The sequence below is a fragment of the Martes martes genome (assembly GCF_963455335.1).
Source record: "Martes martes genome assembly, chromosome: 4".
NCBI classification, from domain to species: Eukaryota; Metazoa; Chordata; class Mammalia; order Carnivora; family Mustelidae; genus Martes; species Martes martes.
In genome coordinates this window covers 133468090-133534679 of record NC_137891.1, presented here as the reverse complement: position 1 = coordinate 133534679, position 66590 = coordinate 133468090, and the positions used below count along the sequence as shown (strand labels likewise).

The 66590-nt window shown below is 38.4% G+C and overlaps 1 protein-coding gene and 1 long non-coding RNA gene across 5 annotated transcripts; one reads left to right on the top strand and one right to left on the bottom strand.

The window, feature by feature from the left end:
- Positions 1–9502: 9502 nt before the first annotated feature.
- On the bottom strand, positions 9503–28062 carry ZRANB2 (zinc finger RANBP2-type containing 2). 3 transcript variants are annotated; one of them, XR_013966800.1, is made up of 11 exons: positions 27954–28049; positions 25163–25215; positions 24963–25071; positions 23809–23891; positions 18530–18606; positions 18124–18258; positions 16775–16944; positions 15179–15265; positions 13067–13225; positions 11914–11983; positions 9503–11366 (listed from the first exon to the last, which is right to left on the bottom strand). XR_013966800.1 is itself a non-coding variant. In XM_080802974.1 (11 exons), exons 1-10 carry the CDS (start codon positions 28007–28009, stop codon positions 11954–11956), a joined length of 963 nt encoding a protein of 320 aa, XP_080659100.1. In that variant the 5' UTR covers positions 28010–28049; the 3' UTR covers positions 9503–11366; positions 11914–11953. The 3 variants fall into 3 exon arrangements, 2 of the variants coding, with proteins under 2 accessions (XP_080659100.1, XP_080659099.1); XM_080802974.1 differs by having other exon boundaries at positions 11914–11987; XM_080802973.1 differs by lacking the exon at positions 11914–11983 and having other exon boundaries at positions 27954–28062.
- Positions 27601–40064, top strand: LOC308342501. Of its 2 annotated transcripts, none has more exons than XR_013966801.1 (4): positions 27601–28183; positions 30270–30376; positions 32376–32477; positions 39594–40064. It is a non-coding gene; the product is annotated as an uncharacterized lncRNA (long non-coding RNA). The 2 variants fall into 2 exon arrangements; XR_013966802.1 differs by having other exon boundaries at positions 27664–28432.
- The last annotated feature ends 26526 nt before the right edge of the window (positions 40065–66590 follow it).

Genomic DNA, 66590 nt, shown 5'->3' with positions numbered 1-66590 from the left:
AAAAACTTCTGAACGTTTGGATTATTAACAATTTTTGATGTAAGAAGCAATGGTGCAATAACACTCTCGTATATATTGGTGTGTATCCTTGTAGGGCTTTTTATATGATAAATCCTTAGAAATGAACTACTATACCTAGTGACCCCCAAATTTATATCTGCAGTCTGTATTTCTTTGAACTCCAGCTTCATATATACAACTATTTGTCATTCCATTTGGATAGCCCAGAGACACCTCAGTGTGTTCAACTGGAACTTCAAATTTTCTTCTCTACTCCTAGTTCTATGTGAGTCTTCCTTTTCCATCAGCTCTGTCTTCCAATCTCTCATCCAGTAATATTAATTCCAATTCAAAATATAGCTCAAATACATTCACTTGTCTCTGTCTCCACATCTACCACCTGGTTCAGGTCACTGCCATCTTTTACTTAACCTACTGCAATAGTTTTTTTAATCGCCTTGATTTTTGTCATTTTAAATTTTATTATATTAAGCTAAACAAAAAGGTTCAAATAGCATTTAGATATTTTAAAATGCTAATAATATCCTCATCTCTCCTTTTCACTCCCCAAACCAGTATTAACAGATTGAGATGTATTCTTTCCAATTTTTTCTATGCTCATGCAAAGATACTTCTCAAAATGTCCTTTCTGCTTGTTTGCCACTACTGAACTAGTATTGCTGTCTAAAATATTTACAGTCTGATGGGTGAAATCTATTTTGTTAATTTGAATTTCCCTACTAGGAATTTAAATCCAACTTCACTAGTGAAGTTAAATCTATATCCACATCTATTAACTTCCTCTTTAATTGCTTTGTATGTTTTCCTATTGGATTGTCATAGGTTACTAATTTGTAGCTCTTTGTACAGTTAGAGATATCTCCTGTTTCTCATTTTCCTACCTTGTCATTTGTCTCTTTTTGTGTTGTGTCTACTATCATATATAAAGCATTTATTCAGAAAAAAATACTCATTTTTTTCCTTTACATTTTGAGGATTCCTGTATAAGAAAGTTAAGGTCTCAAGGGCCCCTAGGTGGCTGTCGGTTAAGCCTCCAACTCTTGATTTCAGCTCAGATAATCATCTCAGGGATATGGAATCAAGCCCAGCATCAGGCTGTGCACTCAGCATGGTCAGCTTCTCTCCCCACACTTGCCTGCTCTCTCTCAAATAAATAGTTAAGGTCTCTTCTATTCCTAACCCCAAATTAGATTCTAAAATATTTTTGCTTTAATAGTTGTATCTTTAACCCAATAGATTTACATTTTTACTTTGTTGCAAGTGGTAATGAGGTGTCAAGTTTAACTTCCTTTTTGAAGGATATCACGGTGGGGGGGGGGGTGTGATTTGCTACAATTTTGTTTCTATGCTTGGGGTTATGTGCTTCCTGCATTTGTTAAGTTTCTTTCCAGGCATGTGCTAATAATTACTCACCTGAAGACTTATGAGGACCTACTAGGAATCTCCACATGTGAACTTTTCCTATTATCCACCCTATGAATGTTTGTGACTTCCTTCCTGTCTTCCCCCCTCGGGAAGTCTCCACCCAGGAAACTCCACAGTGATGTATCCAAGAAACCCAAAGGAGTGAGGTGGCAGCATTCAGTAAGTTTCACCTTGCTTGTTTCCTTTTATCAGATTATCATGGTCTCCCATTCTTTTTGTTCAAAGTACTTAAAAACCCTATTTAATATATTGTTTTGGATAGGGGCACCTGGGTGGCTCAGTGGGTTAAAGCCTCTGCCTTCGGCTCGGGTCATGATCCCAGATTCCTGGGATCAAGCCACGCATCGCATCGGGCTCTCTGATCTCTGTCAAATAAATAAAATCTTTAAAATATATATATATATATATATATATATATATATATATATATATATATTGTTTTGGATAGAAGGGTAAACATTGCCAGGAAGCAGAAGTTTTGCTTCCTCACTTTCTACTTTGATCTATTTTTGACATGGAAACTTATATATTGGTTTACCTTTTTTCCTAATATATGCTTTCAAAGTTACACATTTCCCTGTAAGCCCTGTTTTATGTGAATCTGATAATTTTAAACTTCCATTGTCATTTGTCCTTTGATATATGTGAACGTTAAATCTGAACTACTTTTTAGTTTTGCTGCTGAGTTCTAGTTTAAGCCCACTGGCCAAGTATGTTCTGTGCTTGAGAACTGTTGTACGGTTCAACAGTCTGTGTCAATACCCTATGTGCAGTTGCTTGAGGTCATGTTTTGCAATTATCAATTACATCAACTTGATCATGTTTATTCCATATGCTTAATGCTACTGTTACTGAGAAAGCTATTAGGATTTCTAACTACACAGATCTATTCACCCTTTCAGTCTTAATATTTTGAAGTTATTAGATTTTGATATGGAATGCTTTATGGGAAGCCTGGGCTTCAACTCACTTCCAAGTTTATGGTGATTCCATTAGTGCTGAACTGACCCTTTTATCCAGGTGCCTGGGAGGCTCAGTTTGTTAAGTGGATGCCTTGGGCTCATGTCATGATCCGAGGATGCAGGGTTCAAGCCCCACATGGGGTTCCCTGCTCAGTGAGGAGTCGTCTCCTCCCTCTCCCCTCCACATGCTTGCGCTCTTGTTCTCAAATAAAATCTTTTTAAAAATATTAATATTGGCACATACTGGTTAATATTTGCTTGGTACCTATTTTTCCATCTTATTTTCAACCTTTGTTCTTATTCTGAATGCATCTTATAGACATAATGGGATTTTGGAAATTTTAATCCAGTGTTAACCTGTAATAGGGAGGTAAAAATGCATTTTAATTACAGATATAGTTTAACTCATCTGATGTATTTCATGATTTTAAGAAAACCTTTTTTCTTAAATCTTTTTTAAAGATTTAAAAACTTTTCTTAAAACTAAATTTTCAATTTTCATTGCAATTATCAAATTTTCATTATCCTATTTTTCTATTAAACTTTTGTTGTACGTTCATTATTGCAGAAACTGAAATATGCATCCTTAACCATTAAAATTTACCTTTAATCAGTATGAAACTTTCATTTCTTGAGGAATGTATCTTAAAATGGTTTAAAATCACTTACCTTCTTCCTTGTGTTGTCTTACTTCCAAGTTTTAAAGCCCAACACATTAGTCACATAACCCCAAATTTAGGAGCGTATATATTATTGATCACACAAAGGCTGTAACTCTAAACTGCTTAAGTAAGCTTTCTCCCTGTTCTTTTCCATCAAGTAGGTCTTTTTAATCTGTTCTCCAAGAAGCAGCCAAAGTTATGTTAAAGCTAACTAGGGCTATTTCAAACCTTTCAATATTTCCCAATTGTTTTTTAGAATAAAATTCAAATTCTTTTCTATGACCTAGAGGCTTTGCATGATGGAATCCTCTACCTCTACTATTTCATTTTATGCTATTAATTTTTTAACTCATTAAAACTTATACCACCTTCACTAGTTATCATCTTAGATAACTTGGACTTGGCAACTCTAGTACAGATCTTTCAGGAACAACTCTCCCAAGGATAATTTGCCTGACCTATAGGCCTTCTACCAACCACTGCTTATTTCATGATACTCATCAAAATTTGTTGTTATTGTTTTCCTTGTTTGGATAGAAGATTCACTAAAATACCTTACTTTTCCCCCAATCTAATCATTTAACTAGTTCACTGCTAAGCATGCACTAGCTTCAATCAACATTTATAAATAATTGAATAAACATAATGCTTCAGTATGTTCTAAATATTGACACTGGCAAATTACCCTCCAAAGGCCTGTGTTAAGTCATCCAATGATGAAAAAAAAAAAAAAAATGAAGGCTCTTAAAATGAAGAGATCATACTAATCAAAAAGTGCCAGCAGGGGTGTCTGGGTGGCTCAGTCATTAAGTTTCTGCCTTCCACTCAGGTAATGATCCTGTGGTCCTGGGATAGTGCTCCCTGCTCAGCCGGGAGCCGCCTTCTCTCCCTCTGCCTGCTGTTCCCCCTACTTAAGTTCCCTCATGCTCTAATAAAATCTTAAAAAAACAAAACAAAAAACCCCCAAAACCAGCAAATGCAAAAATGGCACTAATGACAAGAGTGCAGTACTGTTGTGTTTCAAGACTTTACATGTGAATTACTTATGAATCCTCATATTTCCTTTTCTTTCCTACTTTGTTGACATAAGAAGTCAAACGTAGAGGAAAATTTGTTAACTTCCTAATTGGCTTACCAAACTCAAAGGTCCAATGTTAGAGCTCTTGTCAGTCATCATTTGCTTCAAAATGTGGTTTAAATGGTCAGATACTTGATTTAGATCTTGATATGAGACGCTTTATGAGAAGCCTGGGTTTAAACCCATTTCCATCATCATTAAATGAGGGAAAATATAAAAACACAATTATTACAAGTAAAATCTGTCCCAATCTGACTCAGCACTTTCCAACCTAGGGTTTTAGTACTACAGACTCTGCAGCACTGGGTATGTAGTGGGCTAAGTATTGATGTGGTCTTATCTGGTAGCCAACTGAACCACTTCTTGACCTTTTCTGTGATTTTAATGCATCAACAATGGCAGTTTTAAAAGTATGACATATGGCAATGCAATCTTGTAATGCTAATCACACCGCTTAAAAGGTGCAAATAATTTCCTATTCTCTGATCACTCACTAATATGTTAAAATTCTTGAACTCTAACCTACAGTTTTCGACTGTAAGAATGCAGGTTGATTTATTTTCTCTGCTCGAAATTCTGATGTGAAGTATTTAATCATTCAGGCAACATTTTCAGGTTTCAAGCCAACAGACAGATTAAAGAATAATTTCACCAAGATTAATATAAAACTTGTCTATCGCTTTTTTCTATCCACGATTTAACACTCCCATTTTGTATTTATTTTCATGTTTTCATTTCATTACTGAGCAAATAACTCATCACTTTCCTCATAAAGGCCAATGCTATGTAAGAGTCCACGAAAATGTTCAAATCATTTTTGCCAATAAAATGTACTTCACTGGTATAACTATCAAGCAGTGCTATATTCTATGCTATTTTCTACTGGTTTTTAAAGTCTTGAAACTACTTAAAAAAAAAAAAAAAACTGTACTGGGGCATCTGGGTGGCTCAGTCCTTAAGCGCCTGCCTTTGGCTCAGGTCATGATCCCAAGGTCCCGGGATGGAGCCCCGCATCAGCCTCCCTGCTTAGCGGGAGCCTGCTTCTCCCTCTCCCACCTCCCCCGCTTGTGTTTCTGCTCTTGCTGTCTCTGTCAACTACATAAATAAAATCTTAAAAAAAAAAAACAAACCACCAACAACCAAAAAACTGTACTTATTAAATTTGGTTATACATAGTCCATAATATGCCTACTGTTCTAAAGACCTACATACATTTATAAGACAATACTTTAATATACACAGAATCATTTTGAACTATATCTGCTCTTACACCAGAATGGTAAGGCAAACTACATTTTTTTTTAAAGATTTTGTTTATTTATTTGACAGATCACAAGTAGGCAGAGAGGCAGGCAGGGGAGGGGGTAGGAAGCAGGTTCCCTGCTGAGCAGATACAGCCCGATGTGGGGTTCGATCCCAGGACTTTGAGATCATGACCTGAGCCAAAGGCAGAGGCTTAACCCACTGAGCCACCCAGGTGCCCCACAAACTGTTTATTTTGCAAATGATGTACCCCATACACTTAGCTCAATTTGCCAGTTTATAGCAAAGTTGCTATAAACTGTGTTTATAGTATGTTTGTTGAGGCATTTTAGGAATAAATCAGTAGCTGACCAAAAGATCTTACTTCTGGCTTAGTATTTTTTAGTGCTTCTGTCATTAAAAATCTAAACAGATTTCAAAATATACACCAGTGAGGCTAACCGTTGTTCCCAATTCTATCTTGTTTGCAAAAAATACAAATTGCATCCTATAAACATTAACAGGAAAACAGCTTATTTACATTAAATTTCTAGAGATTCTGTACTCTAATGAAGCATAGCTGAATTGGTAACTTTAAAGTTTTCACAGTTTATGAAGAAATGATCTTATTAAACTTAAGTAGAAAAAACCCTGTTCTTAAGACTAAAGTTTAGGAACTAATTTTCATGCTGGTTAATCTTCAGAACTTCAGAAAAACTCCAGCAATCAAGGAATTATTTTTGGTAAAACAAAAAACTTTACCTACATTAATACTGGAAAAAAAAAAAAAAACAACTAAAACCTCTTAAGAAACATAACCACTATTAACAGGATTCTTTGTCAAACACTGAGTGCTTGCCAGGACAAAGTGCTGTTTAAGAGCTAGGAATACTGGGTATAGACAGGGCCTGGCAGGAAATTCATGTAAGTCCTGTGGAAATTCATAGGAACCAGAACAGCATCCTAGAACTCTGAACTGAGTCATGAAGGCTAAGTGAGAAAGTGATAATGGGGCGGGGGGGGGGGAGGGGGGGGCGTGGGGAGGAGGGGTACTGGACATTCCAGGCATAGGAAACTTGTACAATGGTGAAAATCACAAGTGGTTCAGCATAGTTAAGGTGGCTAGTGCCTGAGTTGCGGGGTAAGAAAAGGTGTGAATATTGGAAAAAAATAAATTATTACTTCTTAAGGGTACATAAGAGATTTTAGTTTAATCCTAAAAGCTAGAAGGCACAGGTTTTAAGCAAAGAAATGACAGAAACAGAATTGCATGTCATCAGTGATGAAATAAACATTTGAGCATTAGTATATATGAACATGAGTATGGGGAAAATAAAAGCCAATATTTGCAGGCTGGAGATACTCAGCCTTAGTGATGACCCTGATAATAGGCCACAGCTGTTTCATCTTTGGGTCAGTACAAAACTTTTTGCTCTGAGTACAACACTAAGATCTTTAACTCAACACTGTTTTTAGTCAGTGTTCAACGTGGGCCAATTTAATTCCAACAGATTATGAGGTTCCTTCTTTCTCCAAGTTTTCCCAGTTGTATTTTTGGTACCCTAAAAAGGTGACCAAAACTTGGGCCTTTGCAAATTAGCTCACATTCATTATAAACTTCTCCTTCAAAACTATCTGGGTCAATTCAAGAGTTTTGCTTTCATTCAGGCAAAACTAATTCTTCCCATTTTTATCACTTTATTTCTACCATTAAATATTTTACAGGTGCTCCCCCACTAAATTAAGATAATGGGAAAAGGGCTGTCCTACATATTTTTAACCTCAAACCCAGTTCCTTTTACATCTTTGAATACTACTATAGAACTTTCCTCATAATCTTCTTAGGTATATTACTTAGGAATTTACCAGGTTGTTGTAAATATTTTTCTTTTGCTAGTACCTTTTATTTTGCTAAATATGTACATTTAGGAACTATTACTTATCACATTTTTTTAAATAAGTGTGTGCAATGCTATGGAAAGAAATATTGTTTATTGGTCACTCTCAGTGACCACAAAAATGGTTCTAATGCTATCCAGATCCATCCCTCCTGATAATTTTAATTGTTAAGGCTCCTTTTTAAGGTCAAAGTGCCCTGGACCCCACCCCTCACCCCACCATGATGAATCTAGATCGTATTCCTTCATCTACTGATGGTATCTCTCCAGCAATTCTTCCCTCCCTCCTCCATCATCATCTTTATGTTCTACCGGAAGAATGGAGGCATATCAAAAACAAAAACAAAAACAAAAAAAACAGAGCCAACTCTCAAAAGAATTTCCCCAAGGCCAAAGCTAGAACAATCTGAGAAATAAAATAAGATTGGTATAAAAGAAATATGCATGAGTCCATAGAGATACAATGGGAGAGCTTTTCTTTTTTTACAGAATTCCGAGTGGATGGCCTTCCCTAACTATAGTTTAATTCCCTGATCTCCACCCTGAAGATGGACTATACTTAGTAACCTGCTTCCAAAGGATGGAGTAGGTAGGTTAGGGGGCAAATACTAACTACAATATGAATCTGGGCAAATCCATATAGTATGTACCCCAGATATATGATGAAAAAGGCACTTTTCCCCTAATATTCTTTCCAACTTCCCCTTCTCCCAGTCTAATCATCAGAAAAACCAGACTAATTCAGAATGGGAGATATTTTCCAGGATACCCTGTCAGTACTCCTCAAGGCTGTCAAGGACCTAATGAAAAACTGTCAGACCAGAGGAGACCGCAGAGATATGACAACTAATTGTACTGTGTGGTATCCTAGACTGGATCCTGGAACAAAGCAATGGAAAAATGGTGAAATTCACATGAAATCTGGATTGTAATTAATAGTAAACATCAATGCTGGTTTCTTAGTTTTGTCAAAAGTACATGGAAATGGGGATATGGACATTGGGGAGTGTATGTGCTATGGTGAGTGCTGTGAAATGTGTAAACCTGGCGATTCACAGACCTGTCCTCCTGGGGATAAAAATACATTATATGTTTATAAAAAAATTTAAAAATTAGTAATAAAAAATATTAAGTTTTCAATTAAAAAAAAGCACATGGAAATGTGTTAATGATGGGGAAAACGGGGTGGGGGGGGAACAGTAGAACTGTGCAAATTTTGCAACTTTTCTGTGAATTTAAAGTTATTCCAAATTAGTGTGTGTGTCTAGCCACCTATAAATGACTGAAATACCCTTTTACCAAACCACTAAGAAACATGACCATTTTGACTTAACATTTATCTTCTGAGACAAATATTTGGCTATTAGAGATAATACTGAAATTTGCTAACAGACTTGGGAGTAAATCCCCATTTAGCCACTCTTGTGGCTCCCTTAGACAAGTTTTAAATTTCCTTGAGTTGTAACCTTGCTTTTTATAAAACAGTATGTAAAGCTAACAGGGAGAATCCTATAATGCCTGTAATCTCTTATTACATACCTTAAACTGTCTTTTAATTAAAATCACTCACACTATTTTCCAGTTCAGGAAAGCTACAAAGTTACTTATAAAACATCTCAAAACTGCATCAAAAACAGGGGACAGAGTGGAGAAATACCCTGCCTTCTTACCAACATCTACACACTAGCTATGGATGCCAGAATACAAAAGATAAGAGGGGAAACAAAGACTTATTTTACTTTTATAATTGTGCCTATAGATGATCTTGCATTTTAAATTTGCACTGAACTCAAACATCAGATACCATTCAAATATTATTTAGATAAAAGAATTCTTTTTTTTTTTTTTAGATAAAAGAATTCTAAATGGGAACTTCAGAAAATTTAGCAGTTAAAATAGTTGTTCAGTGTTCAAAAGTCAGTTTTAAGTTAATTCAAGAAGCACACTATGGAGTACTATTTTATCACATGAAATAAAGTGTGTGATGTTGTGGTAGGAAATAGTCAACGAATTTGGGTATTCTCCATTAAAAAGAAAAGTCACAAAAATTTTGAGTATCCAAGGTTATAGTTGATCATGAATCTGGTATGTTTTAAACGAAGCACTCCTATATAAACACAGGGTGATGTTATACAAAGCTAAAGGAATATAAAGAATTTAAAATGCACAATCAAAAGTAACAGGACTATAATTAATTTAAAAATGAACATTAACTCAGAGCTTAAAAATTCTAATTTATTTCTCACAAATGCCACTTGAAGCTTTACTCACAGCTTTATTAACATTTGTCTACAGCATCATTTCCTCATGAAATGAACTAGTACAGCTTAGTTAAACCAAAGGAAATCATAATCATCTGAATTGTCTGTAAACTATTAGCTAAATTTATAACCTTGCATTTGCTTAGTACAGCCAAAGTTTCAAATACAGAAAGCACAAGAATAAACCAATGGTAACATGTAGACTCTAGAAGATCATCTGGGCAATTTAGAAGGTGGACTTTCAAGAAGTCTGAGGCACAATTACAAGAGAGTAAAAGTTCTTGTGCAACCTACAGTAAACGTAGCAAAGAAAATTAAGACGTAAAAAAACAAGGGGAAGTTCATTGTAAAAATATTGTCAAAATATTTCTACATAAGATATTTTTGCTTTCATCTTTAGATCATCTGAAGAGAAAAATCACTCATTTTAAAATAAAAAACAATTTTGTTTGGTCTGTCTACTAAACACCTTAAAACTTTAAAATTTTTAATTGCAGTAGACAATAATTTAAAATTAAGGAAAAAAAACAAAAAGTGGATACTGACCCCCATGACAAAAAGTCCCCAAGTGCACTGTCGATTTCCCTTAATATACTTACCTTGCATTGTCACTGAAGATACTGCTAAGAGAAACCTTTCTGTTTTTAAGCCAGAGGACAAAATGGGGTTCAAATGACCAGATTTTAATTTTGAGAAATAAAACAAACTCTGAAAGTATTTTAAGCCATAAGTAATTTCAAGTGAATAGGAACAGTAAGTAATTCTGCATGTCATGCAGAAATAAGCATTCATTTGTTACTCAAAAGAAAATTTTATGCAGTGTTTGAACATCCCAAGGCAAATAATGTTCACTTAAAATTCACAGAATCTCTGTTGGTCTTTCACTCAGAGAAATATTCTTCTGAAGCTTTCTTCAATTTGTTCCTCATTAACTATGATTTAACTTTGTCTACCCTACCATATGTGATAACTGGGTTTTTAAAGGATATCACATAAAGCTTCTTAAAATATTAAGATAAACATTTTGAAATAGATGATTTTCTCATCATTAATGCCAGTAAAGAGAGGAACTGGTTTTTACACTTTTGCTCAAAATTATGTGTCAAGGAGAAATGAATAACATCCCTTCTGCAATTCACAAGATTTTTCTTCATTAAATGTGGTGATACAAAAAGTAAAACAGAGTAAGAGAGAGACAAAGATTCTAAGGCACCCTCAGCATAGGGAATTTCAAATAAAAGTTTCCAGTTGGCTGTTTTCAACAAGTTTTAACTTTTTCTGGTAAGAATCACTTTGACATAAATCAACATAAACAGGTTGACTCCTTTTCCCAGATTGACATAAACAGAATGTTTCCAACTACTTTACCAGTCTTGCCTCCATGCCCAAGTTCAGGCAAGCCTAGGTTATCCTGTCTTCAGTCAATAGACAGTTCATATTCGGAAATGAAAAAAAACAAGAGTTCAAATTAGGAAACAAAGTACTTTGCCATAGCTGAAATGGTTTTAAGTGAAGCAAATGGTTGTAAATAATGAATGATAAATAGAGCATATATTTTGGGACATTATGGCTTAAAATACTATTTAACTTTTAATTTCACAAATAAACACAGCTGTATTGATCTGAAAAGCAATGAAAGGCATGCACCTCTACTAGCAGATTTAGCACTTCTGACCAAGTAAGACACCAACTTCTTAAAAAATATGCTTCATGCACTGTACTGATTTTTTTTTAAGATGTAAATTTTAATACATTATTTCTTTTTTGAACTTGAACGGGAACCAGAATGGGATGATCCAGATGATGACCTGTGGTGCCTGTAAGACATAAGGAGAAAGCAGATAATCTAGTAAGCTAAAGCTGGTTGTCCAGCATTCATTCATAAGACTATGAAAATACAAAAAATAAAACCTTAATATGCTGGCAAAATAATTAAAATGTAAGATACAAATGTATACACATAATAACTAATTAGTATTTAGATGTTTGGTGTGAGCCCAATAATAGCATAACCATAGTTTAAAATTCTCTATAATTTACAAATATCCTCTCTTTTCAAGATATAGCCACCTCTCAATTATTTAAGGTAATGAAGAAAAGCCTTGCAAAAATGTGTAAAATTACAGATAATATACAACAAAGGCATATAAACTTGGTAATGGAAGTGTGACTAAATCAATCCCTGTGATACACTGTAGTGTGGTAAGTCTACATGTAAAACAAATACAGCAAGGCTTCTTTCTGTGTATGAAAATATATATTGATAAATAATTACGTTTGGAAATCTAGGTCACACAAGATGATTGTACAATTAGTTATAGGGTTATATTCATGCAGCTAATATGAATAAGTCAATATATCAACCTGGGTAAAGTAGTGGTGTTCCGAGGGGTTGGCCCTGGGCTCAGGGTTGTTTAGTGTTTTCACCAATCACCTGGCTTATGGAATAGAGAACATGTTCATTAAGTTTAGATGACAACAAACTAGGGGGATTATATGTGGCTAAGATATAAATTTGCAGAGTGGTAAGAAAGCAACAGAATGAATTTCACTCAAGTACGGAGTAATTTTCTTACAAAGGAACAAATGCACAAAAACACTAGTTGTGTGTAAACTTAATATCTAAACTTTAAAATGTGAAGAAAAATTGATCGTTCTGTACAAGAAGGAATCATGAAGTAACTCTACCACTGAACCCAGCAATAATTAGATTCTACTTATTTCTTATTTTCAGAAGCTGAAAGGATATGGGAAATTTGCAAAGACTACAAAGGAAATCATTAAAATGCCTATATAATTAGACACTGAGAATGTAGAGAGAGTTAATGAAACTGAGTAATTAATTAGCCTTTGCAGAAAAGGCTGACAGATGACACCTGCCCTCTCCAAATTTTAAAAATGTCAATACAGTAAGGTGATCTAGTAAAGGTCTTTCTCTTAGGGAGAAAAAAAAAATAAAAGATTTGGACTGCAACATGAAAAATTTATTAGCTACAAGAACAATTTCCTTATATCCTTAGAGATGAAGGGCATAAAACAATAATTTGCTGTGGAAATGCATTTATACATATTTATATGAGAAAAGATTTCCAATGATAAAATAATTTTTTTACTAGAGGCCCCAGAATTCTGATTTCTAATATTTAATGTAAACTCAAGAACATAAATCAATACATTTAAAAATCAACTTCTAAATTATTTCTACATACAGCCTCTGAATTACAATCTTAAAAGACAGAAATAACCGAGAGTTGGCTATAATAATCATATACAAAAATAAAAATTTAAACAATAAAATGATCAGATAGTGGAAGAGTAGTTTGATCTATGACTTTTCGAAGCAACCTGATCAAGCACACAGGATAAACAAAATAATTAATGGTTTTGAAGTTCAAAGTTGAAAAGTGTAATTTAAAATTGGAACAAGGAGAAAATGAAAATCTAATCCTTGACTAGAAAGTTTAATCTAATAAACACACTTAAGAACACCCATTCTTATTTCTACAGAAACCCAAACCTTTCGGGTGACCGTGATCTTGTTCGTCTTTTTTTGCGATCACCAGATGAAGAAGATCTAGAACGACTTCTCTTTCTGTTCCTCTCAGGAGATGATGATGAACTTGAATAAGATCTTTTTCGTGGGGAAGAAGAGCCCCTGTGGGACCTGGAGCTGGATCTTCATTGATTGAGAAACAAATCAAACATTTCATTAAAAGAAGAAATGAGGCAGATCGTTTAGTTAACAGATAGCTCCAAAAATAAACAGGACATACAACTGAAAACTTTGTAAGAAGGAATACTTACTGCATACTCAACAGAAGACTTCTGGGTTCAACCATGAAAACAATTCTATTTAAGTACAATTACTTTAACATTCTAAGTGTTCATCACTTATAATTTAAAACCAGCTTAATATATTAAGGAACTGATTTTTTTTAACTTAAGACTTACATTTTAAAGTATACATAAATAACAAAACCAAAAGGTAACTGCATTGGCATGACTTTATGTCTAGAAAACATCCTCCCATTTGGGAACAAACTTGTATGTTATATACAACTTCCTGAGGCAAATATAATAATTCCCTGAGGAATTATGCAACCTATTGGTTGAGTTGCTATACAAAAGGCAGGGATAGAGGACAGCAATGGGAAAGAACAGTAACTATTACACTGCCAAATAAAGAAAAATAAAATGAATAACTTTAAAACTTTGATTTATATTAACAATCTTTATTTTTATGAAGAACTATTATTCATGAAGTATGAAGTGTTGACATTCACATGTTTCAGGTAGAAGTAAATGTGCAAATGTTTAATGCAAAATTTTTTCTTCATTTACATATTTTGGTTGAAGGAATTTAGCTCAAACTTCCCAAAAAATTCACCTTTGGGCTTAAAATAAAATCAGAAAGCCCAAAAGGAGAATTCTTTGGAAAGTTATAAGCAATGAAAAAAATGTTTGGGAAGAACATGAAGGCTGTTCTGTAAATCTGAATTCTAGTACTTCCCAAAGGGATATAGGACTTAAAGATCTTCACCTAAGAAGCACTCAAATAAAAGTACTAAAACATTGATAATACATAGTAACAAGAAACTCACTTGCTCTCCATTTTGTATTGGCTTAATACAAGCCTGCATACCATTCTTTCTTCCTTTAATGTTAAACTGCAAATGCCCTCTAATGCTACAGATTTGGCTCTACTAAGCAAGTGTTTTTTACCAAAAAACTATCCTAAAACTTCAGTGTGAATTTCCACACAAGTGGAATTTTAGTCGTTTTCTATTCTTGTTAGATGCTTTAAATAAATGATCAATAAATCAACTTAAAGGGCAGCGTATTTTGAACAAATTTAGGAAAACTTCAAGAAAGTAAACACTAATGTTTCATTTGCTTTTCCACAAATTATTTTCCTTGACAGGTTGGACTAAATGCAACCTGAAGTTAACAGTAATGCTTGCTTAAGACCACATCCTACCTAGACTAACCAACCATATATATTTTTTAACCAACCACACTTTAGTTTATAAAGTTTAAGGAGTGTTTGTTCTATATATAGTATTTACGTAAAACATTTTGTATTTGTAATTCTGTAGTATTTTATATATTACCAAAATATGGAAATATGTATGAAACATTCCAGAAACTTTATCTGATATAAATGACAAAACAGTTTCTATAAATACTGAAAGAACTGCCCTGCAAAACAAAATCTGTTTGGGGGCAAGGTTAATTTTCTTCCTTTTAAGAACATAGTAAACTTTTTCTTTGCATATTTCTAATTTTATTTGAACTATTATTGCAAACATGACTTTAATGTACTAGAGATCTGACGGTAAGACTTGGCTCCATCTTCCTACTTCAGCACATTTTAGCTAGCACAAAAATAACAAACCTTGCATTAGGCAAAATAGCAACCTTAATTCAATCATGGGAATGTCTTGGCACACTGCTGGCAATGGAAACATCTCATGGTGAGAAAATTAAGCTGAGGCAAGTGCATTAGTTTTCTAATGCTAAAATAAAATTGACAAGTAGAAGCAAAATAAGAGGAAAAAAGCAGCAACGCCTTCTGCAGCCTTTAAATATTTTTTCTCTCTGCTTTACAGAGAGATGCTACCTCATTCACCTTGATTTCGACCCACGAGATCTCGAATGTTCTCTGGAACTGGAACAAGATCTTGACTGCGAACTGGAAGAACTTCTTGAACGGGACCTGGAACAACATGGAAGGATTTTTTTTTCCAGGACCACTTAAATGAACTTTGTGAAATGAACACTGAAAGAAAAATATATATTAAAGTTCATTTTCATATAAAAAGACAGCTATTTGAGATAGATATTTTCAAAATACAGTATTTTAAGGTAACTAAACAGTTTACTGCTTCAATAGTTATGCCCAAACTTAAGCTAGTTTAAAAAAAAAAACAACTATCACTTCCCAAGTTTGCCTAAATTACAAAAATCACTCAAAATTGTACAAATAAAAACACTAAGCATTACCTCACTTCATTAAGTACTTTCTGTTCATAAATAACTTTTAAAGCAACTGAGGACTTACACATCCAGGAATAATGAATGCTGCTGATTATAATTTAACTTCTCTGATAGATCTCTATCAATTTCCCTGATCTCTAACAATTTCCTTGTTTCCTTACTCTCTAGCTAGTATGACTTTAAGTATGATGCTACGTGTATGTTTGTTTAATCACTGTTTTTCTGTCTACTCAAAGGTTAGGGAATTAAAGAGAAAACACATTAAAAATCCTGTCAGTGTCTTAGGTAATTACTGAAAAATGATACAAGGGGAGACATGGCCTATTTAAATTTTAAAAAAATAACAAAGAAAATAAAATTCACTTACTAACCTAATATATACCTTTAATTTATCCCTTAAAGTAATACCTTACAGAAAAAGATTACTATTACATTTAAATCTTAAAATTATATTAACACACCTGTAGTTTTCAGACTTTACAGTACTCAAACAAAAATTATCTGTTAAGTACTCAATTAGCTAATATTTTTGTCCCTAAATACCATTAAAATTCATGGCCCATGGCTTCACTGTACCATGAATAAAATTCTTCAAGAGAATACTGCCTATAGAAGGTACTGCTTTTGCTCACCTAAAATTTTCATTGCTGACTATGCAATCAAGTATTATTAAAATTTTACATTACTAGTAAAATAATATTCAAGTACGACACCAACTAAATCCTTTTTCCTGGACATCTCAAAATCTCGAGCATTAAGCCAACAGAACTAATATACCCGAATTTCCTCCTTTACCCAAAATACTTCTATCTAAGTAAATTATTAAAACATTGTCCATTAACCAATGATTTAATTAGTGTCTAGAAAATTTCTATACTCGCCTTTGACATCACGAGTGAAATCCTTTTACTTAAAAGTACCTGTCTACTACCTCTTTAGGTAAGTATCACTATATGTAATTATTTAGATTAATTTTTAAAGTCTATTTGAATAAAAGGCATGGTGCTAAAAATGGGCTAAGGAAGTTTCCCATTAAAACTTTGCACTTCTGAAAATACGAGACAATAACTTCATGCCACTAAGAAAAATTATTTTGTAAATGTTGACTTGAATGAAATCTCTAAAATAAAAAGGAAAGCTTATTCAGTCAAGAGAAACAAAATTTATAAATAAAGAAGTTAGATACTGACATTTTGACTGGTGTTACCCTTGACCTGTACCCGTTTACCTGGACCTAGACCTTGAACTTGAGGGGGAGGATGAGCGTGATGAAGATCGTGAATGTGAAGATCGAGACTTTGAGCGACTTCGTCTATTAGATTTCTTTTTATTACTATCTTCTTCTTCACTGGCATCAAGATTATATTTTGAGAGATCAGCATCATCTTCATCCTCATCCTAACAAGAATTCAGTCAATTATTTACACATTTGTGTATGAATGCTATCTACTAGGAATGATGAACAATTCTGTGCACTCAACATCTCCATATAGATATACGGTATCACCAATAGATACATGGTTCCGTTGACATCTCAACAAATTCTCAATCCTAAAATCTGCCCACTATATTCCTCATCTCAGATAAACAGATGACTATCTCAGACATTTCAGTGAAGTAAACCTAAAAGTCATACTCATTTCTTCTTTTTCTGTCACAATTACCAAGTAAGCTGTCAAGAATTTTCAGTTTTACCCCTTAAAAGTCCTTGAATCCCTTTTCTTTAGTATAAGTTCACAACTTTGCTCTTTTCTTTAGTATATTACAATATAACCTCTCACGTAGTCTCCCTAACTCTAGAAATCCATTCTGCCTCCCCAGTATCTTACTATATTGACAGTCACCAATCTGAAACAGATCAGATTTGCTTGATCTCATTTGTTAAGAAACAAGCTTTAAAAATTGTTCCACAATGATTTGTTAAGGAACATCTGAGGGCTTCTTAGGATCAGACCTCAAATGTACCCTTAATCTGGATGTATACATCAGGCCATAAAACTTTAGACTCTGGACTCACAGAATGGATACCAGCTGACCTGATAGTGTTTGACCCTCTCATCACATTCTCCCCTCTGCTCTAACCACATTAGTTAATTATGATTTTTTGATGTTGCTTGTTTCTTTCCTTTATTTAAATGACTTCTATTTGCTGTTCTCTGCCTGAAAGTGCTCTGATCACAGCTCTTGAGGCCAGCACCTAATATCATTCTATCATTCAAGGTCTCAGTTCAAATTTCACCTCCTCAAAAATCTTTCCATCCACTGAAACCAAAGTAGCTCTTCTCATGATCTGTTATTACATTTATGTTTACAATACCACTGCTATCTAAATTATCTCATTCATTTATGTCTTTTGGCTCTAGAATTGAAGTTCCATTAAAAGAAAGATGATTCTGTCTTATTACTATATCTCCAGAGGCAGAATAGTACTTGGCAGAGTGAAGTTCAAAATCTTTTTGAGAACAAATGAATACATAAAAACATATCTTCACTATTGGACAAAGACCACTGAAAAGATTCATGTTATATCATAGCTCAAGTAAGACTAAGGGGAAATAAGACAAGGAAATCATTTACCTCATCTAATTTGTATTTAGAAAGATCTTCATCCTCATCCTCTTCTTCTCCCTCAGATTCTTTATCTTCAACTTCCTTTAAAATAGATGCAGGACCAACTGCCTTCCCTCTGTATTTTTTCTTTTTGCGTCCGAACTAGAGAAAAAGTTTCATATTTCTGTCAGCTGAAATGTTTTAAAATTACTATTTTTTCTAAGAAATTACTTTTACATATTTAAGTAAATAAATATTTTCAAGTTAACTGCAACAATTATGTATTTAAGTTAGGACTTCTTAAAAATGGTAAGCTGTCTTAAAGGATACAGAGTATACTTACAAAAATATACATTTATTATTCCTTTGCATTTTAGGTATTTTTTAATGTGTTCTAATTTGTGTTCCATCTGCACACTAACATACAGCTTACCTCATCATATTCACCATCAGATTCTTCTCTTTCTATATATTCAACATTTTCTCTTTCATTAAAACCACCGCCATAGCCTAAAAAGGGAGGGGGCATAAATTGTTACCCTATGACAATTCATTAAAATAATAAAAACATGTCAAAAGTGGGGCGCCTGGATGGCTCAGTGGGTTAAAGCCTCTGCCTTCGGCTCAGGTCATGATCCCAGGGTCCTGGGATCGAGCTCCGTATCGGGCTCTCTGCTCGGCAGGGAGCCTGCTTCATTGTCTCTCTCTGCCTGCCTCTCTGCCTACTTGTGATCTCTGTCAAATAAATAAAAAACAACAAAAACAACAACAAAAATGTCAAAACTGCCTCCAAGCAATGGAGAAAAAAGAAAAATCTCATCAGTTACATTTGCCTAGCTAATAAATGACTACCTTAAAAAAAGCGTATTAAAAAACATCACTACAGAGAAGAGTGTTAAACTTAGATACTCTGGCTGAAAAAAAAAACCCTGTTGCTACATTCCTAGCTCCTCTCAATTTCAAAATGTCCTGTATGACTTAGACTATGCATGGGATACCCAGGCGGAAAACACCTCCTTCAAATCTATGCTATAACCCAAGTTTTGTTTTGTTTTGTTTTTTTAAAGATTTTATTTATTTATTTGACAGAGATCACAAGTAGGCAGAGAGAGAGAGAGGAAGGGAAGCAGGCTCCCTGCTGAGCAGAGAGCCCGATGCGGGGCTCGATCACAGGACCCTGGGATCATGACCTGAGCTGAAGGCAGAGGCTTAACCCACTGAGCCACCTAGGCGCCCCTATAACCTAAGTTTTAAAACAACTTTCCTCTGTACTTTATCGTAATTCTTCTGAGAGAAGTGGACTCAGTAAGAACTAAGAATTAAATTTCATTGATTACAATTGCAAATAGACTGGTATCTTTTGATATGTTGAACTTTTGCTGGAATAAAATGTAGCTAGGGTTTGGAATATTCCTCATTATATAAACAAACATGACGATGTAATAAACGACACCCAAGTTGGTTTTAATACAAACTATTTTTAATATATTGTTCAAAGTCACTTAGGTTCAATGAAGTAGGCAATAAACTTTTAAAATGAAAATATTCGGGGTGCCTGGGTGGCTCAGTGGGTTAAGCCTCTGCCTCCGGCTCAGGTCATGATCCCAGGGTCCTGGGATCGAGCCCTGCATCGAGCTCTCTGCTCAGCAAGGAGCCTGCTTCCTCCTCTCTCTCTGCCTCTTTCTCAAGTAGGCCTCTCTGCCTGCTTGTGATCTCTGTCAAATAAATAAATAAAATCTTTAAAAATAAATAAATAAATAACATGAAAATACTCTATTAAAAAGTAATCAAGATCAGCAAACCACTATTCTTTGATGTCACAACTAACTATAATTAGATCAACAGTTTTTTTGACACAGGCTTAAGAGAAACTGGAGCTGGTTTTAGAGAAAGAGAGTGAGATTTTGAATAAATCTGCCACTGAAAACATAACAGACCTATGTCAGCAAAAGCAACATTATCTAAGTACTACTGCACATGCTGCAGAGCAGTACCAGCACACAAAGGCAGTGAGTCCAAGATTTAAGGATTTTATGAATGCGCAAAACCTAAACAAACTTATGAACAAAAAATTATTTTTAAAGACCTTAGGCTATGTGGCTTTAATACTGCCAATCATGGGCATTTAAAAAATGATCATTTACCCTATCATCATTTTATAAGAGACACAAATAGTAGAAGGGACATAATTGTCCCAACAACAGAATGTAATAAATTTAACTTTAAAAAAAAATCACATTAAATTAATCTTATCTTCATTAGAGTCTGTATCAGTAAACACCACAATGTGTAGGTGCTTATCCCTCAAATACTTGCATGTGATCTCTTTCCTTCTCCTACCTTATTTCAGAGACAATATGGACTTCAACTGTATTGTACAAGAATTTCCTTTTGCTTTTGTACGTGATATACAAATGAAGAGTGTATTAAATAACAGTAATAACTTTTCCTTACTAAAATCTTGGCTCTAACTTTTCAGAAATTAAATACAAAAAGAGAAAAATGAGTACAAACAACTATACCCTGAACCTCAAGAAAACAGCTCATAATGCTAATTTTAGATTACAAATACTGTGGAAAATTGTAATTCACTATAGTTTACCTCTAGATATATTTAATATTTTATCAGTATGTCCTGAAATTAAGGTATGCGTAGTGTAATAACAAACTTTTAAAAGCTGACTAATAATAAAGATATAAGCTTCAAAGTACTTAAAAGTAGGAAAAAAACAAAATTTCACAGGATCTAGATGGAAAATAAGTCATTTTAAGAGATGATTAGTAATAAAGAACTAAACTCTAAAAACTTAAAAGGAGAAAAAACTAAAAAACAAACCCCCCAAAATCCACAGGATTTAGATGGGAATTAATTCACATATGAAAACAAAAAAAGGAAAGTGAACAAATATAATGCAATAGCATGATTATTTTCAGGTCAGCAGTACAGAAAAATGCCTGATAAACCAGACTGTTAATATGTGGTAACATGTAAAAATATTAAAACAATCCTATTTAAAAGCAATAGTTGGGCTTTTAGACAGTTCTTTGTTCACATTTAAGTAATTTACAGCTGAAAAATGATATGGCAAATAAATTATTGAAGGATTTAGAAAGTGAACTGTAATTCACAAGTAATTCTGCATAGGTATGTAAGTAAAATTACTTTTTTTAAAAAAAGATTTTATTTATTTGAGAATGAGAGAGAGACAGAACATGAGCAGGGGGAGGACAGAGGAAGAGGCAGACAGAGCAGGGAGCCTGATGTGGGGCTGGATCCCAGGACCCCAGATCACGACCTGAGTCTACGGTAGCTGCCTAATCCAAGAGCCCCGTAAAATTAATTTAAAATGAGTATCATAGCAAATATAAAGCTATTTTCATGTTCTCATATAGGCCATAGAAAAAATTTAATTTTTGACAAGAACATTACTAAAGTATAAACTATTCAAAATAGAAGAATGGCTAAGTAAATTATTTGTATAATTAATTGAAGGGATAACGGAGAAGTCAGCCATCTTTCAATAGTACAACAACTTTTCTTTTACGCAAACTATCCCATGCTTAGGGAACGTTCCCCAGAACCTTGGACTTCCTTATTAAAAATAGTAAAGAAACACTGGAGAGCAATGGTATAGGTTATTTCACACCTACAATTGTGACCAGCAAAGACTACTAGTTATAGCTAGAGAAGTGGGAAAGAGTCAAGACAACAGAATCACAGAAAAAAATACCAGGTAAAGGAGAAGTGAAGACATCAAACTTTGAGGACTTCAGTTGCTCTTGCATAGTGAAACTTAAAAGACTCATAAAATAGGCCAGAGAATATGAATAGATAAAAGGCTTTTCGGGAATACAATTTAAAAAACTGTTAAAGATTTTGGACTTTATCCTATAAGCAAAGCAGTTTTAAACCAATGAAGTTTTTACTATGGAAAACAAAATAAAACATCACATCTCTGGCTGCCAACAGAGAAGGGGGGCAGAATATATACAGACACCAGCTAAGGAGCTATTTCTCCAAGACAAGATATAATGGTATTCCTATCTAGGGGAGTGGTGGAAAAGAATTCTGCGGGAGGAAGGGGGCGGGGAACAGAGGAGAAATGAAGGAGTTACTAAGCACATCTAGATTTCTGGCTTATGCAACAAGCATGCGGTGGGTGGTACTAATCATGAGAAAGAGATCACTAGAAGAGGGCCAGGTCCTGGGGGAAAATCATGAGTTCAGTTTGGATATAATAAGGTTGAAATTTAGAGGTAATGTTCAATAGGCAGTTTAATATATGGGTCAAAGAAGGCTCAGCTGAAGACATACATCTGAGTATTATGTGTGCCGAAGATTACTTAAACTAAGGGCTCAGAAAAAAATGCCCAGAAAATAAAGAGCAAAGAAAGAAAACTTAAAGAGACTGGATCTTGAAGAAACTCAACAAATATTCTGTGGCCAGGGAGATGATGATGAATCTAAAAAGGACACAAACTACCAGAGGTGTGGAAAGAAAAAAGATCAAAAAAGATAAAACATATACTTTAAAGGTGAAGGAAGGAAAAAAAAGGGAGACTCTTATGAGAAGGCTCCAATCTACCCAATCAATTTAAAGGCCAAGAAATGAGAAAAGTGGGATAACATTTGAGGATTGAAAAAGAAAAAAATATCTAGGACACTGGACTATAATCTCACATTGAGAGATTATTATTAAAAAAACAAACAAAAAGAATTAAAAAAAACAAAAAAGGGGGAGAATAAAACAAGAATTTGTGTTGCAGCCTCGAAGGCTTGGTCCAGGTGATTCTGGAAGGGCTAATGGGTCTCATACCCTCAGAAACCACACAGTGTAAGTGGTGTAAAGTTCTCAAGGAAAAGAAAACAGCGAAGTAGTTTAGTAAGTCTAAGTCTGACAATGCTAACTGATATAGAAGCCTTTGATTATGTGATGTCTGAGTCACTACATGATAAAGTCAGATTTGATAATGTGGTTGGGTTAACTGCTGATAACTGAAAAACTATATTCGATTAGGTAAATATTTTCATCTCACCACATAGAACACACAAAGCCAAAGGTAACCTATTACTTAGGCCAATGGTTACCAAACACGACCCAAATCACCTACAGACTTTGGGACACACACCCAAAGAGCTTTCACAGTTCTGTTTTGAAATCTGTTTTTAAAAAAGTTTCTCAAATGACACCAAGGCACAGCTAAATTTGAGAATTACTGCCTAACCCTTAGACAATTATCTTAAAAGAATTGCCTCTCTGCCCCCCCCCTTTTTTTTTTAAGATTATTTATCTATTTATTTCTTTGACAGAGAGAGAGAGAGCACAAGTAGGCAGAGCGGCAGGGAGAGGGAGAAGCAGGCTCTCCACTGAGCAGGGAGCCCGATGTGGGACTTGATCCCCGGACCCTGGGATCATGATCTGAGCCAAAGGCAGCTGCCCAATTGACTGAGCCACCCAGCATCCACTCTCTGCCCTTTTTCATGTCACTATTTGTCAGCATAGGACTCTCTAATACTGTACTTTGTAAACTGTGTTATTATTAAACAAAATGTGATCTTTTTTGGGTATGAGAAAAATACCAAGATAAAAACCTAAGGGCAAAACAGACAGAATCTTCAACTACTGTGCTCTTGTAAGAGAAAATGATAGAACTGTCAATTAATTTTTAGTTTTTCTAAAATCATTTAGTTAGAATGTGATTGTATTTTACCTGTCCTTTCTTCTAATTTAGCATACTTTGGAGTATTACACATGTTACACTCTGATCTTCTGGCCCAATTCACATTACTGCATCTTTAGAAGAGAAAAATACCAAATTAGTAGGCTATAATACAACAGAAGAAAAAAAATGAATTTTTAGACATTCTAGAATTTTAAAATAAAAACTAGGATGAAATCACTACCATAAAGAAACATTTATTAAGAATATTGCAAACAAAATGTACCAGTAGTGGACATTTTCTGAAGAGAAAATATGGATTCCAACAAAACACTGAACTATTTAAGCAGAGAAGCAAAAGCTATATAGTTTGAGGAGTGCCTGTCATTTTTTTTCCAAAATATGAGGCAAATTATACCTACAGAGATTTTGATGCCTTCAGGGGAAAATTCATTTTAAAGGTTTCACTAATTTTTCAGTCTCCAAATTCACCTCAAAGAACAGTAAAGTTATACCCTCCAAATAAAGTTAAATTTTTTTTGAGGACTAAGTGCAAACACTGAATTTCACAGCATATAAAATCCAGTGACTTAATCTGTTGGAGAATTCTCCAATACAAATTTACTATTGGATCAGAAATTTATGTAAAACCCTCTGCTGATTCAGTCCTTTTTCATATATGCGATTCATCTGTACAACAGAAAAGATGAAAGCTGGAAAAAATCTATACAGAACTTGAAAATCAAAAGTATTAAGGAATACTACCTAATCAGAGATAATTATGGCACACAACTTATGATTCTAAAACTACCTTGTAAACAGGCAAAATGAATTTTGTAGTGTATTTCATATTAATGATAGAGACTAAAAATTTTTGAGGTTTTTCAATAGAAAGAAGTAGGTTTTGGTAGTTTTAAATAGCCCTTCTTTTTTTTTTTTTTTTTGGAATGCAAGCTTACCTTAAGCATTCATTTACTAGTATACATAATTCATCACAGTAAAAACCAATACCACCCTTAAAAAAAAAAAAAGAATTTAAGAATTCTTTATACTAGTCTGTCAGATAACGGACTAAACAATCAATGTATCTTTGATTTAAAGGTTTCCTTGGTTTGTCAATGTGACTAGTAAGAATTGGAAATACTAATAAGTAAAGGTTAGACATATTATTATGGAAGAAAAAGTGGATAATTTAAAACACATACGTTTTGCACTGCCAGTCATTAGCACTAAAAAGGCCTCGGCTCTTTTCTGCGAGTGTCTTCCCTATTTCGGTACCCCCAGCTTTCATCATCTTAGCCTCAGTTGTTTTCTCTGAAAATAGGAAAATAATGCTTTACACATCTGGGGAAATTAAAAAAATGGTCCGTATATAGTTGTAATAGTAGCTTCCTTAAATGCTTACCTCGACCACATCTATTACAGCTGGTTCTTCTGGCAAAGTTTACATTTCCACATCTGAAAATAAAGAAAAAAAAATATAGAGATACTATTTAAATCTACAGAATTTTAAAAATTCTATATGCACAACTTTTAATGTGTCCTTATTATATACCTGCATCCAGAACTTCTAATGCCATCTCAGTCAAATCACAAAACAAACAAACAAAAAAACCAATCCCCCCTCCCCAAATCCTTGCAATGAGGTGGAAAAAACATATGATTTAAAATCACAAGTCCAGGATAAAATATTCCAATCTTTCGCTAACTGGTTATGTGATCCTGGTTAGCCATTTGACTAATGTTCAGTGACACTAATGTTCAGTGTTCTATTGGCATCTACCATTGATTATAACAAAATCCCTCTGGCAAAGCTGAAGTGAAATAGGACTCCACTTCAACAATTACTGAAAGGCACCGAGAATTAAAACAACTTCAAAATAAATCCTAGTACAGAAAATAAGAAGATAGGTACAAAAATACATTAAGTATTGTAAGAAATACATAATCCTAAAGATGGACCAAGTGGGAAAATAAAGATTAATCAGAGACGGCTTCATGGGTCTCGACAAAATCTTTTTACAAACGAGATGGAATGTAAGGAAAGAAGACAGGTTATACTAACTAAAAGTGTGAGTAAGTTCAATAATTACAAGGAAATGGAGTTTTCTAGGGTTATTTACCAAACCTCTGAAACCTAGTTGAAAAAAACCACCACAACCAATAAACTCAACATGGTGCAACACAATATCCCTTTGTTTATATTCAGCAAACATAATTAAAAACAAGAAAAATATCAGGTTCTCTAACAATGGTCTTAAAAGTGCATCTGTAGGGGCGTGTGGGTGGTTCAGTGGATTAAAGCCACTGCCTTCGGCTCAGGCTCAGGTCATGGAATCGAGCCCCACATAGGGCTCTCTGCTCAGCAGGGAACCTGCTTCCTCCTCTCTCTGCCTGCCTCTCTGCCTAATTGTGATCTCTGTCAAGTAAATAAATAAAATCTTTAAAAAAATTTATTTAGCTGGTATAAATGTTTAAAAAAAAAAGAAGTGCATCTGTATATTGGTAAAAGCCTGTTAAATGCTCTGAATGACATGCAAATCTTAAATTTTAAAAAGCTGATTTCTTTTAGGTGTTTTACTAGAATGAAATAAACGTGTGAATTATGGAATGGGCACTAAACTGAGCATTCCATATAATTTTTAGACATTTCCCCCCTATAAATCTATGCCTTATGACCCAAATAAGCACTGAAAATATATCCTGAATATACACACTGTAGAAATAATACTTCATTCACATAACTGTAACAGAGGTGAAGGTACTCTCTTCAACCTACTTCAAGTATTTGCATATGCTGTCATAATGACACCATCAAAGGCGCATCGTTCTACAAGTAACCGACAACACAAAAATCACAAGTTTTTTATCTTCTGAATGTTTTCAATAGTCTGTATCACTTAGGCCAATGTTATTTGTAGCATATGAATTTTGTTCTATTCAATACTGTTAGGCTGACCTGATCCTTCAGATAATCCCAATCTTCATGCAAATGAGCCATCCATTTATTATTAAATAAACACAACAATATTTCGTTTAACTACTTAAAGTGTGGATAGAAGTCAAATGTTGGGGAAATAAGGATTTAATGTCCTTTAGGGACAGTAATTGATTTAACTTTTCTAAAACTACTACCAATAGCTAATAAGAGTATTCACATTTAGTGTATTTTGTTGTTCTACACATTATACTATCGTGTATTCATTAAAATGGAGCTATTCTATACCAGTTTTTTAAAGTTAAATAACCTACTTACATGGTCTGTAAGCAATAGAACTGGAATTAAGCCCATGTTTGTTTCAAAGTTTCTCCTCTTTACTACCACTAACTATGATGTTTGTAGCTAACAATATATCAGATTTTTATCTGAATGTGAGTTGTGCTTTCCATTTTTTGGACAATTACTTTCCATGTATTTCCAAATAGGTACATTTATTTGAGCACCCTTCAAAAGAACGTGGCAATTTAATGGAGCACACTGGCTTCAGCAACAATGTCAAAATAGCTCAGCTACTGAAACACGTGCTTCTCTGATGCAGGAATCTCCAGGGCTGAGCAGGCAAAAACACAGGCCTCTCGCCTTTAACAAGGCGATTGGTCCAACTCTTGTGGGGAAATTATCAATAAAGAGAAAAAAATCAGAATTTCTTAAATAGAAGAAAGGTAGTGTTTAGGCAAGGGGGGGGGGAGATCACAAACAGTAGGGAACAAAACTGAAATTAAAAAATTAAAAACAAAACAAAACAAAATACCCCAAAATCCACGGCAAATTATGAGAAGCAAAAGGACGAGTTCGCGAAAGCAGCTTCCCGCGAATAAAAGTTCCGCAGGAAAAAGTCACGTGGGGCATATCCAATAGCAAGCTGGCCTCGACTCTGGAGATTTCCTTATCGCTGAAACCTGGCCGAGGCGGGGGTGGGGTGTGGAGGCAAAAGGTAGGCCATCTCGCTTTCGAAAAAGAGAGGCTGCCTTGGAGAGACAATGTCGAGGAAACCTGGAGACCTATTCAACACAAAGGCCCCCGATAGAGCTCAGAGAGAAGAGACAGGAGCCTCCTTCCCGCCTGGGAGCTGGCGGTTCGCCGCCTCAACCCGGCTTGAGGTACCAGAGACCGTGAGAGCGGAAAACGCCGAGCGAACCTGGAAAAACTTCCACCGATAAACCCTGCCTCAATTCGGGACCCTTCATGAACTCACTTTTTGTCAGGGCAAATCCAGTCACCGTCACTGACTCGGAAATTCTTGGTCGACATCTTGGACGCCGCCACCACAGCCACCCGCAGCTACGTCTTCGCAGGAGGAAGCGGGCTGGGGACTTTCGGCACTCCGGGGCTGTCCCCACGACGCCTGACTCCAACGCACCACTGCACCAGGGCTTGATAATGAGGACACTCGGCGGGGATTGAGTGTGAACGTTATAGTCCAGAGTAAGATGCCTGTGCGATTGTTTTCTGGCCGAAGGAGTTACAGTGCAAATGTATTCTCTAGAGCTAAAGTAACAGGCGCCGCAGGGGCAGCCCAGGCGGGAGGCCTTCGTGGCACTGGAAGCCTAGGAGAGCCCCCTACAGGCGGGAGGACCCGAAAGAAAAATACTTCCGCTCATATGGGCGGAGCTAGGAAGCCCAGGCGGAAGTGACTGTAATCAGCTTTGAGTTTGGGGCCGCGGATTGCTCAGGGTAGGTTTAGCGGGTGAGGTATGATGGACTAGTCGAGTATTCTACGAAGTTATTTTAATAGTTATTTTAATAAAAGATTCAGAACTCTGTTCTTTAATCATGCACTCAGCACACGGATATCACTTAGAAACTTACTGGTTTTTGACGCGTACGTCGATGTAACATAAGCAATGTACACGTGGGAACCGACCAATAATTTTAGAACTAGGATATTGCCAGTATTGTTAAAATTATCAGTGTCTTTTACCCCTTGCTTTTCTCCAGGGTTAACATGCTCCTCTATTTGGGTTTATTCTTTTGCTTTTTAAAAATTCATGTTTCTAAACTGTTGAGCTTTACAAGGATAGTTGGTTGTTATGTTTTTGGTTTTGTTTTGTTTTGTTTTCACTCGACAGTGTACTTCCAAATTCGTTTTAGGTTGTTGGGTATATTTTGCATGTAGTTCCTTAATTTTACTGCTGTATACTGATAATATTTCTTTGTGTGGCGGTTTATCCCTTCTATTTAACAGGTTTGTCATTATAAACAGCGGTGGTATAAACATTCTAATGCACAGATTTGTGTACCAAAATATAAGAATTTTTCTAGAGTATGACGTATACCTAGAGAGAACATTTTCAACTACTTCGTAGTTATAATAAGTGCTTTAAAGTCTGATGATTTTAACATCTTAGTCATTTAGGGGTTGGCAGCTGCTGGTTGTTTTTTTTTTTTTTTTTCCTTGAGAATTGGTTATATTTTCCCACTTCTTTATATATTGATTAATTTTCTTTGTTGAGTAATTGTAGTTTTTATCTTGGATATTTTGCATGGATCCTGTTAAAGGCCTTTGGGGAATATTGGTTACTTTGTTTTGTTTGGGGAGGTGATCAATCCAGTTTGATACAGTTCCGCAAGCTCAGTCTCACTTTCTGTGTGTGCTGGTCCCTATCAGTTCAGTTTTCAAAGGCTTTGTTGTTCTGCTTTGAGTCTGTCCTATACATACAACACGGAGAATTATGTTGGAACTTGGGCATTACATTAGTTCCCCTTATTTGCAGTTTTGTTTTCCCTGGGTTCAGTTACCTGTGATCAACTATGAAAAGCAGAAGATTCTGACTTACCTCAGAAGGTCAAGGGTAGCTTAACACTGTGTTACGAATGCCTATGTCATCCACTTCACTTCATCTCCTCTTATAGGCATTTTATCATCTCACATAAAAAGAAAAGGGTGAGGTATGCCTGGGTGGCTCAGTCATTTGTGTGTCCGACTCTTGATTTTGGCTCAGGTCGTGATCTCCAGGCCATGAAATGGAGTCCCACATCAGGCTCAGGGCTCAGCACAGAGTCTGCTTGAGATTCTCTTTCTCCCTCTTCCTCTGCCCCTCTCTCCCACTTGCACATGCTCAATAAATAAATAAATAAATAAAATCTTTTATAAAAAGTATGAATGCAGTACAAAAATATATTTCAAGAAAGACCACATTAACATAACTTTTTTACAGTAAATTATTATAATTGTTCTATTTCATTATTAGTTATTATTGCCTAATTTATAAATTAAGCTATAAATTAACATAGGAATGAATATATAGAAAAAATGTACATATAGGGTTTTATATACACAGTTTCAGGCCTCTGCTGGGGGTCTTGGAACATATATCCTATGAATAAGGGGAGACTAATGTAGTTTAAATTGTAGTTCAGTTCACATACCTTTTGCTATACAGCTTTGTGTCTTTCCTGCAAATGCTTAGTTCAGGTGTGAGAACAGAATTTATGAGAGTTTATGCATAGAATTAGGGGGTCCCCTTCTATAGCTCTTTTTGATATTCATTTCATGCTCTCTGTTTTGCAGGGACCCCTCTTTGTGTCCCTCTTGCCAGAAATAAGACAGTTTTCTTGGACTTCTAGCTGTCTTCCATAGCAGCAATAGCTGACTGGGGCCCACACTGGGGCAAAGAGGTAAGAGAAAAAAACGTGGATTCCCTCCATGCCCTTCATACCACAGAGACCTCCTTTCCTAGTTCCCTTGTTTAGAAAGATAGAGTTTCTCTTGGTCCGAGTCTAAGGCCCAACTCTCAAGTAAAAGCCCAGAGGGAGAAAAGGAGGCAGGGGGGAAGCCAGGTGTTCCACCCCCCCAACCTTTGGCTCACAGAAACCCCTTTTCTCCATTTATCCTGCTAGAAATACAATATTTCTCAAAAGAAAAAAATACAATATTTCTCTTCATTTTTGCTGCCTGTGTGACCGTTAGTTTTATTTGAGACCAGGCCTGAAGTCAGAGCTGTGGGAGAAAATAGCAAAAACAAACAGGGCATTTCTCCAGCTTTGATTCTCCCCAGTCTGCCCATCTTTGTTTACCTTTCAGAGTCCTCAGGTAGTTGCTTTTTTTAAAATTTTGATCTGAGCTTTTAGCTGTAGTCAGCAGGAAAGAATAGTGATCTTACTTCATCTTGGCTTTGGCAGTGCAAATCAAGGAAATGCAAATTACTACTATATACTCATCAGAATGATTAAAATGAAAAATTCAGGGATGCCTAGGTGGCTTAGTAGGTTAAGGGTCTGCCTTCAGGCTCAGGTAATGCGGGGCTCCTTGCTCAGCAGGGAGTCTGTCTCTCCCTCTGCCTGCTGCTCCCCCTGCTTGTGTGCCCTCTCTCTGACAAATAAATAAGTAAAAATCTTTAAAAATGTTATAAAAAAAAATGAAAAACTCAGACAATTCCGAGTGTTGGAGAGGGTGTGGATCAACAAATTCTTATACATTCTTATACACAGTGGTGGTGTCAATTGATGTGTCTCCTTTGGAGAACATTTGTCCAGAACTTCTGAACATATGTATACCTATGACTCTGAAATTCCATTCCTAAGTATATTCCCAACAGAAATGCACATAGGTTCACCAGAGACGTATATAATAATGTTCATTATTACACATTCATAATAACCCCAAACTAGAAATTCCCAGTTACTTATTAATGAGAGCCTAGATAAATTGTCATATATTCACCCATTGGGATATCATATATAGTGATGAAAATAAATTACAACCACATTAAACAGTGTGGCTGCCACTGAAAAGTATAATATTGATTGAAAAAGCCAGATACAAACTAGTACATTTACATGAAGTTCAAAAGCAGACAAAACTAATCTAAGATAAGGGTTGCCTTAGAACATGGGAAGGAAATAACAACTGGAAGGGTGTATCAGGGGCTTTTTAGGATCCTGGTAATATTTGTCATGATCTGGGCTCTGGTCATACAGTTATCTTTTTTTTATAAATACCCACTGAGCTGCACACTTATGACTTGGGGATTTTTTAAAAGAAAAAGTTTAAAAAATACTTATATTTACCTATCTCACTTATCCAATCATTCAGTAGATGCTTTTTAAATATTGTACCAACTTGAGAGACAAAGGGTGTGTTCACAGACTAACTTGTGACATGTTATTGAGGCTGATAGAAACCCCCAGGCCTCAGCCCCTTCCTGTCTGCTCCTCCCAATTGCTCCTGCTGAGGCAGAAAAAGACCAAATGGCCATCCCGCTTGGTTAAGAAAAGAAGTTCCCTGGGATGACTTAGCACTCTCCTGAGACGCTTCCTTATAGATTATACTTCCACGTAAAGGGGGCCAATCGGCCCTGAGAGACTGTGAAAAAGTCCCATTACCATCCCCCATCACCTGTAACCATAAAAACTCACCCTTAACCCTGCTGGGTGCTCAGTCTTTGGGGAATGATCCCACTAGCCTGCCAACAATAATAAAGCTGAGTTCTCCCAGATTTCCATGTGCTGCTTGAGTTTCCTTGGTCGCTTCAGATTTTCCCCAACATTTGGTTCCCTGACTGGGATACCCAACTCCGCTGGCCCATTGTGTCACTGGTGTGGGACAGGAAATGAGCCGTGAAGGACAATGGAGTACATACCCTAGGGTTTAGGCATGTCCTACGGATTTTGGCAGACCCAAAGATGGGTTCTCCCGGACAGCCGTGGCTCGCCTCCGCCTGCTGGACCAACAATAGGAGACCGAGGACAACTGGCTGGATCCACCCGTCCAGACCAGGTAAGCCCCGGGGCCACTGTCCAAGTCAGACCCATCCATTGGGGTTGGGAGGGGAGCCTGATCACCTCCCATTAGATAGGCATATCCAGGGGGTTGTCCAACCTGCTTGAATGTGAAGAGGCCTGACTATGTGAATCCGTATGGCTCTACCGCTTCGGCCACGGAGTCTGAGTGGGCTGCACCCTGAGTCTTGCAGAGTGTCATATGGCATAACGGTCTTCTACTCCACGGAGTAGCCTGGTCCAGGGCTTATACCGATAGACCTTAGCTAAGACCCTCCTAAGTTCCCTCTAGGGATTCGAGCAGGACAGCATCTGAAAGAATATCCTACCTTTGTCTGCGACATCATTCACGATGGGAAGGAAACCCAGTAAACCCGCTGTCTTAGACTGCATGCTTAAAAACCTTAAAAAGGGCTTCAGTGGTCACTACTGGGTTCATATGACCCTGAGATAACTCAGGACCCTCTTTGAGCTAGAATGGCCTAGTTTCGACATTGGATGGCCCTCAGAAGGAACCTTAGATTTGCTCACCATCCGACGTGTTTATCATGTAATCACCAGAAACCCAGGGCACCCAGATCAGTTTCCATATATTGACTGCTGGTTAGAAATAGCTAGAACTCTTCCCCCATGGGTACGGTTCTGCATAAATAGTAAGGGACAGTGTAGGATCCTTGTTGCTTAACCAGCCAGAAGTACTTGGAATAAAGCCATATATCAGGGGACCTGGAGGAAGAGCTCCCACCACCGAATGTTCCTCCATGCCCCCACCGACTGCTCCTGAAGTGAGACCCGGCACCCACCACCCTTGGTCTCCCCACTGCCACCAGTTCCATAGGGATGGAACTGGTTGGAACCTGCCTCCTCCCATTCCAGCGCCAACTGCAGCCTCTCCAACACCTCTGATTCCACCAATGGCCGCAGTCTCCCTGCTGCCTCCGGTTCCCCAACCATCAGTGGTCTTACTACAAGCCTCCTTACCACCCCTTAACCACCCCCTTGTGATGGGGACTCCTCCCCAGAACCTGAACCCCAAAACACCACGTACCACCTCCAAACACAGGAGATCCCAGCTTACCAAATGCCCCTCTGTGAGATTGAGGTCCTGATATGATTGGTGCAGATGGCACCCCCCAACCAGATCGGCCCATCATCTATTATCAGCCTTTCACCACTTCCGACCTCCTAAACTGGAAACATCATACTCCCGCATATTCAGAGAAACTACAGGCAATGATTGACCTCATGGAATCCATCTTCCAAACCCACCGACCAACATGGGAAGATTGTTAACAGCTCCTTTGCACCTTGTTCAACACCGAGGAGAGAAGAAGAATCCTTCAGGAGGAGCGTAAGTGGCTTGAGGAGGTGGCTCCAGCAGGCGTTACGAATACCGAGGGATGGGCTCAGGGGTCTGCACTGGACAATCAGTCCGACTAGGACTTCAACACGGAAGAAGGCTGTAATGCTATCAAACGCTACCAGGAAGCCATCCTGCGAGGTCTCCGACAAGGTGCCAAGAAACCTACCAACACGTCAAAGACAGCTGATGTGACTCAAGATGGGGAAGAAACTCCTGGTAATTACTACGAGTGGCTTTGCAAGGCTTTCCACATATACACTTGATTTGATCCAGAAGCACCCGAGAACCAACAGATGGTAAATGCAGCCTTTGTGGCACAGTCAGCTCCTGATATCTGTTGCAAGCTCCAAAAACTTGAGGGTTTTTCAGGGATGAACATCACCCAGCTACTAGAAATAGCCAATAAGGTCTATTGAAACCTAAGACTTTAGCAAAATGCAAGGCTGAAAAGAAGATGAAACAAAATGTCGCCCTGCTGACCACAGCCCTTCAACAAAACTCTCAACTACGAGGACTGCCAGAACAGTTAAGAGGACAGCCTCAACAATGCAGAGTCCTCAAAAAGGATCAATGGGCATACTGCAAGGAAATGGGGCACTGGAAGAATGAATGCCCAAATCAGAGGCCAAAACTATTCAAATCCCCCACCTGACCTGAAACCCAGACTAACTGGGATCCAGACTTTATCAGACTAGCCAACATAGACTAGGACTGACGGGGAATGGGCTCATTAACGTTAGGCCCCCTAGAGCCCATGGTTGATGTAAATGTGGGGGGAGGCAAAAGATCACTTTCATGGTGGACACCGGGGCAGAACACTCAGTAGTAACTACACCAGTGGCACCCCTTACAGGATGAACCATAACCATCATGGGTGCCACAGGGAATTGAGCCACAAGCCAACCCTTTTGCCAATCCCAAACTTGTAAACTAGGCAGACACATTGTGTCCCATGAATTTCTATATGTTCCAGAATGCCCACTCCCTTTACTGGGAAGAGATTTGCTTTCAAAATTAGGAGGACAAATCTCCTTCAGATATTCGGACAGGCCACCATGAGTCTAAAACCCACCAGATCTCAACTCATCTTGTCCCTCAACACACCCCGGGATGAAGAATGGAACTGTTCAAACAAGAACACCCTGAGACAAACCCTGAGGCCTACTGGGCTGCAGTACCCAGTGTATTGAGCAGAAGATAACCCTCCCGGACTTGCCATCCAGTAAGCTCCGGTCATTATAGAACTAAAGGCTGGAACACAGTCGCAATGGCAAAGGCAGTATCTGATCTTACAGGAAGCCCAAATAGGCATATAGGCCCACCTAGAGCAACTAAAAGAAGCAGGCATTCTGGTCAAATGCCAGTCTCCCTGGAACACTCCACTGCTCCCAGTCAAAAAGCCCGATGGTGCTTTTGACTGTCCAGGACTTGTGTGCCATAAACCGGGTTGCTCAGACTCTACATCTGGTGGTGCCAAACCCCTATACCCTCTTAAGCCAGATACCGCCGGTCGCTGCCTGGTTTACCTGCCTCGATCTGAAGGACGCCTTTTTCTGTATTCGCCTAGCCCCAGTAAGTCAACCTCTCTTTGCCATAGAATGGACTGATGTCAGCTCGGCACGCCAGATGCAACTCACCTGGACCAGACTTCCACAGGGGTTTAAAAACTCACCAACAATATTTAGTGAAGCCTTGGCCTCTAACTTGGCTGACTTTCCCAGGGAACAAACTGGCTACACAGCACTCCAATATGTTGTTGACCTTCTCATTGCCAGCCCAACTAAGGATACTTGCTGCTGAGCAACACTCAACCTCCTACATCACTTATCAAAAAGAGGATATCAAGCATCCTAGAAAAAGGCTCAATTATGTAGACAAGAGGTCAAATACTAAGGATTCATGATAACTCAAGGAAGATGGGCCCTCAGCACCGAATGAAAAGCCATGATAATTAACATCCCATGGCCCACCACCAAAGAAGCCTTTCATGAGTTCCTGGGGGCTGCAGGATTCTGTAGAATCTGGATACCAGGGTTCTTAGTCATAGCCTGGCCCCTATATGATTCACTAATGGGACTGGACAATCAGCCTCTACAATGGGAAGACAGACAAGAAAAGGCCTTCAGATAGCTCAATGGCTTGCTTGGAAAGGCCCCAGCCTTAGGCCTACCCGATACCGGGAAACCCTTCTGTCTGTACATGAGAAAAAAAACAAAACTGCCTTAAGACTTCTAGCCCAACCAGTAGGCCCTTGGGTGAAGCCCATTGCATTTCTGTCAAAAAAATTAGACCCTGTCACCTCCAGATGGCCTCCTTGCCTACGGGCTCTGGCAGCCACCATACTCCTCATCAAGGAGGCTGACAAGCTCATTCTTGGACAACAGTGCACAGTAAAAATTCCTTACTCAGTAATCACTCTTATGAACAGTCAGGGTCAGAAATGGATAACAAACACCAGGCTCACTCAATATCAAGGGTTACTTCTAGAAAATCCCACATAAACCTAGACTGTGCAGGCCCTCAACCCAGCCACATACCTCCCAACGGTGGAAGGGGAACCAGAACATAACTGCCTGAAGATCATAACTGAAATCTGTGCCACCCGGCCGGACTTCCAGGTCTCCCCTTTGACAAACACCGACCTTACCCTGTACACTGATGGCAGCAGCTTCCTAAGCAATGGCCTAAGGAAGGCAGGTTATGCCGTCGTCATGGCTATAGAGGTCCTAAAAGCCAAAGCACTCCCTGTGGGATGGTCAGCTCAGAGAGCTGAACTCTGGGTCCTCATCTGGGCGCTCTTACTGTCTAAGGACAAAAAGGTCAACATATATACTGACTCAAGATACATCTTCGCCACTCTACATATACATGGGGCAATCTACAAAGAAAGAGGACTCCTCACATCTGATGGAAAAACCATCAAAAACAAAAATGAAATCCTCCAGTTGTTAGAAGCAGTATGGGTGCCCTGGAGCTTAGCCGCCATCCACTCTTGGGGACACCAAAAAGGAGATGCTGAGCTTAGCTGACCAGGCAGCCAGGGAAGCTGCCCAAGACGGACAACCTGCCATTATAGCATCCATTACCCCTTCCTTACAAAATCCTACTTATACAGCAGCTGAAGATGACTGGGCCAAAACCGAGGGAGCCATTCACCATCCCCAAGGGTGGTGGATCCTCCTGGATGGGCACTTACTCATTCCAGCAAACCTCACCCCCATGCCGTCACTGAATAACATTCAGCTTCACACTTGGGAAAAACAGGGCTTGAAAAACTGCTGGCAAAACATTTCTACATCACCAGACTTGCAACCTTAATGCAGGTTGGTCACAGATTGGTGCGCCACTTATGCTAGACACAACCCCAAAACCAGACCTTCCCTGCCCCCTGGAGTACAGTGCACAGGGATAGCTCCCTTCGAAGGCCTGGAAGTGGACCTCACAGAGATGACCCCTTACCGAGGTATAAAATATCTCCTAGTTCTGGTCTGTACCTTCTCAGGATGGGTAGAGGCATATCCAACCCAGACCAAGAAGGCCAGAGAAGTCACCAGAGTACTCCGGGAGGACATGCCTTGGTACGAGATCCCACTTACCATACACAGTGACAATGGTCCGGATTTTATCTCTGAAGTTCTACGAGAGTTAACTTCAGCCCTAAACATCTCCTAGAAACTCCAAACAGCCTACCGGCCTCAGAGCTCAGGGAAAGTAGAGCGTATGAACTGTACCCTCAAGGAAGCCCTATCCAAATTACATGCTAAGATCTCCTTAGGGTGGACAGATCTACTTCCCTTAGAAGTACTCTGCTCCTGTTGTACCCCTCAGAAAAATGGATTCTCCCCATTTGAAATACTCTATGGCAGGCCACCCCCACTGTTGTCTTCTTTTCCGGATAACCTTAACATCTTAGGAGACACACGCCTCCAGGACCAACTATTATCCCTAGGAAAAATCCTCGCAAAATTACATGCCCACATATTAGAGGGCCCCTATATCTCTAGGAACCCCTGTCCATTCTTTCCACCCTGGAGATAAGGTCTGGGTAAAAGATTGGAAACATGAAACCCTTCTCCCAACTTGGACTGGCCCACAGATAGTAATTCTCATTACTCCTACTGCCCTCAAGGTTAGCAATATCATACCATGGATCCACCATTCGTGAGTTAAAAAGGCAAACCCAGGCCAAACTACCTGGACCCCACATCCGTCACCATCAAACCCTCTGAAGATCACTGTAAAAAAGGGCCCCTAAGCTCTGAAATACATCCTCTCCTTTCTCAATCCACCTGGAGTTTCATGTCATGGCTACTAAGTTTCCTCTGCCACTTCCTGCCAGGTACCCCCACTAACCCAACACCATATGACTGAAACTTAAGCCAGACTTTGGGAGGCCAGGACAAAGTCCTCCGTAACCAGATCACTGACGACTGTCCTACCTTCCAGATAGCCCTATGTCAACTCCTGGCACCATACAAGGAACAAGTGCTTGAAGGGAGGCTATGTAAAGAACAGGGACACCAGATGAAACTTTGCCCAGACCAGGGGTTAGAAGAATGCAGAGAAACCTTTTGTGACCAATGGGGGTGTGAGACCATGGCCCCATGGGTGACATCAGGCAACCTTCAGGACTCCCCGATATACATGTCCCAGGCCAACCAAACACTCACAATTACCCAACAGAACTGAGGAGGCTCCTACTGGGACCGGCCTTGACGCTGGCGACTGTGTTTGTATGTTTCTGGGAGGGACCCTGGAACGACATTCACTCTCTGCCGGGACAGAACCACTCCACGGCCCAGGTTCTCTTCTATAAACCCCACTCCCCCAGGGCCAACCATTCAAAACTATACTTGTCAACTCTTAAACACCTCCTACCACTTATGGCTCAACTCAACCCATTCCCCTACTGGTTCCACCTGCTGGGTCTGTCTCCCCTTGACTCGATCGGCTTTCTTCAGTATCCTCATTCCTCCTAACTGGCCATTGCCCAATAATACAAGCCCTTTGAGTTTTGGCCCCATACAAAACTCAGTCCCGCTGCTCCCAGCTAACAATCTAACCTGCTTTCTTCCCCCAGTTGCACCGAGACCCTGACCCAGGCTGCCAGAACTTCGCAGCTCCTCTACCTTACTGCACCCCTGGCATTTTCCTCTGCTGTGAAAACAACCTTCTCTTTAGGTGCCACAACGAAAGTAATGCCCCTTCTGGTTGCATACTTATGTTTTTGTCCCCGTCTGCGTCACTATACTCAGACTTCCAGTTCCAGTCCCAGGTCTCTCTTCACCACCAAGGCCAATGGGTAGTAGTCTTACCGTTCCTCCTGGGGGCCAGAATCTTCGCTGATATAGCTACTGGCACATCGCACCTTGGGACTTCCCTTAACTTTTACTTCAAGCTTTCACAGGAACTCAGCGATGACATGGAACGTATCACAGATTCATTAACATCCCTCCAGACACAACTCTCCAGTCTGGCAGCAGTAGCCTTCCAGAATCGGTAAGCCCTAGATCTCCTCATTACTGAAAAGGGAGGAACCTGTCTCTTCCTACAGGAAGAATGCTGCTACTATATCAGTCTGGATTGTCTTTCCAAGGTTCTTGAGCTCTAGGAACACATCCAGCGTCGTCAAGAAGAAATCACATCTTGGGGTTTCAACCCACAATCATGGACATCCTGGCTATTACCCCTAGCAGGCCCTTTATTGTCCTTACTCCTCCTAGTTACCCTCGGTCCTTGTCTCCTCAACAGCCTCGTCCATTTCATCAGAAATTATCGTCTCTCAACACAGGACTGCCCGTATCCTGGCCCTCCGAGGATACGGTACCTTAAATCTAGATAATGGTGATCTCTAGGATACCCCTGCCGATCATCGAGAGGGGAGATATGAGGAGGATAGAAACCCCTGGGCCTCAGCCCCTTCCTGTCCACTGCTCTCCATTGCTCCTGCTGAGACGGAAAAAGACCAAATGGCTGTCCTGCTTGGTTAAGAAAAGAAAACAAGTTCCCTGGGATGATTTAGCACTCTCCTGAGATGCTTCCATGCAGATTTACTTCCACATAAAGAGGGCCAATCGGCCCTGAGAGACCGTGAAAGATGTCCCGTTACCATCCCCCATCACCCGTAACCATAAAAACTCACCCCTAACCCTGTTGGGTGCTCAGTCTTTGGGGAACGATCCCACTGAGCCCGCCAGCGAAAATAAAGCTGTGTTCTTCCAGATTTCCATGTGCCACTTGAGTTTCCTCGGTAGCTTCAGATTTTCCCCAACAGTATCACTGGTAAGTGGGTACCTTCTGGCACTAATAACTGAGCTCTCTTACAGTTGCAATATTGAGTCTACCATAACTTATATTAAGTCATATTACAGGTCTATTAGGAAAAGATCTTTTCTTGGTTCTAGAATTAACTGAGAGTTTAAGGTGGCAATGATCCAGTCTCTGAGGTTTACATTTGTAGATTCAAGGAGAATTTTCTTAAAGTACAGATAAATCAAGCAGATTTTATTTATGCATGGTTAGTCATATTCAGAAAAAAATCTGTTACTCAGTAACAATGGAAAATAACTTTGTATAAGTTCCAACTCATTAATTCACTACAAGAGTCATAATTGAGATACATTAAAATAACTTTTTTTAGTTGACCCGAATTTTTTCCTTAGTTATGGTATGTAATCCTTGTGTCCTAAAGTATCTGTAATTATAACTTAATAAGCAACCATAAAAATATTTGCTCTTGAAATAAATAGGTATTACTCAAACAAAAGAGTAAGGAATTTAAATAATAATATAAAATAGTACATTTAACACACCTAAAAAACTCTGTAATTTTAATCTGGAAACTTGTGGAAAGTAAAATTTATTAGGTCATGAGGACAGCAGTGACTTTAGGTAAAGTTGTGGAGTATATGAAGTTGTGGCTGGGCTTAGTGCAATCTGTGGAGATACTGCAGCATAGAGGGGAGGGTGGTTCTAACCTGCAGAAAGGGACTCAGAATTTAGAAATGGAGTAATAAAATACCATCATTTAGAAGCGAGGTTGGAAGGATTAACATGCAATTGATTAAATCAGCCTTTTGAAAATAGAATTAACTCACTCTAACATCTGATTTGTAGTTATAATATGAAGGTGAACAAAAGTCTCCTAAAGCCAATCCATATTCCTGAGGGAGTTCTTTTATAGGTAATAATAGCTTCTATTTATTGATCACTGTATATTCAATAGCGTGCTAAGAGCTTTACATCCATGATCGCATTTAGAATCCTGCCGATCTTTAGGAAAGATATTGTTAGCTTTGTCTATTGATGAGAAATCAAGGTTTAGAATTATAATTACCTTATGCAGGGCTATAAAATGTAACATATGGTGACTCAAGTCCAATCCCAGCTCTATTGCATGTTAACTATGTGACCTTAGGCAAATTACTTGATCTATATTTTGTTTCTTTACAGAGGAAATAAAGATGATGATAATAGTACTTGTATTTTATTTATTTTTTTAAGATTTTATTTATGTATTTAAAGAGAGTGAGAGAGAGAGAGAACAAGAAAGGGGGAGGGGCAGGGGGAAAGGGAGAAGCAGACTTCCCGCTGAGCAGGGGATGGGGTGCAGGACTTGATCCCAGGACCCCGGTGTCATGACCTGAGCCAAACCAGATGCTTAACTGATGGAGCCACCCAATAGTACTTATATTAGAGAATTGCTAAAAGGATTAAGTGAGAAAACTTACTTAAGGTGCTTGATAAACAGAACTCAATAAATAAAACTAATTATTATTATTCAGTTAAAGGCTAGAGCTGGTGAATAACATCCCCTTAATGTACCAAAAGTCAACCAAGTGTAGTTAGTAAAAATTTTCTGTGAGGATAGCATGTCAACAGAAAGATAACTTACAATAAGTGTAAAACAACAATGAAAAAAACATAATAATATATCTGGTAATGACCAGAAGAGAAGGCTATTTGTGTTCAAGGATTACAACTAACTTTTCAAAGAGAAATATTCCTAAAGTAGAAAAGGAATTTCAACTATCCCAGCTTGAAAGAAGAATCCCTCAAGACTACTCATTCTCTTTCTTCTAATTATACGCTCACCAAACAACCCTCTGACTGGTCATTTTCTCTCCTGCGTACATTTGAACTATGGTGGAAAAATACTCAGAGTGGATTCTCCATACACATTATTCTTTTAGATTTAGTTGTTTTTATAGATTGATACTTTGACATTCTGAGATGCCTATCAGTTTCTTATGGGTCCTCTTAACATGTTGGTCCCCAAGAGGCTTAATTAGCACTGGTGGAAATGATAAAGTTGAGTTTCTGAAACTACAAAGCTAAGAATCTGGTTTTGGATATTGTACTACAGCTCTTTATGCTGGCAAGTGACAACAATCACAATAAAATGGCTTAAACAACAGAAAGGGGAGGGAGTTAATATTATAAAGAGAAGGCATTTGACAAATAGCCAGGCAAGAGTGTAGATTCAGGAGACTGAAAGAAGCATCCCAGCACTCTTCCAGCAGTCTCTTGTCACTGCCCCTCTGCTTACACATCATTCTTTGCTTTCTGTAGACCAACTTTCCCTGCTACTTAATTCAGAGGACAGACAGAAGTAGTACATACTGATTTTAGACCTGAGCAACAGACCCTGTACCTCGGGGAGTCTCACCCTTTGGAGAACCTTCTTCAAATATTCTAGCTCCCCTCCGGTGTTTTGGAGCTGGAACCTCGTCCTGTGTGGGTCTTGGCAATGGAAGCCCTCAAGTGCTCTGTTGTCGCTAGTGGTGGAGTTTGGCCTGGTTAGGCCCTTCTGGATGGGGTACTCTAACCCTAGGCCGAGACCTTATTGGCCTCAGTTCCTGTTTCTCCCTTGCAGAGTCCTCTCAATAATAACCCCTTCTCACTGTGAATGGAGTCCACCAGGTGCCAGACAAGCTCTGGGCCTTACACTCTGGTGTAATTTCTTTCTTGGGATTTCTTTCATGGGATTGCACCAAGTTTTAGCTTCCAGAATGGGGCTGATTCACTGATTTGGGGGTGATTTTCAATAATATTGGACACAGGACAAGTTTAGGACCTTGCTTACCCACTGTCCTCCATGGGCTGCCTGTGTGAGGTGGGGCATGGGTACTTACCTGACTGTAAGCACCTGGTGCTCTTACCTGGTGCATGGGTGCTTACTTTAAGACCTAGGAACCTCCTAGTGAGGAGCAACTGTGAGAGGTATGAGTAGCCCACAGGTCTTTAATCCTGGGGTCCCCGTCCCTAACATATTGCCAGTGCCCAAGGCAGTCACACCACCCTTTTGCAAGCTATGTGCTACATGTCAGGTAATCCTCATCATGGCCATTCTTGTCCCCTCCCAGAGCTTTTCGGACTGTATTACTGCAAAGCCAGTGGCCCCTTGTTGCCAAAGTTATTTCTTGCCTTTAATCAGTGTGGTGACATTCTGCTGTCCTGGGTCAGTCTTAAGCCTTGTAGGATGAGATAAATATGGCTAACCTGAATGGGACTGCCCTTCTTGCTCTGTCCAGGGCCTCTCATCTATCCTTACCACTGGTAACTAGTATGTCAAAGGCAGGGCTGTGATCAACATTAAAAAGGTCACATTCGGGACGCCTGGGTGGCTCAGTTGGTTAAGCAGCTGCCTTCGGCTCAGGTCATGATCCCAGTGTTCTGGGATCGAGTCCCACATCGGGCTCCTTGCTCAGCAGGGAGCCTGCTTCTCTCTCTGCCTCTGCCTGCCTCTCTGTCTGCCTGTGCTCACTCTCTCTGACAAATAAATAAATAAAATCTTTAAAAAAAAAAAAAAGGTCACATTCTAGCAGTGTAGTGATCAAGGCTTAGTTCAGAAGACATGGTTGGAAGGTGTGTTGTTCTATGTTAATGCTCTGAGTTCCATAAATAAATGCTATAAACTTCTAAATGATGATGTAACATGATTATAAAACAGAATAATTGTTTATATTTTCCTGCATCCTCTGGCTAAGACTTGCACTTGTGGTCATCACCCACAAAGCAACATTAACAACATTTGAGAGTCATTGGAAACCATTATTCAAGGGAGTACAATGGATGTTGCTATGAGATGAGTGATGATGTAATCAGAATTCAATAAATGACATTAGGGAACTGCAGAGACCAGGAGATCTATACTGTTTCAATTTTAGAAGCTTCCAAAGAGCCATAGCATTGTGAATAATAATAGTGTTGTTACATTTTCCTTGCTTGCAGCGGGATATATGAAATTAGTCAGGAATGGTATCCTTGACAATAAATAACACAAAGAGGTAGATCCTGGAAACTGGGAAAAGTTCTCATGTGCATTGATTGAATAATAAACATTTGTGTCAATACATTTTTCTTGCCCTAAATTTTTACCAGTAAATCACTACACCTCACATGGGCTCATGATTTTTGTAATTACTTTTATAATCAAATTATTGCTATTGATGGCTTGCATCTGCACACTCCAAGTATTTCCGCAGGGCCTTGATACCCTAGAGGCTATGCTGGGCAGAAGATAGTGTTAACAACGCATACACAGTTATATCTCCTTTCCATTCGAGAGATTCCCAACTGGAATCTCTTGGCCCCAACTTCAGATTTCTAGACAAAGGCTCTGGCTTTGCTAGCTTGGTTCCATCAGCCATGTCAAGTGGTCAAGGGCATGATGGGGTGTACAACAAAGACTTCTAGGAGGAAAAGGGAAAGGGATCGCACCCAGGGAAAAGAAAAAGCAGTTAGGGGACGCCTGGGTACCTCAGTGGGTTAAGTGTCTGCATTCAGCTCAGGTCATGATCCCAGGATGCTGGGATCAAGTCCCGCATTGGGCTTCTTGCTCAGGAGGGAGTCTGGTTCTCCCTCTGCCTGCCACTCCCCCTGCTTGCTCTCTCTCTCTCTGACAAATAAATAAATAAAATCTTTTAAAAAAAGAAAAGAAAAAGCAGTTGGTTCTTGTGTTAGTTTTCTGGTGCTATGTGACAAATGACCATAAACTTAGCATCTTAAAACAACCTATTATATTATCTCTCAGTATCTGTCAGTCAGAGGTCTGAGTCTAGGGTCTCTACTTAAGGTCTCACCAGACAAGGATTGTATCCACTGTGTGCACAATTCTGTCTGAGGTTCAGAGTCATCTTCCATGCTCATTCAGGTTGTTACCAGAAGTCAGTGCCTTGCAGCTACCAAGTCTCATTTCCTTGCCAGATGTCAGCCAGGGCCAGCTCCTAGAGACTGCCCTTAGGTCCTAATCATATGACCATCTTAGAACATGGAATTTATTTCTCCAAAGCCTGCAAGAGAATTTCTCACAGTCTGTTCCTGCTGCTGCTGCTACTACCACCACTACTATTATTATTACTTGCTACAGCTACCACTACAGCTACTATAGTCTTATAGGATGTGATGTAATCACTGGAGAAATAAATCCATCCTTTGTTATATAATATAACGGGATCAAAGGAGTGGCATCCCATCATATTCACAGGTCCTGCCTGCATGCATGGGGGGAGTATAATACATGTATGCCAGGAGGAAGAATCTTGGGAGCCATCTTAAAATTCTGCCTACCATGGCTCATAAATAGGCAAATACTCCATGAGATGGCCAGTACAGTTACCTCTATCTTAAAGCTCTGAGAAATCTTTAAACTGACCATCCTCCTCCTTCTTCTCAACGTTCTTTAAAGAACAACATAGTTTATAATAGTGCTTAAGATGTGTGTGACTATTCATAGACATTCAAGTCTCATGTACCCCAAAAATACATCTGTGGGAGTACTTTGTCACCCGGATCTCTTTTATAATTCAAATGATTAAACATTGTTTACTTAGTACACTTATAATTTGACATTCTTAGAAATTCAGTGGATTAAATGTGAGTATATATACACATGCACACTTCATATATCCCCTACAACTTAAATTCTCCTTTCGTTCTGTGCAAACCATTAATAGGGAATTTTTTGCCAGCTGGTGTTTCAGAGTTCTTTATAAATTAATTATTGTATTTACTAGCCATGTGGGAGTGGAGAAGACTAATTGGGTCAAGGAGGCTGGCCCTGCTGGAGACTAAAAGGCAAAGCATGTATAAGGTGTCACTTGCAAATCTAGTGCAGTGCTTTTTTGAATACATGTTAAAAAAAAAAGTGAACAATACTGAAATTACATGCAAATTTATGGGAAAATCCCATCATAATTAGAATAAAAATTTACTGAAATTTGCCATCAATCTATGGCAAAGACAAAATATTTTCGCTGGCATGGGACTTCACAGGTATTCATGCCACAGGAGAAATGGGCTACTGTACGTTAAGAGCACATTCCTTCACTCATTCTCTTACTCACTCAGGGGGATAGGGCTAGAAATTACAACAACAGAGAGGACAATACCACAGCCTGGTGCTCACAGACTGCTGGTGAATATGGATGTGTAAAGAGAGAACAAAGTGTCATAAGTGTAGCACAGGCATAATCAGAGAATATTGTGGGCATTCCTAGGTGGAACAACTCTTCCAGTTCACAAGTGGGGAAAGGAAATCCATCAGGGTTAGTTCACTGCAAGTAAAGAAACCAAATCTGGTTAAACTTTATCTTTCAGTGCTAGGACAAGAGGGGGCAAGCCAGTCACGTGGGGCATGAAACTTAAGGAGTCTCACAGTCTCACAGTTGTTGGACCTGGAGGTGTCATCTGAGAGTGAGTGTCTTAAATTTTGGGGATAAACAGCTTCTCACTGCAGTCTTGGTCCTGTTTTGTCCTTCAGTCTTTTTTTTTTTTTTTTAAGATTTTATTTATTTATTTGACAAAGACACAGGAGAGAGGGAACACAAGCAGGGGGCGTGGGAGAGGGAGAAGCAGGCTTCCCCTCAACCCGATGTGGTGCTGGGTCTTAGGACCCTGGGATCATGACCTGAGCTGAGGACAGATGCTTAAAAGAGCCACCCAGGCACTCCTTGTCCTTCAGTCTTACAATCTTAGTCAAAACTTTTTTTTCCCCTAGTTTTCTTTCCAATGAAAAACATTTGAAAAATTCATTCACACTGATGTAAATAACTAAAATCAATTTGAAGTACATGTTCTTTTTATCTTTCTTTAAGATTTTATTTATTTGAGAGAGAGACAGAGAGAGAGAGAGCACCAGCAGATGGAGAAAGAGTCTCAAGCAGATTTTGCAAGCATGGAGCCCACCCAAGATCATGACCAGACCCAAAATCAAGAGTCAGATACTAAACTGACTAAGCCACCCAGGTGGGTTCTAAAAGAACCCTCAGCTTAGCAGAAATCATCAAGCCCTTAAATTATTGAAAACCTCAGATGTTGACAGGGCCAGGCAGTAGCAGGAATGAAGGAAGCAGGCCTGTGTAAGACACTGGGCAATGAGGGAAATTGTAACTTTTAACAGGCTATTCAGAGACCTTCAAATTCAACCTAAAAATAGATACTGTTTTGGCCAAACAAAAAGTACCTGCTGCATTGTTAGATCAATAGAGTAGTTGTTTGCATTCCCTGTGGAAGGTTAAAAAAAATTCAGATGCTATGTCAGAATTTCTGTAGGCAAATGCTGTTAAGGACATAACGAGAATTGGACGGAGCATACCTACTTGGGGTATTCTTTCTCCAATTAAACTTTCCTTGTGAGGCCTTATTAAACATTTCTTTGGCCTAGTTATTCCCACTTTCTGCTGTCACAGCTTATTGTCTTGCCTGTATTCCATGAATCACAAGACATAACTGGAAAATTTTCACAGCTAGAAACAAGAGAGAAATACATAACGTTTAGGAAAAGAAAAGTTGTAGTATCACTAGAACTCTTTAGAGTCTCTTGCCCAGACAGAAGTAGTATAGGAGACAAGAGTAGTCAAAGTTTATATATGTCCAAAGTACTTTCCTATTACTTCCTGGTACTTCCAAGGGTACTGTCAATCATGGTGCTTGCGTTTACCCCAAGGGCAGGTTGTGATTCTTTTCACAAGCTGTCCAGTTGGAATACCCAGGCTCTTGAAGGGGAGGAAGAAACAAAGCAGCCATCCTGTGATCCATTCAATTCCTTTATTAGAGGGACACCACTAGGGGAAAGAAAAGAAGAAAAGTGGTATGGCCTAATCTTGTCACCTGGGCTTGAGGCAAATAGACCAATAATTTTAGACAGGAGGAGGAGGCTTTATCTACAGAATGCCCTTAGCAGGATCTCTGTTGATAAAAATTGCTTTCAGTAAATAAACCTGGAATTTATTGATTTTTGGGACATGGCTTCCCAGGACCATGTCATATAATCCACCCAACTCTTGGAGGTAGAACATGAAGATGGCTCATAAATTACATGCCCCCTATTCTGTGAGATAATAATCTCAGAACCTCACGCAGAAACTTCATCTATTATTCTGAGCTGGTGGATAGAAAGGACCTTGCAAAATTGTCCCAAAACTTCTCTGCTTTGTCTTTGTCTCTTGATTTCCTGTACTCTTGAAATTTTTAGTAAAGCTTGATGCTAGGAACTATCTCTCATTTTTGTGAGTCTAATTTGATAATCCAGTCGTGTGTGTTAGCTCCACTGGCCGTGGTTCTTGGTTGAAGACTGAATATGTGAACTAGAAAAGACCAATTAGAATATTCCCTAAGATTCATTTAGGAACATTGGGTGAGGAAAATTCTCTCTCCATTTGGGTTCCTAAACTGGTAAATGTGGATATGAGACACATCATAGAGAGAGAGTCCACCCACAAAAAACAAGTCAAGCACATACAGTAAGAACTGATGGATGGAGAGAATTAGAGAGAGAGGGAGAGAGGAGAAGTAAGGAATGGGAAAAGAGAGTGAATTCTGAATATACCATTTCAATCCCTGAATTTTGTTCTGTCTGAAGCCATGTCTATCCCTTGGACTTCCTCCATAAGCCATGTCCACACATTCTCTTTGTGCTTAAGCTAGATTGTGCTGGGTTTTTCCCACTTGCAGCTAAGAATTCTAATACCATAGCTGGAATTTGGTATGGACCAGACTAGGAGGAAGATCTGAGTTCAGGAGCAGACAAGCTGTCCAGGAAAGAATAGTTTTCAGAGATACAGATCAGATGAGAAACAAAGAAAATCCATATCATAAAGCTGCTTCTGGCTCATGCATAAACATTATTGAAAGGTTAAATAAGATTACAACTCTTATAACAGTATTTTTAACCATTTTATCCTAAGCAGTGTGGTGGTATGCCTTTCTGCTTTCCTTTTCTTTTGCCAGCTGTACCCTGTGACCTCTTTTGGGGCTATGTGACCAAGTAAGACAGTGTTTTGCAGCTTTCACTTTGGCTTGAGGCAGAGCTCCATTTTAGGAATTGTCCCTTTCTGTTGTAATTACCTATTTGTTTTTTTCATCCCCAATTCCTCATAGGTAGGAGACAAATCTTTTTATTTCTTCAATCTCAGCACCTGGAGCACAATTAATGTTCAATATTTGTAGAACAAACGAAGAGAGGAGTTTTGTTTTTGCCATCACTGAAACTCTGCACAGGCCTGACCAATGGGAAATTGCACAGGCTTGATTCCTTCCTATTCCCTACCAAATGTGCATAATTATATTACTCAGTATGCAACCAACTGTTAGACTGTGATGAATGCTATCATAGTTAAGGCATGTTGCTAACATTTGCAGTGAGCAAGGAAGGACTGTTTTAAATTGTTCCACAGTTTAGAGTAGTGGTTACATTATGGACTTTGGAACTAGAATTCCTGCTCTACTGTTTGCTTGCTATGTAACCTTGGTCAAAGTGCTACGTCAAAGTACATCATACTGTTATTGTCAATATTAAATAAATGCTATACTTAAACCCTTGGGGTAAACATAGTAAGTGCCATGTATTTGCTGTAATTAGTCTTCTTGTATATAAAGCCTTACTTTTATCATAGGAAAATGGGTATAAAATCATATCTGTGTGTAAATTTCCACTAAGATAATGCATATAAAATGCTTGACAGTAAATGCACAATACAGAGAAAGTATTAATAGCTATTATTAGGATATAGTTAGATTAACTAAAAGTTACCATGTGTAAACCTGTATCACCCATTTCCAAAAACAAAATAATAATGTAACTCATTTAACATTAAAGTATGCTCATAGACTCTTAAGTAAAATAATGTTGGGGTTAATGGTAGAGGCATTGAAACTAGTTGGCCTAGGTTCGGATCTTAGCACTACAACATTGTGTGATCTTGGGCAAGTGATTTAACTTCTCTGTGTTATCTGATAAAATGAAAATAATGATAGTATCTGCTCAATAATGTAGTTCTGAGGATTAATGGAGGCAATGCCTCTAAAGTAATAAACACAAAGAAAATAGTAAGCCAGGAAAATAGTAAGCAGACAATGAATATTAGCTCTTATTATTGCTCTAAGCCTCAATCACTTCCAATGGTAAAAATGAGGATAAAGATATCTACCTCACCAGGCTGGTATATGGATAAAATGTGGTAGTTCTAGGGAAAATGTCTAATAAATAGTAGGTACTTCATAAATGCCAGTTTTCTTTCCCATTTTTATGATTCAGGAGACAACTCAGAATTTTACAATGCCTTAAGGTTATCAGTACAAATATCAATTGGATTTCTATGTGTGTGGTTATAGGACAGAGAGGATTAGGTAAAATTTGATCAGTGACACGTACTAAATGTTGTTTATTGAATAAATATCATCCAGACCATTCAATTGGCTTATTAGCTGTTCTTTCTTATTAAAGAAGATGGTGCCAGGAAAACCCCATTTTTGTATGTTTGTTTGATTCAGGTCACAGATAAATGGCGATTTACTCTATTCAGAGAAGGATAGAAAACTAGACTGGTATTTTGAGTTTCTTGCAGTGAACATGGTGCACAATCTGCTAGAACTGAAGGAGAATGTTATTAATCAAAGGGTGCACAAGGAGGAAAAGGACTTCATTATACTGTTTTGCTCCCACAACTTGCACCTGGAGCTTTTTAATGAATGTGCCCTTTGGAGACAGGTGGCACTCTGCAAAGTGTAAACCTCTCTAAACCTCTTCTTGTCTCAAAGTGACACGTCTTCATGGCACTGTGAATAATCAATCTACACCTTAAATGATGTGAAAGGCTTTGGTAGGAGTGTAATTAGTTGAACAATTTTTTTCTTGGTCTTTAGGAGTACACATGGCTAAAACAAGGGGGAGAAAGAATGTCAAGAAACAGCTGGAAAAAAGAAATTATGTATTCATTGGAAAAGGCAAGCCTATAAATGATGATACTGTGTACTGGGTGAATAAGCACAGTAGATGGCAGTTTAGTAACACCCAATATCATTTTGTCACGTTTAGAAGTCATCTTTTTAAAGAATATATAGAAAAATATGTATCTTATGTTTTATATATTTATTGTCATCTTTTTGGGGGTAAGTTCTGCATGTGATCTCTGTTGGTTTAGAGAGACAGAATTGTTATAAGCTTGTCAAATAGCACAGAATATAAAAGGGGCATTGGGGTGCTCTGGGATTTTTACACATTTTATTAGCATCTCATTCATTTTGAAGCATCTAAAAACTTTTTAAATATATATTTGAAGCAATAAAGCGCTTGGGAATTACTCTCAAGTAAAATAACCCCACAACCAACAATTGATTCCTAGGAAAACCTGGCTATACTTTTAGCATTTCATGGATGGGTATTCAATTGTTAGTTTGTTTGTTTTTTTTTGTTTTGTTTTTAAAGATTTTATTTATCTATTATTTGAGAGTGAGAAAGAGAGCGTGAGAGGAGAGAAGTCAACGGGAAAGCAGACTCCCTGTCAAACAGGGAGCCCGATGTGGGACTCGATCCCGGGACTCCAGAATCATGACCCAAGCCAAAGGCAGTCGCTTAACCAACTGAGCCACCCAGGCGCCCCTTCAATTGTTAGTTAAAGGATTTAGCAAACTAAGAGGTGTGGAAAGGGAGCAGAGACAGTGGATATTTAGAAGAGACGGTAAAATTTCCATGAAGTTTTGAATGTGAAATGAGAAGAAAAAAGAACCCACCTTTTCCTGAGTTACAAGCTTAAGATTGTATCACTTGTCACATGGAATTCACCAAAAGTCCAGGCATTAAAAATATTCTGGTCCCAGAACAGAAAGCTGACAGTTCTTCCTACAATGGAATCAGACCATTACACACGTTCTATTGGTTTAATTGAGCATACATTATATCCTTCAGCAAGAAATCTTCTGCCATGGTACCCTATTTTCTTGGGCACCAGGGCTTGACAGATTTCTCACACAAGTAAGCAGTTGAGAGTGATACAATTTTGACATGAAATGTGCTTATACTTTGAAAGCCATTAAACAAGACTTGTTTGCTTATAATTTTCTAATAAAATAAAGGGCCTTCTGTGGAAAGCAGTTTTAAAAACACATCATAACATTTTAAGTGTGTAGGTCTTGCAACGTTTGTTCTAATTTTCTAGTGACAGACACAGAGTAATAAGATTTCCCTAACAGATGCTTAGTGGTGGGTACTCACATGTCACTCAAGCTGACAAGGTTTTAGGAAAAAAACCACTTTTATTGCCATGTAACCAGTTTGAAAAATTAACTGCACATAATTACACATGATTCAATTTTGCTTAGTTGAGAAGTATAAACTTCACAAAATATAATTTATTAAAGTTAATATGATAGAATTAATTGAAAATACACCCCAAACAACCCACTAGATCCTATTCTACAAATTTGTCTGTCCCAGACAAAATTCTAATCCTACATGCCTGGAGAAAAGCATTAGTTTAGTTTATAATAAGATCATAGAATTTTGGAGCTTGGAGAGAGACTGTGAGATCATCTACTTAAAATTAAAGCCTCCTTTCAAAGAATATATATATATATATATATATATATATATATATATAAAAGATTTGAATTTAATTAATATTAAAATAAGAGATAGCAAGCACCATTCAGGTTGTGAATGAAATGAACATAGTTTCTTCTTTCATGCATACATTCATTCGTTCTTTCAACAGGTATTTATTGAGCTTCTCACATAACAGGTATATTCCAGAAATTATGCTAGAGACTAGTAATGCAAGAATAAATATTTCACTCTTTCTGCCTCTGAGGAAGAACTCAGAAGATAGCTGGGAAGGTAGACAAGTAAATTAATTGTAGTGTGATAAAGGCTATGACAGGTTTGTATACAGTCGTGTGGGGAAAAATGATGAGGGAGCAATCTCTGTCACTTGGGAGTTTTTCAAAGACAACAGACAGGAAATCACATTTGAGCTGGAGCAGGAATTTTCAAAGGAGAAGTGGGGGCTGAGGATCTAGGAGAGAAAATAGATATGAAGGCAGAAGTATGTTTGGAGAGTGAGTGTGTGAAATGTAGGGAATGGTGGGAAGTGATATAGAGTCAGACTTGGAAAGTTAATTCAAGGAAAGACTACAAGTATCAGATGCTAAAGAGTTTGGCATTACTTTTGTAGGAAATAGGGCACAATTGAAAAAATGTAAAAGTGAAAATAAGGATGTCATCTGATTTATTTTTTGAAAAGCTGTTGACTAGGTTATTCATGGACATGTTGAACTATGTTTTGGTGTTATATTTGGACAGTAGAAGTGCTGATAGACAAAGGTATATATTAAGATATATTTTAGAAACTGACTGAACATGGTGGTCAGTTGCTTGGGAGAGACAGGTGCTAAAGGAAAGGGAAAAGTGGATGTTTTCAAGAGGTCTAGTTGGCATGATTCGTGTTGAGGGCTTAGACAGTCACTTATTTAATACTCCTCATAAGCTTTTGAAGATTATAACAGATAAGAAAAACCAAAGTTTTGAAAAGTTAAGTAATTTGGCAAGGTTACCACATAGGTAGTAGCTTATGGAAACCAGATTTGAGCACATTCTGTTCGACTAATTCCAGAGCCCAAGTTCTTAATCACTGTGCTGTTTCTTTCTGTACTGACTGAGTGGGCAGTGACACCATTTACTGGGCTGGGAAATACAAGAAGAAAAGTTATGGGGCATCTGGGATGGCTCAATTAATTAAATATCTGACTCTTGATTTCTGCTCAGGTCATGATCTCAGGGTCATGAAATTAAGCCCTGTGTTGGGCTCCATGCTCAGTGGGGAGTCTGCTCTGAGATTCTCCCTCTCCCTCTGCCCTCATCATGCATGCTCTTGTGCACACACGCACACACACTCTCTCTCTCTCTCTCTCTCTCAAAAAAAAAAAAATCTTTAAAAAAAATGTTTTGAATAGAAGATAATCAGTTTAAAAGACCAAACAGTGGAGAAATATTCCAAAGAGGATTGTAGATAACGGTCCTAAAGTTGTTCATATTCTGTTCAGAAAGTTCATATTTTAGGGGATATCAGCAAATAAATGATGGTTGAAGCCATAACAGTGACTGGAGGGCCCGAAGAATAGGCATAGGGAAATAGGCACAGGTTTGTATACAGTCATGTGGTAAAAATGATGAGGGAGCAATCTGTGTCACTTGGGAGTTTTTCCAAAGACAACAGATAGGGAAACACATTTGAGCTGGAGCAGGAATTCTCAAAGGAGATGTGGGGGCTGAGGATATAGGAGAGAAAATAGATATGAAGGCGGAGGAAGTATGTTTGGAGAGTGAGTATGGCAGTGAAACAAAAGAGTCAGGGGAAGGAGACTGAGAAGGAGCATTCAAATGGCTTAAAGGGAAACCAGCATGATCAGACTTCCACACAAGTCTGTGAAGTAGACTTACTTTTCTCCCTTGAGCATACGTTGGACAGAAGGTTGGACCACCATCTTCTTAATTGCTCGTTATTGTGTTAAGAGCATTCTCACAACTGTGAAAACCTGTCACTCTTATCTCTTCTTTTCTGAAGTTCACAATCTCTTCTCATTCAGGGTCACCATTTTCTACTCCACACAAATTCCCATCATCAAACTAGACCATGAATCCACATCTTTTTTTTTTGGTAAAGATTTTATTTATTTGACAGACAGAAATCACAAGTAGGCAGAGAAGCAGGCAGAGAGACAGAGGGGGAAGCAGGCTCCCTGCCAAGCAGAGAGCCCGATGTGGGGCTCAATCCCAGGACCCCGGATCACGACCTGAGCTGAAGGCAGAGGTTTTAACCCACTGAGCCACCCAGGCGCCCTTGAATCCACATCTTTGATGATGGTGAATGTGCCCACTCTCACCTCAATTTCTAGTCTGTGCTTGAGCCAACTTCACCTCCAACATGTTTCCCTGTTGTTCCAGGAAATGCTCTGCTTGTGAAATTCCAGTGACTGAGCATAATGTCCTCCTCTCTTCTTCCCACTAACTCAATTCAGATTCAACTTAGTTCACATCATTTATTAATACCTATCATATGTTGTGTGCTAGGATTTAGGAGATACATATATATGAATATATATGTATTTACATATATATGTTTGACTATCTCCATCTCCATCTATATTTGTATCTATATCTGTATCTGTATCTATAGATCTTAGCACTGAGACATTGTGCTTAATATCAAGAATTTCACTTAATAGGAAGGGAGCAGATATGTAAACATTTTTTGCAATCTCAGTGTAATAAGTAAAATGCTAGAGGTATATTATAGAACGGCAGTATGATACGATGGAAAGTTTGAGGAATTCTACTTGAGCTGGAAATGGGAGATATATTCTTTCTCTCTAATTGCATAACTAAACCCCTAAACAGAGAGGCTTAAAATAGCAATAACTTGTTATTTCTCACAATTGTGTGGGTTGAGTAGGCTCCACCTACATTCAACTAGTGGTTGGGATGGGTAGGAAGAGCCAAGGTTTTATTCACACGTTTGGGTATAGGTGCTGTAATGCCAACACTCCCTCCCTGTGGCCTTTCTCTCCACATGATATACTTCAGGCACAATAGCCTGAGCTTCGTTAGAGCATGGTAGTTACACTGGAACTGGCACAGTGCCAATTCCAAAGCATTTTATTGGCCTGCCAAGAATCAAGGACCTTTTGTAGAAGTAATGGCATGAGTATTACAGGGATGGGTTAAAAATTCAGCAGCCATTTCTTTTTCTTTCTTTTTTTTTAAATATGGACAGATTACCGCAGGGGACTTTAACAAGGAAGGGAATCTTGAATTGAGTCTCAAAGCCTGAGAAATTTGGAAATTCATCAATTGAATGGAGATTTAGAAGAGGAGCTCTTCCGGAAAAACAGCAGTGACATGAAGGCGGGAAGCAACAGAGTCATTTGGTTGCCAGGACATGTGGAATGCCTGTGGGCATTTGTGGGAGGGAATAAGAAATTCACTTACTAGGCAAGTAAGATTATGGAAAGCCTTGTTATAAGAAGTAAATTGAACTTTATCTTCCAGATAAACGCTGCAGAATAGCCTTAAAGACGTTTTAGGTGGGGGAGCGGCTGCTCTTTACTCTCATTGATTCTTCTACTTTGCTGGCTTTGTATGTTCTTGATCAATAAGCCTTTGGCTTTCTTTCCTTATTTAAACCAACCCACAACTCATCGTATTCACTTAAACCTCTCTCTCACCAGCCCAACACTCTCATGACCTTCTTTTCATTCCATTATCCTAAGCCTCAATTCTAGGATAACCTAACCATCTGTTTGTTCTGATCTTAACACCAGGCATTGACTAATACTGGAGCAAATCACACAGCCATGTTGATTGCCTGCCTTATACATTCATGATTTCCAACTTCTGTTGGGCTTTTAATATCCTCTAGCAAATCTTTGTATATTCTTGCCCATTCCCCATGCTGGTCATTTCTTACCAGTCTTTTTAAAGTTTTGCACTTAATGCTGCCCTATTTCCCCTTAGCAGATTACCTTGACTATTTCACAGAGGAAATAGCTGTTACAGCTGTGAAAAACTTGCTTCAGACCAGCTCTTTGAAGTTCACTTATTCTTTCTTCTGGATCATCCCCTTCCTTTCCTTCCAAATTCCCGTCATCTGCCTGGGACTTATTTTACTGCTTCTACACCTGTGAATTGGTTTACAGTTCTCATCCACTTCTATCCTCCTTCCTTCCACAGTCCTCCACCTATGCTCCTAACTCAAGCCTTCTACCTCTTGCAAGTTCTTGCTCTAACAATTATGTCCTTTCTTACTTGCTTTTTCAATTTATCCCTTCCCACAACTTTCTCCTCAGCCTAAAACATAGAAAAGTCTTCCTTATCCTATCAACATTTTCTTCAGCCTTGCTGCTCCCACATTTGATAATCTCTCAGTGTACCCCCTGCTGAATCTTTCGTGTTTCACATTTATTCTTTAGCGGTCTGCAGTTTGACTTAAGTCTTGATCAAATGTCAAGCAGTTTCTAACTCATGGTGTGCATGCAATAAATATGTATTGGTGATCAATTTGTAATTTCCAATATTATGATCTTTTGTAGCTCTCAGTTTTACTTATAGCAAGAAGTATGGGACAGTTTCCATTTTAACGTTCTGCCCCTGGCATAGTGGAACTTGCAGACCACACATACAAGTGGACATAATGGCTCTGTACTCCACAAATTTCTTTAAAAATCGATGTTATTCTATTTGCATTTTGGTTTGTTGGAGACTGTGTTGTAACAATTGGTAATTGTATTGAATATTACCAATACTGATATTTCATATATATATTACATACAGTATATAAAGATTGTATACTATACTATATTACACTATGTAAAAATTACTACTTTAAAAAAATATTTTATTTTATTTATTTGACAGGGAGACAGAGTGAGAGCCCAGGCAGGAGGAGCAGCAGGCAAAGGGGGAGGGAGAAGCAGTCTCCCCACTGAGCAGAGAGCTCCATGTGGGGCTTGATTCCAGGACCCTGAGATCATGACCTGAGCTAAAGGCAGATGCTTAGCCTACTGAGCCACTTAGGCACCTCCAAAATTATTATTCTTAGTACGTCTCTCTTGAAGTGTGGTGCCCATTTAACACATGATAATCACAGATTTTTAGAGCAACAGAACTTTCTCATATGCCATATAGATTTAGGAAGACAGGAATCACAGTTTCCTAGCACATAATAATCAATATATTTTTATGGAATGAATGGATGAATGTTTCTTGTAAGTAACCTAGCCAAATTTTTCTAAATGCATGTAGACTCTATTTCTGATATTTCAAATTAGAAATACCATCCATTGTTAAGGCTAAGAGTGTTCATGCATTCTAAAAGACTGTTTGTGCTATTGTTATTGAAAGAAGAAAAAAAAAACCTCCACCTTTTAAGTACAGCAATTCACAGGTAAATTTTGTTTGCTTTCTCTGGAAATTTTATCTGTTACAGCATTGTTTTAGATGCAGTCTTTCTATAGAAACACACATAAACTCATGAGTTTGAACTTAAACTACTGCTATAAAACTAGGTACTTCTTGGTCTTCAACTCATCTGACTTTTATCTTATGGAATGTGAGCTCATTTAATGGCATCAAGCAAGAGAAACTAGAACAGCATCCCATGTACTGCATACCTTTGGGACCATCCTGTATAATGTTGACATTCAGTCTCAACCAGCCTGACAATAAAATGATCCATTTATTCAACACAGGCAAGCAAAGGAGGAGAGACTGCATCTTTCCACTCCACCTCCCACTCCCAGAGCCAGTCCGAGGCTTCCTTTGGGCCAAACACGCACACACACATGAAGCACTTCATCAACAATGTTTCATGTTTTCTGTTAAATTGGATTTACTCTTCTTACGTGAATTTTCCCCTGGATACTTTTTCCAAATAGCACAGAAAGTATTGTGAACTAAAACTTTTTAATAATAAACTTTGTGGTTATAAAACCTTAGGACTAGGAGACACTTATAACAAAAATGAACAGCTTTACCATTACATAGACAAGACTACTGAGGACCTTAGGAGAAATTGTTGATGCTTTAAAAAGAAAGGTGTATTAGCCTAAATCTTAAAAATTAAACTTTTTAAAGGGGCAGTATTGTCTAATTGGGGGCTTTTATAAGTTTCTTAGGAATCTACTCCGTGAAGTAATTGCTTTAAGCACCAGGAGTATTGAGTAAATTTTTTACTTCTTAATTCCAACCCCTGATAGTTCTGTTTTCTTTTCATTTCTCTTCTTTAGCACCAAAAGAAATCATCTTTTTGTCTAGTCTATGACTATTATGGTTGCTTAATTAGGTTTATTTTTCTTACTGAAGATAAATCATTCCTCCTTGGGCCATGTTTTATTGTCGACGGAGAATTCTGGAATGACCAGGTAGATTTGATAGCCCCCAAATATTTGCTGTTGCAAGTGAACTAAATTCAACTTAAACTAGCTTAAATAAAAATAAGAAATCTCTAGCTCATAACTGAAAACTCCACAGGTGAGCCTTGGCTTCACACACAGCTTAATTTAGAGCTCAAATCATCAAGAACCCCCTCTAGGTTGCTTCTGTTCTCAGGCTGACTTGCCTTGTGAGCATAATGGATAAGGCAATTCTAGTTCATCACATCTCTACTAATTTCAGTAGCAAGTCATATCTTCTCTTCTCCAGGAGCGTATGTACTGGTGAGTTATTGTGATGGTTAAAAACAGTAGTGTTTGTTATGTTAGTTATTATTATTATCCCCTTAAGTTTGTACTACTTGTCCATCTCTGTACCGAGCACTGTGGTCAAACAGGGTATCTGTATAGTTTTAAGATCCTTAGAGTTTTGGGGGAAGGTGTTCAATCCCATACAAATCATATATTTGAGAATAAAGGTAATTAAATTCTTTCAGGATCAATAGACTACTTTTTGCCAGAAATAAGGGTGAAAAGCTGGCAAGGCAATTATGATGTTCATTTTATTCATCTGAGTGAACTATATGGGGTCTCAGATATTTGGTCAAACATTATTCTGGGTGTATCTGCGATGGTATTTTCAGATGAGATTAACATTTCAATCAGTAGACTGAATAAAGCAGATGGCTCTGCGTAATGGGGGTGAGTCTTATCCTATCAGTTGAAGGCCCAAATGAAGAAAAGAGGGATGACTCATCCTCCATGAATAAGTGGGAACGCCTCCTGCCTGACTACTGAGGTAGGACATCAGTCTTTTCCTGACTTGGACTTGAACTTGAACTGAAACATTAGCTCTTTGAAGTAATAAGTAGCATTCTAACAACAACAACAACAAAAAATGAGACCTGGACAGAAAGATTTTGGATGGGAAATGTGACAGAAAGGCTGGCAGGAAAGCATGCAATGCTCAATGAGAAACCCTGCTTAGCTACAGATGGTATGAGGGCTGGGTCCTCTATCAGCTAGCAATCTTTCAATTGCAACATTTAGAAAATCCAGCAGAAAATGTCTAAAACAAGAAGAGAATTTATTTGTTCTCATGACCGGTACTTACAGCTTGTGTGCCATTTACCAGTTTCTTGCTTCTAGGCTCCAAATTCACCCTTCGATATATGTTCTATGGCAACAGACAATCCTTTTTAATGTTTCTCCTTTAAAGTGAGACTTTTATGTTAAGCATTCTTAGCTGAGGGTGCTGGATGGACCTTGGAGGAGGAAAGGGCTCTCCTGCCCTGTCTGGGGTCTGCTTGATGGGCCAGCAGTGTGGTTGTACGGACATCTGGTGAAATTGTGCTGCAAATTGTGGTCCTTTGGCAACCTCACAGGCTGGTAGTCACTCCTGTGCTGTACGCTGGACATAGATTAGCACTCCAGAGTCTTCCTGTCCGTACCAGTACCACATTTCCCTTTTCAGGTCCCTGTGCAAATTGTCTGTGCCCTAGAGGGTCCCCACCAAGCCAGCTTCAGCTCCCTCTGAAAGCTTTGCATGTTTGCCTGCCATCCGGAAGGTTTCTACCCTCTGCAGGTTGCTGACTGCCTGCTCCCCACCTGCACTCCACAGGGCTGCTTCCTGATTGCCCAGCAACTGCAGAACAGCTCAAGTCTGGGAAACCAATTTAATTTCTGGTCTGTCCAATAGTGGAGCTTCTCCAAGGTCTGAAACCAGCACTGATGAGGGGGTCTCCTTCCAAGTTTGTCCTTCCTAGGGTATTCTTCTCAGTCCTAGGGTACCATGCCAAATTTCCTTATATTTTATAGTCTCTCTTATCACAGTGTAATACTCCTTTTTAGTATTATGTTTATGTTTCTATGCAGTTTCAATCTCCTGATTGGACTCAGACTGATATACTTTTTCTCAAGGTTCAAAAATTATTACCATGAGCAATCTCTTGGCTATACTTCCCTTGGGCTATTTCCATCTCAGCCGGGCTTTCTTTTTGTGGCTTCACATATTATATTTTTAAATGGTCAAATCTATTTGAAGACTCCAAACTTTTCCCTGGAAGCCCTAGCTCTATCTCCTCACATGTCAGTAGCTTGGGTTGGGTTACATGCACATCCTTGATCCTGTTGCTGCGTCCATGAGGGATTCTCAGTTTCCACTATCTACTTACCTAGAGACAATCATTTCTTCATTCTAGGACTTGTCACTTCTAATACCCTACTTCTGATATAAATTTCTACATCAGTTGAATTTTGTTCTTATTGGGTCTTGACCCTGCCAGCTTTTGGGCTGGGACTAAACCATCAGCTCTCCTGGATCTCCAGTTTGCCACCTGCAGATCTTGGGACTTGTTAGCATCCATAATCACACATGCCAGTTTCTTATAATAAGTTCCTACTGCTCTCCTCGCCCCCCACATCTTCTTGACTCTGTGCTGATATTGACCTCTGAAAAGTAAGGGAACAGAGGAAGAAGATACAGAATGGAAGGGTAGAGGAGTGGATGAAGGCATGAGGATTGGGATGTAGGGAAAGAAACAACATGACAACTTTCTTTATCCCTAAAGGAAACTACACTGACTTCCAGCACCAAGGATTAGTGCAGCCTGCTTTTTGAAGTCTTTTTTTTTTTAATAAAGATTTACTTATTTATCATTTTTGGAGAGAAAAAGAGGGAGGGAGAGAGAGAATGAATGCAGCGGGGAGGGGCAGAGGGAGAGAGAGAATCTCAGGCAGATGCCCAGCTGAGCAGGGAGCCCAATGGGGCTGGATCTCATGGCTCCCAGATCATGATCTGAGCCCAAACCAGGATGCTTAATGGCACCCCACCTGTTTTTGAATTTTATATGATGTCATTAGATAGCATAAGCTATTTTATGTCTAACTCCATTGAATATTGTTATGAAATTTGTACATGCTGTTGATTATATGTATAATTTATTAATTTTCATTGTTTTGTGGGTACTCCAGTGTGTGAATACACCACTGTCTATTTATCAAAGTGACTGTTTAAGTGGAATTTGGGGGTTATAGGATATCCATGTGGTCAGCTCTAGCAGATTCTGAGAATTAACTTTCCAAAACAGTTCTGTCCATACACTTCTACCAGCAGAAAATGAGTTTTTGTTGCTTCATAGTTTCTCCAGCACTTGGTATTTTCAGACTCCTAATCCTTAGCATAGGAAATTTAAGCTTAATTTTGTCTGCAGGGGTGAGCTGCTGAAGGATTTTCAGTTGGAAAGTGGTGTGAGCAGGAGACCTGCACTGGTACTGTTGAGAAAGACATGAGGAGGGAGGCCAGTTGGAACATGATTTCAGTGATTTCATAAAACAATGTGAAAACAAACTAGAGTACTAACAGAGGGGCTAAAAAGAAAGAGACAAGAGATACTGCTGTAGTGTGTGCCTGTAAATAATAAGATTTGGCAATTAATAAATCATGTAGGTAGAGGCAGCAAGGGTGACCAAAGATGAGCACATGCTTGAGCTTACATGACTGACAAATCATTGATAGAATCTTAACCAACTTAAGAAAGCTTGGGAGAAAACGATGGTTTGGGGGAAATCATTTTTACTCAAATTATATCATTTACCTTATTTAACTTTTGCCAGACTCTTGGTTTCAAACTGACAATTTTTTTTCCAACTCTGATTTCCAACTCTTATCACTGGAAGATCACTCTTAGTAGAAGTTGGATCTGTAGAGAAGAACAAACCGAGACTATGGTGGGATAGTTAAATTGCCTCCCTCTCTGTGAACTCAGTATCCAGAGGAAGCAACAGAAGGTTTTCTATTATTCAAACCTGACAGCTTTGGTGTAAGGAGCGATAGTAGCTAGGAGAGAGACAGGTCTGGGACTTCTGGGAAGCCTAAGTCCACAAAGCTTTTCAAGGAGGAGCTGAGCTATTTTGTGTGCTCACTTCCATCACTAATTCTTTCTCTCTAGACATTTGTTTCTATCACTAACGTAAGCATTGCTTTTTTCTATTTTTGTAATACATTCTTTGTCTAACTCAGTATTCACAGAGATATGGTGAGCACTTAGATGCTCGAGGACCAGCACTCCACTACCTTTATACGTACTGATGTTGAGCTACTTACTCCAATGGGTTGTTTCCATTTTTGAGACAGTTTGCTTGAGTAACAGTCCGGGCATTGCTGTGTTGGCCTATCTATATGCATTCCTATTCAGTGATCTCGTAGGCTGTTTGTCAGTTTTAGTACAGCTTCTTTGGCAAAGGTTTTCCTTTCATTGCTTTGGTAATATTTTACTTACTCTTGTATCCAAAAGCTTAAAATGACTTGTTAAGCTTATTTATATTGTTTCTTCCAACGGAATTACTTGACAAAGGATTTGTCTTACATTTCTACTTCCCAAGCCTATTACTATAGCTTAATAGCTTACAGTGTGGCATTAACAAGAAACAAAAATCATAGTACCTTATATTTCTAGACCACTTTAAAATTTTCATGGCACGTTTATGTCTATTTTATTTCTCTTTGCTCTCCCCATCATCTTAGGAGAGAGGTGTTGTTATTTGCGTTTTTCAGATGTGGAAAACAAGGCCCAAGTTCATGCATAGCCAGGACTTCAAATCAGGTCACTGCCTGTGATGGTTAATTTTGTCTGGGCTGTAGTATGCTTAGGTATATGGTTAAATACTGATCCTGGCTGTGTCCAGAAGAGATTAGCACTTGAATTGGAGGACAGAATAAAGCAGATTGCCATCCCTAATGTGGGTCATCCAATCTGCCCAGAGGGACTGAGTAGAACAAAATGATGGAAGAAGGGCGAATTTTCTCTCTGCCTAACTTCATAGAGCTAAAACATCTGTCCTCCCCTCCCTTAGACTGAGACTTACACCATCAGCACTCCTGGTTCTCAGGCCTTTAGACTTATGTTAAAACTTATGCCACTGGTTTTCATGGGTCTCCAGTTTGTGGACTACAAATGGTGGGGCTTCTTAGCCTCCATAATCACGTGAGCCTATTCCTTATAATACATCTCAATCTCCTCTTAATTTAATTTCTCTGAAGAACCCTGACCAATGCAGTGTCCTTTGGCAGTGCTTCTGCCCTGATTACCTTTTGCATCTAGCAACAGGTTTTCCTGTTATCCTTCAATTATTAGTCAGGAACTGTATTCTTGCCAGGTGAGGATTATCATATATTGAGTATGTTTCCTTTAGCATGACAACATCAGCAATTCTCAGAATTATCAGGTAAAAATGTAGTACCTGGGACTGAGATAAGGAAACTGAAGGGCCCCCATCAAGGACTGCTTTGCTGCCTCTGTTCTTGCTAGGACCTGCACCTCCACTTTAGACATGCCTTAATGTATGTCCTCTTTGTAAAGGTCACGGAGTTAATGATTTCTTTGGAGTCATCCAGCATAATAGGTAACATCTAAAGAGTGACCAGGTGTGGTTGTCATGCATGTTTTCTAAGACCACTGACTCCAGACACCTTGATGACAAGACCTTTGGCTCCAGGGCATAAGTTAAGTGACTTGTGAGGATACATAATCACTTGTCCTTGTTTTGTCCACTTCCTTCTTGCCTAAGAGGACATGTACACCAGACCACCATCCTCAATAAAAACCCCAGACACCAAGCAAACACGAGATTCACTCTTCTCTCCTTTCCAATACTCCGAGATGCTTTGTCTGTATCTGCAATCTCTCTACATCTTCAATAAACTCTGCTCTCACTTCCTCTCAGCTAAAGTTTGATTTTCATCCCATGTAAAGTCAAGAACCTCTTGGCTCATCCTGTGGGAACCCCTCTGGGTCTTTGGACCCAGTCAGCCTGCATCAGAACCAATCTGCACTCAGGAGTTAATCTTATGGCATAAGAATTTACCTTTTATCTTTTTTTTTTTTTTTAATTTGCTTTAACCAGTATCACGCCACTGTGTGAATAGGGTTTAGGCAAATAGCCAGTGAACTTTTATTACAGGCCTGTCTTATATTCCACTTTTTGGGGGGCACCAATAAAAGCTGTCAACCATTGTCTGATTATATTGACAAAAAAAGGTCTGGTTTTCATAATCTAAAAATTGAGTCACTTTATATATTTTTCTTTTTTTATGTTTATGTTTATTCTTTTATGTTCAGTTTATTTCTTTTATTATGTTCAGTTAGCCAACATGTAGTACACCATTAGTTTTTGATGTACTGTTCAAGTATTCATTAGTTGCACATAGAATGTTTTTCTTGGTAGAAATAAATTTATTTTCCTGGGTATGTTGCATAGATCATAAGTATGAGTGTATTTTTTTTTAACAAATTTGTCATTGGTAAATATATTAAAGAAAATAAATAATCCAGAACAAACCAACGAGAGACAAAGCAACTCTTGTATTAGCTTAACGTTAAATATCAGTCATCACCCAGATGAAAGACTAAAATGCAGGTGAGAACAGATGTAATGTTTGTTAATTTATTAGCAGCATGCAACTCAATCACGCATTGGAGTCTACTGACTAAGATCAATGTAATGGAAAACACAACTCTCTTGAGTGCTGTTCTTCTAGGCTCTTCTAGTGAAAAGATATTTTTAGGCAACTCTATGAAATTCAAGGAACTGTGAAAGGTAATGAGGTATTCTTCACAGAGCAGTGTACCATGTCCATTCTATCACTGAAAGAATAATGACATGAGTCAGAAAAGCTGAACACATACACATTTAAATTCCTGAAAAATGATGTGAGTGTACAGTTATTAAATTATTTGGATATTTTGTCAATGTTTACATCCTGGCTAACTAGTGAGCATCCTTATATTCAGGTATAACAGATTTATGAATGCAGTTCAACTTCCCTTATTCTATGGGGATCCAGCTAACAGGAACAAAACTGAAAAGGGAGTTATTAATTAGGCTCCAGAATGATGAGAAGTAGGCAGTTCTTATTCAAGACTATGGGGGTTCTGTGAGCCAAAGAAATTGGCAAATAGGAACTTTAAATCTGTAGAAGTAAGAGGAAAGAGAGAACATTGGATTTGCATAGCCAAAAATTAGGTCAAAAATATTTGTATGTTTGTTTTTTTTATTTATTATAGACACCATGCCCAGTGTGAAGCCCACCCTGTCTTGAACTCATGACCCTGAGATCAAGATTTGAGGTGAGCTCATGAGTTGAACCCTTAACTGACTGAGCCACCCAGGTACCCCTAGGCCAAAAAACTTTTAATCACAAAATAAGATAGGAAAAAAACCAAAAGCCATTGGGAATGGGCAAGTGGTTCCTTCACAATTTCTTCATTTGACAATGCTAAGGGATGAGATGGTTGAAGTTTTTCTTTATAGAACAGTGGACACATGATGCGTGGAAGGGTTCAAGATGGTAAAGGCCAGGAGCTGAGCAGGCGATTATTGATTACTCTTCCTTATGATAGACTTTACCTAGTATTCTTTCATTAGACACAATTTAAAGTACATAGCATCAAAAAAGTTACAAATGTAGTCAATTAGTTTTTCTAAAGGATTCTAAACAGTGATTGACTGATTTTTAAAAACTGAGCTGAATGATTTTGTATTTCA

Excerpts from the sequence above, each read along its gene's own strand:
- ZRANB2 (XM_080802973.1), bottom strand. The coding sequence starts at position 28,009 with ATGTCGACCAAGAATTTCCGAGTCAGTGACGGTGACTGGATTTGCCCT. Across the intron at positions 23,892-24,962 it reads AATGACTGGCAGTGCAAAAC|ATGCAGTAATGTGAATTGGG; the intron begins GTATGTGTTTTA and ends TCTCTTCTAAAG. Across the intron at positions 11,367-13,066 it reads AGATCACGGTCACCCGAAAG|GCACCACAGGTCATCATCTG; the intron begins GTTTGGGTTTCT and ends TATGTCTTACAG.